Raw genomic sequence first — 72,089 nt, 5'->3', positions numbered from 1 at the left:
TGCTTGAGCACCACACCTGGCCCTATACATCTGTGCCCTAGAGAGACACATGAAATGTGTGTCATTAAGGTGTTACTGCTTCTCACTGTCTGGGGGCCTGACCCTAACAACTTTGTTTATACAAATCTGATCATGCCAAGGGAAAAACAACAGTCACACAAATAGGGCAGAGGGAAAAGAACATATTTAGAAGTGTTCTGTGAGACTTCTGTTTACATTCAATAACTGGAAATAAATTGGGTAAATTTTATAAGTACACTACATAAAACAAAGCAGAATTAGAACATATCAAAATCATGAAAAAAAAAAACTTATATATATTTTTAATCAAAAACTCCTTTCATAAATAAATTTATTTTCAGACAAATTTAAGTATTTAAAAATAATCAGATGTTAAGTGAACTTCCTGCTTTCAGTAACTGCATTATATTAGGACATCGATAAACAAAAAAAGAATAGATTAATTAGACCAGTGCATACATATTAACTTGAGCATGCACATATGCTTGTCTGTCTTGGCTTGTGATAATGGATCTATGCAAACAGAAACCAGTTGACAATTTTGTCCTCTAGGCTCATCATATATTGACACTTTTGGCAATAAAACTACGTTCATGAACTTGGAGTTACTCCCAATTAATATTTGTGCCAGTGAAAGGAGAATCAGATCCGTTGATTCTCTGACAAACTGTTAATGGTTCTTTAAAGGTGTCCTGCTTTTAAACGAATGTAAGGGTTGATTGCTTCCATACTGCATACTCACTGCTTCCTTCTGTCCTTGACCTTTATCTGAGAGACACCGTTTCAGGATGATTTGGTAAGATACTTTTCAGGAGAGGCTGCACCTGGTATTCTGCAATTTTCCTTTGATTTACAATTCATAGGGAAAAAACAAACAACAACAACAAAAAAAAAGAGGAAAGTAAATTAATTACACTGATTATCTTTTATGTATATATGCATGTGTTTCAGTACAGTACTCATGAAAATAGCAAAGTTGAATGAATGGCAAGCATTTAATGAGTTCAGTTAATACATTTCAATTTGATACATCATTTTTTTCTTGAGGATTACAAATATCTTTGTCATTGCACTGGTTTCTGAATAATAATAATCATGTAATTTCATGTCTAATTTACTCAAGATATATGGGATATGTAAACAGTATAAATAAGGGAATGTGATTAATGTGATTTTTAAAGATGACTGTTAGTTTTATATCAAGTCATTCTGAGAATCACATTCCCATCCCCAGTATCGAGGCTTATACCATAGCTTCTCATGTAGAAGAGATCTACAACAAACTGGACTTCGTCAGGAGATTCAGAAGAAATATCAGCAAGTGAATATTACCTGTGCAATGCAAAATCTCTCTTTGGTAGGCAAATTAAGGACTACAGTTTCAGGCTTGTCAGCCTGTGATAATAGGCAAGTAATGCACCACACATCTGCAAGGCTGTCCATCACTCTTAAGGATTTCTGAGCACCTACCCACTAGTTCCTAAGTTAAGCTATTTGGTCCTCTACAGTATCAACTTCAGTCTCTGAGAATAAGCTGTCATCAAATCTGTATACAAGCTTTTGAAATTTGCTCCTAATATCAGGAGGAAGTGCTCTTTATTACAGTAGCATGTTTTCCCAATGCATTTCCACCCCTTCCTTTCGTCACACTTCAGAGAGAGATTCTATTTTTTACTTACTTACTTTGAGTGTTCTTTTACCTTTTTTCAAGCCACTATGTCCCCTTGTACACTTAAATTTACAAAATCCGTGGTTGCTGCTTTTTAAAGAATAGCCTATGGGTTTGCTTTTTGTGGGAACATGATTTTGCATTGGAAATACATTATGAATTTTCATAATGCATAAATGAATGAACAAAATAGTTAAAAGTTAGCCCTGTTACTCAAGAAATATATCAAGACTTTGAAGTATAATTACTCTGCAGTAAATTACCATTCTAACATTTAGAATACTTCATTAACAGTAGGAAAAGGTATTATTATCCTTATAATTATCCTTAGACATGTTAACTTGAATGCATTGCACATAGCATATACTGACTTGGTCACTGTAATGCAAGAAATACTTTACATTTCTATCTTTAATTGAGCACCATTGCTGAATTAATAACAGAACTTGTGCAAGATTTAAAGAAATGAAATAACCAACAGCAAATATAGTAGGCCATGTGAACAGAACAAAAAATAATCCCAGATTGCAATAAGGACACAGCAATCACCAAAGCTAAAACAAAAACAATAAATCTCTATTTCTAATCCAAGGTGTTTGTGGTAAAAATTATCTTTGGAGATCCTGAAGTGTTGTAATAGTGGGGCGATTCAAAAGTAATAATGATCCCAATGTGAACATTTCAGTCTAACAAAGCAATACATCTAAGAACATAAACTTCTTCCCAGTGATAAAAGATGTTAAGATGAGTGAACAGTAATTGAGGGCTGGAGAAATGCAGGAATGTTCAGCATGTCTATGGCTTCAACATCCAACATCCTCTCATAGTGTTCAGAAGTCATTGCAACAGAGTATGGTACATTTCATTTTTTAATGGTATAAATTTCATCATTGTTTGGGGAGAAGGAACTTCCCTACTATAAACAAACAAACAAACAAAAAAAAAAAGAGCAAACTTTCTTTTTCAGATACTAAATTGGATTAATTAATTGCAATAATTTTTTTTTTTTTCATTTTTCATTTCCTTTTCCTGCATATTCTGCTTGTTAGACTATAGTCATGTACCAGTATCTACAGCCAGTCTAACCGTTTAACTTCATTCAGCCCTACTCTTTCATTTCAGCTCAACTTCTGAAATCCTTTCAGGTTCTTTTATCTATTGGGCACACTGAGTGGGAACAGAGCAACTGGCATCACAGACACAAACCTACCTCGGCTGCTGCGCTGTGGCAAGGTATTGCTGCCTGGGTAGAGAACCTGGTTGTGAAACTATGCCACATAGATTCTCATGTAGAGTCAGGCCACTGAAGAACATCAAAACAACCAGCAGGTTGATCAGGCTACTAAGACTGAAGTGGCCCAGGGGCCACTCAAACACTGGGATACGCATTTAGCAAAAGCCACCTGATTAAGCAATACTAGAGGTTCTGCCAATCGAGCTCGCCCTACCCAATCAAAACTTTTACGTACTGTTAAAGGGGATCAAGTCCCTGTTGTGCACATAAAACAACAACAACAATAACAAAACTAACATGCTGGGGAAGACAGTCTGGATTATTCCTGTTTTGGGCAAAAGCAAAACCATCCATATGATTGCTTTTGCTCAAGGACCTGGGTGGACTTGGTGGGTAATGTAGAAGGATGGGGAAGTCCAATGTGTATGTCAAGGGGATTTGATGTTGGGTGAGAATAGCCAGTGTTTTGAATTGTAAAATATCGTTATATAATATTGTATGTCACCATGACTATGGTTTCTGTATGCCATATCAATAGCATTTCAGTAACATTCATACAGATTAATGAAAAATAAATGCTGATGGAACCATGCAATTTGCAACAGTGATAAAACCAAAGAAACGCAGTGGTGATGGAACCAGAGCTGGCCTCAGTATGCAACAATACACCACCACACACCATCTCTTCTGTGATTCTGTGATTCCTCTGCCCTGAAGGACTGTTATGACAGATGGAACCCAAAGCCATAGACTAAACAAAATCAATGGATGTTGTAGAGGGATGTCCCATAGACTAGAGGAAGGATATCTCCTTGTATACATCAAAAGATAGGAAAGGTGGTGATTAATTGGGATATACTGGAAAGTTGGGGACCTGAGCATGATGTAAGTGGCATAGTATAAGGGGTAGATATTGTCCTGGTTTCAGCTGAGATAATTTTCTTCACAATGACTGGTGTATTTCTGTTGTCTGGATTTAGGAGAAAAATAATGCTGATAACACAGTGATATTTTAGTTTTGGCTGGGATAGAATTAATTTTCTTAGTAGAGGGTCACACAGTGGCATATTTAGAATTTTTAATTAATAGTGGTGATAATGCACTGATGTTTTTAGTTATAGCTGAGCAGTGCTATTGCTGAGTCAAGAAATTTTCTGCTTCTTATGCTGCCTTGCCAGTGAGGAGGCTGAGCATGCACCAGATGTTGGGAGGGGACGCGGCCAAGACAACTGACACAAACTCACCAAAGGCGTATTCCATATATTAATATGATGTCATGCAGAACAACAAAAACTGGAGGGAGTTGGCCGAGTGTGTGGGCTTCTCGTGGACTATCTGAACGTTGGTCAGCAGGTGGCGAGCAATTGCATTGCTCATCACTTGCTTTGTATATTTCATTATTATTGTTATTGTTTTAATTTTCTGTCCTATTAAACTGTCTTTATGTCAACCCAACAGTTTTATCTTTTTTTCCTATTCTCTCCCCCATCCCACTTGGGAGGAGTGACCAAACAGCTATGTGGTGCTTTGCTGTATGCTGGCTTAAACCAAAACCATAATCAATAAATTATTAATTTCATCCAATTATTGAATACATTCATCAACAAATCACTGTGTCCATAAAGCAAACCATGAGAATGCATTATTATGAGAAGCCTAGCCAAAAAACACATTACTTTGCCTGTGTGTGTTTGTGTTTATAGGATACTGCAAGAAATTATGGAAGAGATTTAATAAATAAATAAATAAATAAATAAATGGAAGAGGGCTTTTTGGGCTCACATAAATTGCATTTCGAGTTGTATTGTCTTAAATATTTTGAAATTAGAACCATGTGGGGCTCAATGAATTGTTATTATTGTCCTCTGATAATAAGATGTTTAGATTTATGTACATCATTATTTTCTGTATTATATACAGAAATATCTTTCAGATATGTTAAGAAAGAGAAAATGGGACAGAGAGACGTGCATATTCTCCTAACTGAAATGGTTAAAACAAAGAACACTGAAAGTATGTTGACTTTGTCAGTACAATGTGAGTACAAATATATTGTAGTCTCTGTAGTACACACACAGGTGTCTTAGGATGATTTCCAGTCATTTTGGTGGGAGGAAGTTCCAGCAGATCTTCAAGACTGTTGGCTTCTAGATGTTCCCTATGTGGTTTTAATTTCAACATAGTCATCCTATAATTTTAGTAGTCATACTATAAATTAAAAATGTGGCCAGAAAATGAAGGGTTAATACAACTGTTAAGTTATGTTATAAAATGCTCATATCCAGACACAGAAAGGAGGTAAGCAGGTGGTGGAACCTGAATACTCCCAAGGTTATCACAGGAGTGTGATCAGAGATGAAAGACAGACAGATCTCCATACAGACACACATTGAGGAGTGCAGAGGAAGAGGGCAATGGGTGGAGTCCAGTGTCTCAGACAGGGACACGAGCCCCTGCCTGGCTCCCCAGGTGATGCAGGAGAGCATCAGCTTTGTGGCCTTGGTGAAATCCAACACTGTGAGTCCAGTGCACCATGCAGACTGGGGGGTTGCTGCCCTGGGGAATGCAGCTCATTATGATCCTATAACTCTGGGTTTGCATGAAACTTATTATGGGGTACTTAGGGAAGGAACCTGGAGTGGGAAAAGGGAAGGATCAAAGTAGATAGAAGAGGAATAAGCATGGGAAAACAGAGGGATAATGGGAAAAAAAAAATGAACTGGCTACCTCTAAACAGTTTTCTGGTCAGTATATTTGTATGTCCATGCCTGGTCAGTACAGTCTGTCCTTTCTTCTCATTAAACTCTTTTCCTGGTTGAGGGACCCTCTCTTCTGAGCACATGTGCATGTAGGGGAGTTTGGCTATAGCAACTGGAATAGGTCAAAGGGATCTGTATGCCTGTTGTGTGTCTAGAGTGCTAGCAGCTAGAGCAAATGTAGGTGCATAAATCAGTGTGTGATCATTATCCAGACAAGCTGGCAGGTAGGCAATCTGTCCTGGAAGCCAAGGTTGTGTATGTGTCTCCTGGAGTGAGACACCTAGAAGAGTTGTTACCAGAAGGACCAGACCAAATTTCTTGTATAGCTCCCAGAAAGAATGTAGTCTGGGGGTCAACTGAGAGAGCCTTTTGCGTGTGTCTGTAAACTGTAAACTCACTAACAATACCTAGATATGCTAAAGTCTGGCCTAGAGCACAGCATGACTTCACATTGCAAACTGAGATTCAAGGATAAGTTGCAACAGCCTGTCTTTTTAAAAGGCATCTTCCTTTAAATGCTATACATTTTTCTTGATAATGAGCAAGAGATATAATCCTCTGTCAAGTTAAACCAGAAGAACATGCTTCCATATTCCTTTGGGCATATCTTCCAGCTAAACTTTGGAGGTCCACATCTACTAAAATCCCTAAGGATGTGAAGCATTAAGGCAATCTGAGTTTCAAAGGAACTGCAGGGAAACAAACAAACAAAAAAAATGCAGTAGCTTTATCTGATACAAGCAGAATTTGCAATGAGGAAAAAACATCCTAGAATTGTCAACTGATGATGAGTCTTGCTTTCAGTGTCAAAGATTTATCACAGCCTAAATTAATTGTTTGTATGAATTTCATTCTTTATATTCCAGATGACTATTTTAATCATCAAGATATGATCTCAAACTCTCTAGAGAAAAATTCAGGCTTAACTATTTTATAGATATTGCATTAGACAGAGGAGACTGAAACATAGGTTGACTGTGTAATCTAGTGGCTAGGGCAGAGTAGGGAGCTGAATCTTACACACACACAAAAAAATTAATAAAATATTTTATCTACGTGGCATTCTGGATTGATAATAGCTTTTGATACTTTATGAAAATAAATAAATATAAGGTATATTATTACTTTATTTTACACCTTCAAGAATAAAAATACCTACTTTTTTTGGGGCTTTTTTTGTTGTTGTTGTTCTTTGAAGATGATACTTTTAAACAACAGTACGGGTGATGTAAGTGACCATTAAAAGTTTCTTTCTTTATTAAAAAGTTAAAAGGAAAGAATGTCTAGTTAAAGACAGATGTCTACTTAAAGAACTAAAAGATAAAGAACTAAAGATGTCTAGTTAAAGAATTACAACGTTGATATAAGAGGCACTATACACAATTCATGGTAGATAATATTAATTATAATTTCCTATAACAGATATTCACTAAGTATCTGTTACATAGAGCATTGATCCATGATTCTTAAATGAATACTGGATGCGAATTCTCTTGATAAATTCTACAGTTCATCATCATTCTAAAATTTAGAGGAAGCTGTGCTGAATAGTTTCATAATGGTGTATAAAATGGGGGAAAAGCAGTTAATTTTTCTCATTAAACAATATTTTCCTAATTCATTTAATTTCATATTTGAAAATTACTTCTCTCCACCACTACATGGTCCTCTCCTCTTTTTAAAACATTAATTTCCAGCATTTTTAGATATTTAAATCCTGTGCTAATTTACACAGGATCTAGGAAAGATTACACACGATCTAGAAAGACCTACTGGTTCATGATCTATTTATGTTGTGACAAAACCTAGTCTTTATTTTTTTTAATTATTAACATGATCCTTTATTATGCTATTATTTAACACCCCATAGAGTCTATAAAGTACTGAACCATTGAAAACAGGATTAATGACATCAACAGAGAAGGCAGAAAGGAAAAAGTAAAAGAAAAAAAAAAACAAAAACAACAACAAAAAGTGAATCTTCTCATTTCCTGAAGGTGGCTAATAGGTCTAGGCTGAAAAGAAGTGACAAGAAGTGATGCAATAATATACATACTGTCCAGTACTAAAGAAAGATGTTAGCCAACACTAGGTTTGATTCTACAGTACACTGTTTTATTTACTTTCTGAATTCCATTTATTCCTCTCTGTTGTTTAAATAAATAGATTTTCATTAGCCAAAAAAATTTATATTGCACAGTTGAAAACAAGTACGCGCTAAGAGTCTGTGAGAGATATGTGCCTAATTGACACAATGCTTAACAAGTCTCAGTTAAAGTGAGAGCTACTTTCTGCAGTGAATATTTTATGTTTTGAAGAGCTGAGTAAATAGAACTTAAGTATATCTAAACAAATATTGTTAACATTTAATCATGCGGGCTGCAACTATAACCAGTGGTTTAGTGTGTGCTTATACACATTTGCATTTGATAAATGCACTCATTGCAAGGCAAAAACAAAATTAATTAATTAATAGTCACTTCGCCTGAAATGCTTTTATTCAAGTTTGTTTGACTTAGCACAAGGTAAGAAAGGTATTTGCATTACTGGCAAACAGGTAGAAGGGAAATCTAGTACTGGGAATTTATTATTTTCTTCAAAATTATTCACTAACATTACATGCAAAGAAAAATGATTGTGAAATAATAATTGGTATCAGTTTTGAAGAACTTGTTTTCTAAATTACGGCACATATGTATATATTATATATATATATACATATATATATATACATATACATATATTTTCCTGCTTGAGCTATTGAATGAATTGTCCTATGTACAATAGTTTTGGACATATTATTATTAAATCATCTTCAAAGATCTACTGATTTCAGTATGAATATATACGATGAGAACATGATATTAGATGTTTTCTAATTGGAGGTTGTCTATAGAATGAATAAGGAGACTCATTGCATCCTGGTGTGATATATAAATTTTTCTATGATTTTCAATCTATTTCATCTGCAATGAAGACATAATGATTGCAATAGATTTGCATTGGCTGAGGCTATAATCTTTCACAAGCCACTGCATCTGAACAAAGAAGATATGAACTTCTACAATCTCTAGCCTTTGTTGGCGGATGAGATAGTGAATGAAAGTTTTATTTTTGTAGCAAGAATATTCCAGCCTCTTTATTGAAATTGAATTTAGGACATGAATGCTTAGGAAGCATATATAGGTCAATATAGGCCTATTTGCAAAAACTGACAAAACGTCAATGGCAAATAGCAAAATGTGAAAAATGGCAAAAGAAAGTGTGACATGACTGAAGGATAAAACCCAAAAGTTACTGGCATTATCAAACACTATAAAGATACATTGATATAAAAAAATGGATTTTACATTTAAATGACATTTGGAAAGTTGAATAGTCTCCTGCCTCAAAATCTGAAATATAAAGTAAACCATCTACTATAGTTGCAATTGTTGTGGTTTAACCTGATAGGCAGCTCAGCACCACACAGATGTTTGCTTACTCTCCCCAGGTGGGATGAGGGAGAGAATTGGAAAGATAAAAGTGAGAGAACTCATGGCTTGAGATAAAGACATTTAAGTAAGTAAAGCAAAAGCTGTGTGTACAACCAAAGCAAAAACAGGAATTCATTCACTACTTCCCATCGTTCATTCACTTCCAGGAAAGAAGGGCTCAGCATGTGTAATGGTTTCTTGGGAAGACATGCACCATCACTCTGAACATCCCCCCTTCCTCTTTCTTTATCCCAGCTTTTATTGTTGAGCTTGACATCCTATGATAGGCCAGTATGGCCCCCTTTGGCCAGTTTGGGTCACCTGTCCTGGCTGGGTCCCCTCCCAGCTGGAAGGGCAGCGTAAGAAGCAGAAAAGTCCTTGACTCTGTGTAAGCACTGTTCTGCAACTGCTGAATCATCAGTGTGTTATCACCACTATTCACCAGAAGTTCAAAACACAGCATTGTGTGAGTTTCTGTGAAGAAAATTAACTCTATCCCAGCAAAAACACAATATTATTTTAGGATAGTCTACAGGATTTATGAATAATTTTCGTCTTGATTTAACTCCCACAAATTATTCGTTATAATACCTTGATTATTCCATCATGTATTCTCCATTTAAATTCAAATTTCATTTACTGTAAAATTAATTGACATTGGACTTGATCCTTCTGGGTCCCTTCCAACTGAGGGTATTCTATGATTCTATGATTTCATTCCTTATATTTACTCCACTTTTAATGAAAGTCTAGGTTAAATTCTCTTTTCAGTCTTATTTTTCATTTTTTTCTTCTGTTTTGTAAATCCTAAAGTATTAGTCATATATTTTCTGAACAACCTTTTTAAAAGAACCACATCACTGTTACAACATTTCAACTTCTCTAATGGCAAAAACACACTAGGAAAGAAAGGCTGTTTTAATACAAGTAATTTTTCTTCCTGTTGTTCAGTTGGTGGACAGGAAATAATTCGTATATTGTTCCTGGCCAATTTAAAATTAAGCAGAGGAAAAACTGTGCAGAGAAAAAGAGGAACCTAATTTCAGAATGAATTTATAAGAACTAATGATACAATTTAAGAAAAGATTTGCTTTTATGCATACAAATTCTGTGTTTCTTAGGTTCTGTTTTCTAACTTTGTGTTGTTTCCAATGTTATTTCATAATTTAAATTCTTATCCCTCAGAAAGCAATATTTCAGTATACCTGTATACAACTGTAAATAATAAATTTTATGGATATTTTGTTCAATTCTATGCTCAGAATTTCCTTCTATAGAAAAGGGTACTGGTATCCTTTCAGGTATTATTTTGCATATATTCACAGATATATATCAAGCACCTCTTCAAAATTACATCCTCCAGTCAGTCCTTAATTGTAGACCCTAAGTACCTAAAAGAAGATTTTAAAAATCCTTAAAAAATTACTATGTTTATTTCTTGCATAAAACTATTATTCTTCCAAATTTGTCAACTCAGTACAAACCTCAAGCAAGTCTATCAGAACTTGAATGACATGTCACACTAACATTTGTATGTATAGTGGGTTTACGTGGCAAGGTTTTGGTAGCGGTGGGCCATATGGGTGGCTTCTGAGAGAAGAATCCACAAGCTGCCCTATGTCAGATAAGGGCCCCGCTGCTGACCAGAGCCGAGCCAATAAACGATGCTGTTTGCGCCTCTGTGAGAGCATATTTAAGAATGGAAAAAAAAAAAAAAAAAAAGAAGAAAAAAAAAAAACATGCTGCCACACAGCAGCTGTGAGAGTGAGAGGAGTGAGAAACAGCCTTGCAGGCACCAAGGTCAGTGAAGAAGGAGGGGGAGAGGTGCTCCAGAGCAGAAGTCGCCTGGAGCCTGTGGTGAGGACCATGGGGTGAAGCAGGTCATCCCCTTGCAGCCTATGGGGTACCACAGTGGAGCAGGGTTCCACACTGCATCCCGTGGAGGAGACCACAGTGGAGCAGGTGGACTGCTGCGATGGAGGCTGCGGCCTGTGGAAGACCCCTGCCGGAGCAGATTCCAGGCCAGACCTGTAGCCCTTGGAGAGGAGCCCACGCAGGAGCAGGTTACCTGGCAGGAGCTGCTGCCCATGGGGGACCCAGGTTGGAGCAGTTTGCTCCTGGCAGATGGACCCTGTGGTACGGACCCATATCTGGAGCAGTTCTTGAAGAGCTGCTGCTTGTGGAAAGCCCATGCTGGATCAGTTTGGCAAGGACTGCATCCCATGGAAGGGACCCCAGATTGGAGCAGGGGCTGAGAGTGACCATGAGGGAGTGGTGGAAACGAAGGGTCAGGGACTGACCGCAGACCCCATTCGCCATTCCCCTGCACAGCTTGGGGGGAGGAGGTGGAAGAGGGTGGATGGGGGGAAGGCATTTTTGGTTTCTTTCCTTTGGTTCTCGCTTCTCTAGCTTGTTAGTAATGGGCAATAAATCTTACTATTTCCCTACCCTGAGTCTGTTTTGCCCGTCATGATAATTGTTGAGCGACCTCCCCGTCCTTATCTCAACCCTTGAGCCCTTTGCATCATATTTTTCTCTCCTTTCCCTTTGAGGAGGGGGAGTGAGAGAGCAGTTGTGGTGGAGCTCGGCCGCCCACCTGAGTAAAACCACGACAGTAAGACAAAACAAGATTTTGATATATGTGCAACATATCAGCTGGAAGATTCTTTGCTAAATCTCAGTATGGAGAGGCATCTGATTGTCTCTCAATGGTATTAATACATTCATTGTGGATTACAATGGTGCATTCAATAGAGAGCTAACATCTTTGCTATGCAGTTTGTAGGCAACACCATATGTCATATTTGGTATTAATATCCTCGTCCTTTTAACAACAAATGTGTATATATATACTTTACTAAAATATGAAAGAGAAGCAAAAGTGGTTTTGAGAGGCTATCACCCTCCCAAGCTATCCAAAGAAAGGTGAAAAAACCAAGCTTCAGCTGTTTAGAGGCAAACAACTTCCACTCCAAAAACAAGGCCTTGAAAAATCTTTTCCCAAGAAACTTTTTTTTTTTTTTTCTAGTTTTAAAGCTCATGGTTCTGAGAGATGAAATTTTCATAAAAATGTTCTAGTTTACCTGGCAATTTTGAGAAATTCAGTACCTGAAGACAATATTGATCTGTAAAATTATAACATTTTGGATAGCTTTGAGTAAAACATTCATTCACTGGTCCACTGTACTCCTAATATTTAGTCTTCTGTTACCTTTGGATCAGGTGCTTGTCTTGGCATCTGTAGCAGACATGTTTGCTAGTGGTTGAGGGCTGTTCAACTTCTCCCTCATCTTTGAACGTGCTCCCCAGGTCTGCCATGTATACAATGTACTCTGATATTTGGATGAGATTTAAATAGTGTGCAGTTCATTGTCCTTATACGTCCCTGTGCTTTGCAGAGGTACTATTCAGATTAGGGACACTGTAGGAGAGGTAGAATAAGTTACATAATTAATGACAGAAAAAGGAAAGCTGAAGACAAATTAGTGATGTTTTCAGAGGTTGTTTACGATTAAAATTGTACTGTAGAGTTTGATTTGATTTACTATATTTCTTTCTCTGTTCTCTTCAGCTAATTGGACAGAATACAATTCTCTCCTCCCATTCAAGAAATAGTTGACAGGTACATTTACATTACAGGAGTGAAAAAGAATATAAATAAGCTGCCAAAAAATGAATTTGCAATGCTAAATTTCATCTAGGATTATGACACATAATTACAAAAGAAATAATGTGTAGCTTGGATTTCATTTATTATTGTAAATAAATATTAGTTCCTCAGATACTCTCAGATTTTATATGACCTGGGGAATATATTATTATATAAAGACATGCACATATATCAGCAAGATAGTTCAGAATTTTATAAGAATTTCTATTCCATTATAAGAATAGAAAATTCCCCTCTTACTAAAGCAATAAAAATCTTTGAATGAAGTAAAAGCTGTACAAATCCTGACTGAAGGTTTAAATGTCTCAAGTAACCTGTGTGTTAAACCAGGATACTAGCTCTCATACCAAAGGAATTTTTATCATCCATTACATAAATTTACTGTAAATTCAACATTCTTATACAATTCTTAAACAATTCTTATACAATTCTTAAATTCTGTAAATTCTTATACAACATTTTAGACTTCAACATAAAAATATCTTAAAAAAAAAAGAAAAGATTATGTACAAAGACAGCTAGAACACAATCCTCAGAAAATGTATATCTTTTCAGTCTTGGTATACTGTAAAATTTACTGGCAACAAAAGGCATCTCTTGTTGCATATGAATAAATGCTGAGTGTTTTGAGTACAAAATCTGTTTTAGAATTCTAAGTTAAAAACTTATGCTTACTTAGTCTTAGAACAACTCTTGATATATTAAAATGTAAACCCAGAAGACAAATAAATAGTTAAATTAATTATTTCTGTGTTTTATCAGACCTCAAGCTTTAGGTCTCAAGCTTGAATTAATGTTCATTGAGAATACTAGTCCTGCCAGAACTGCTCTGACATCTTAATTATTTTGTGTAAATGATATAGTGTTCAGAAATAGCTGTTTGATTTGGGGTGTGTGGCGTTTCCACAATGAAGATGTGCTGTTCTACTGATAAGAAATAATGTTAATCATTTCCACAACTGAAAAAACACATACTTTTCTTCACTCTCCCCCAGCTCCAATATGCTTAGTATAGCTTCCTGAAACTTTGAAGGTACATACACTTTAGTTTTTTCTCTATAACTATGGACACAAAGTTTGATTGAACAGAATGCTAATTTGTCAGAGTAGTTACATAAGAATGTAAAACAGCTCTATCAAAAAGTTTGAGAGGATGACAGACAACAGAGGGTACTACAAGGAGATGGTGAGATAATATTTATCAGCATGATAGGCATGAGTCTGAGCAGATAGATTGTCTCATCTTTGTCAAGATATCATTTAAAGGTCACAAAAGTATAGCTATTTGTGCTGAATATTACACGGAGATTCTAGTTTGGAACCTTTTAGCGATGTTTGCTACACCAAAATCTTTGTTTTTATAAAAGCACAATAGGTTTCATAAGGAAAAATTGTTACAAGGAACTTAAGCTAATGACTTCCAAAATCTTTCATTCCGGGTTGGGCAGTGATCTAGTAATAACTGAAGAAAAATGAGTAAGTCAATTCAAACCTTCTTTGTCTGTGAAATCTGATAGTGCTATAGTACTTGAGGACATGTGATGCAATGAAAGTGACTTTTATACTGATCTTATCAGTCTTATGTGATGCATTGTTAACAATATATTTTATCATGTTACTTGATTTGTATAAGTTTCAAAATTTCCGTAGCTTAGTGTGGCAGTGTACACTCCCATAAATAGGGGTCAGCCCAAAGCCCGTGGAGCTCTCCTGTACTTCAGCAGGGTGCGTGCCATGATCTTCCCCTTGAGCAAGGATGCATCTCAAGGTTATTTCTAGAGATTGAGAGATTTCTTACCTGCAACAGATACTTGGCAAGCGACGAATAGATAACTTGTTGAAACTTTGCAAGTAATTTGCTAGGCATGCTGAGACTTTGTAATCTTAGCTAAGTGATATAAAGGATTGATTATCCATGCAATCCTTTAGGCATAAACTGTTAAATCTGGGATTAGGATAGGATCTTGTCATATCTAGACTCCTCAGAGTTTGGATGACAAAAGGGACTCCACTCTGAACCTCGTGACTCAATTTAAGGGTCTCCCTGACACTTTTAGTTTGACCTTGTCCTCTATTCAGTCAAATAATCAAATGACCTTACCATCACAAATCCAATTAATGTTGCATTTACCATTAGAGTTTTGTTAAATTTCTGTCTTATTCACGATTAAGCCCTGCTAAATCACTATTTTCATCAATAAATACATTGCTGCTTCTTCTTATGAGTGAAATACATAATTCCTTTCATGACACTTAGAAAATTAGCTTTTTTTTTTTTTAAAGAAACTTAGAAACTTAGCTAATTTACTATGATGTACAAGGTTAAATACTTGTGATCAATCTTCCTAATTATTACAACAACAACAACAACAAACTTCATTAAATATATTAATACACTATGCTACCCACAAAAATAAAAGCATCCAGTTTCAGGGGTGTTCAAGGTAGGAACCTAATTAAATTATATTATATGGGATTTTATTGGCCTTAAAAAGTAACTCAGATTATTCAGTAACTGTAGCTCCTTAGAAATTAACCACCTCAGCCATATTTATCTCAAACAGGACCTGCAGTCCTATTTGCAGTCTGAATGACTTCTGTTTGGAGGGGATCCCTAGTGTCAGACTTAATACAGTCATGTACACCCCCACCATCCATGTTTAGCCCAGAGGAAATTGTCTCAGAAAAGTTTTATCAAGGTTATCCCTGATAAATCTCTATGAGGGTGAATCCCACTGTGTGCGATGTAGGATCCATCTTGGAAAAAGTCAGTTCAGTCTAGCTAAAAAGAAATTCACATTAAAAATAATGTCCAGGGGCCTAAGTCTCCAGGCAACTTAGGTAATGTTCTGTATTATTTGAAATGCCTAGAACCATCTTATCTGCAAGGAAATCAGAGAGGTGTTAACTGCAAAGTGGTTTGGAAAGAATAAAACGAAAACCAAAACAAAACAAGTGTAAATATAGGGTGAAATTTGGGCTGCACACAGACACACACTCCATGTTCTCACAGTCTTCTTGAACTGAAAACTGCAATGAACACTGGCAGGATGAATAGCCTCTGATATACCTATTTTCTGTGAATCGGTCTTATCTTTGATCTAATCAACACTTCTGACTTCAGTAAGAGAAACAATAGATTCTGGCAATTAATTCCATTATTTAATTATGTTCTGTGTGAATAAATCTCCCTCTCTCTCTCTCTCTCTCTTTTTTTTTTTTGTTTAATTAATTTATTATTATTCCATTGTTCACACACACACTGTTTTGTGGTTAAAGAGTAATCATTTCCCTACCCACTCTCCAAGTTATTAATATATTTTTTTTTTTCAGATGTGTAATGTATCCTTTCCTTCAGAAATTTACTTTTGAATTCTTTCTGGTTTTCTAACTTTTGTACTGTAGTTATTTCATACCTCTATTCGCTCATTTCTTCTTTGTATATTTCTATGCAATAATGTTACTTCTTTTAAGAATACATGGCCGGATAAAAATACCTTATTACAGATGTGGACGATTTGCATAGATTTATACATATTATATTCCATACTATATGGTCTACTTGCAGGATGTGCTGATTGAGTATTTTTTTACTACTTTTTTGTTTATTGTTTTTCTTCCTCATTCCTTCACTGTCTTTATATGAACCAACAAGTTTTTTTCACTTTTGGTTTTCTTGTTCTCTCCCCTGTCCACTGGCCAATGGAGGGTGAAGTGAGTGTAAGCAAGCAGCTGTGTACTGCTATCTTCTGGCCATGGTTAACTCACCACAAATTCTTTTTTATTTTTCATTTTCTAAATTTATTTTTATTTTTTTTCTGGTAACAGATAGCAAAGTAGATGAGAAATCTGAAACTGAGGTCATGCTACTGGAAAAACAGTAAAGCTGCTCTTCCAGGGCTGTGTCCCTACCCTTTTCATCTCATATAATATTGGGTAACCAAGACCTTTCTTTGGAAGATCTACCCATTTCCAAGAGTGTGCAACAAAGCAAGCTATTCCTCCAGGATAATTACGGAGAGGAGCTTGTAATTTGTTATACAATAAGGCAGTCAAGTATTGTACTTACTATGTTTTACCTTCTATTAATATGTTCTGATAAAATATGGTGTTTATTTTTCACCAGGAAGTGACAGTTTCAAGTTGTTATGAGTGAACCAAAAAGCACTAGAGTTTCTGTTGTACAAATGTTCATCCCAAGTTGGTTGTTTCTCTGTGTTGAAAGTGGCACAAAAAGAAGTAAGGTCGTGTTCACATCACATTATGTTCTGTTCCTCATGCTCTGTTCCACTCTAGCATCAGTAATCAAAGATATTATGGGCCATGAATGTAGCTTTAGACAGTAAAGTGCTTAGAGCAACTGGTCTCTTCAGTTCTCATTCTCAGCTCCACAAATGCAATATCAACATCCAGAACTGGACACAAATTTGGATCAAACTATTTTAAATAAACAAGTTTAAGCATCTTTCAGCATCCTGCAGAAATGGATGTTAAAGAGTAAAACTGTAAAAGAGAGCTATAGAAAAATAAATGTTTTAAACTTTCATTTTTGAAATAAAATTTCAGTAATAAATTTAATTAAAATGAATAACATTATGTATTAAGGTTTTTCATTCGCTGAAAATATTTTCCCAGCCTCAATATTGTTGTTGTGTTTTTTTTTTAATTTGAAAATGAAAAACAACAACAACAACAACAACAATGTATCACAATACTGTTTTAAAGGAAAAAGGTGAAGATCCAAGTTTGACAAAGATAAAAATAAATAAAAAATGATGCACTTCTATTTAAAATACACACATCTGTTAAGGTATTTTTGTATCTCACTAGAGTAGAGTCAAAATCAAGAACGAAATGGTATGCGTATGTGTATATGTACATGAAAATGAATATGTATGAAAGAGACACAGAGAAGTGGTTAAATAATATAAATTAAAACCAATCTTATATCATATTAGGGTATTATATAATGCAAATATATTTCAACATGTTAAATAACTATTTCCGAAAGAAAAAAAAAATCAATATTCTCTGAATAACTCTGAGAAAATTGGATTAAGAAGCAACGAAATCTCATGAAGTTCAACAAGGCCAAGTACAAGGTCGTGCATGTGGGCTGGAGCAATCCCAAACATGAATACAGGCTAGGTAATTAATAGATTGAAAGCAGACCTACAGAGAAGGACTTGGGGGTGTTTGTAGATGAAAAACTGAACATGAGTCAGCAATGTACACTTTCAGTCCAGAAAACTAACCTTATCCTGGGCTGTATCAAAAGAAGTATAGCTAGCAGGTCAAGAGTGGTGATTCTTCCCCTCTACTCTGCCCTCATGAGATCCCACCTTGAGTACTGCATTCAGCTCTGGGGCTTCTAGCGTTAAGAAGGACATGAACCTATTAAAACAAGTCCAGAGGAGAGCCACGAGGATGATCAAAGGGATGGAACACCTCTCCTAGGAAGACAGGCTGAGGGAGTTGGGGTTGTTTATACTGGGGAGAAGAGAAGGCACTTCTCTTCAGACCTTGTAGCGGCCTTCCAGTACCTGAGGGGGGCTACAGGAAAGAAAAGGTGGACAACAAAGAGGAGGAGCTGGAAGCCATTATGTGACAGGCAAACTATGACCTAGTTGCCTTCACTGAAACTTGGTGGGACCGCTCCCATGACTGGAGTGCTGCAATGGATTGTTACAAGCTCTTCAGAATGGTCAGGAAACTGGGGGGGGGGGGGGGGGGCGGGATGCGTGTGGCGTGGCTCTCAATATTAGAGAGTATTTCGATGTTGTTGAGCTCAGGGTTGGGAATGATAAGGTAGAGTCCTTGTGGGTAAGGGTCGGGGGTTGGCCAATAAGGCAGACATCCTGGTGAGGGGTCTGTTATAGACCGCCAAACGGGGATGAAGAAATGGATGAGGCATTCTATAAGCAGCTCGAGTCACTCAATTGCCACTGCTTGTCCTCACGAGTGACTTTAACTTCCTAGGCATATGCTGGAAATACAATACAGCCTTGAGGAAGCAGTCTAGAAGGTTCCCGGAGTGTGTGGAAGACAACTTCCTGACTCAGCTGGTTAGCGAGCCTACCAGCGTGTCCCTCTAGACAGAACAGAGAAGGAATGATGGGAGATGTGGTGACAGGGAGTTGTCTTGGCCAGAGTGACCATGACATGGTAGAGTTCTCTATTCTTGGTTAAGTCAGGAGGGGGATCAGTAAAACTGCTACCTTGGACTTCCGGAGGGCGGTCTTTGAATTGTTCAGGACACTGGTAAGGAGGGTCCCTTGTGAGGTCCAGTCAGTCCTGAAGGGCAGAGGGGTCCAAGAAGGCTGGACAGTCCTCCAGAAGGAAGTCTTAAAGACGCAGGAGAAGACTGTCTCCGCGTGCTGTAAGATGAGCTGGCAGGCAAGAAGACTGTCATGGATGAACAAGGAACGTTTGCTGAGAGTCAGGGAGAAAAAGAGAATTCATATCCAGTGGAAGAAGGAGCAGGAGAGTACAAGGAAGTTGCCAGTATATGCAGAGACAAAATCAGGAAAGCCAAAGTCCAATATGAGCTCAGCCTGGCCACTCTGGTGAAGGATAACAAAAAAATGTTTTTATAAATATATCAACAGCAAGAGGAGGACCAAGGAGAATCTCCATCTTTTACTGGATGCAGGGCGGAACATGCCTACTGAGGATAAGGAAAAGGCTGATGTTCTTAATGCTTTCTTTACATCTGTCTTTATTAGCCAGACCACTTATCCTTGGGGTACTCAGCCTCCTTACATGGAAGCCTGACCAAGGAGCAGAAGAAACCCCCACAGTTCAGGTGGGAACAGTTAGAGACCTGCTGCTCCACCTGGGCTGTCACAAGTCCATGGGGCCAGATGGGATCCACCCAAGGGTGCTGAGGGAGTTGGTAGATGTGATTGCTGGCCTGCTTTCCATCATCTATCAGTGGTCATAGTCATCTGGAGAGATCCTGGATGACTGGAGACTTGCTAATGTGACACTCATCTGTAAGAAGGGTTGTAAGGAGGACCTGGGGAACTACAGGCCTGTCAGCCTGACCTCTGTGCCAGGAAAGGTGATGGAACAGGTCATCTTGAATACAATCATGCAGCATATGCAGGACAGCCAGGGGATCAGGCCCAATCACCAGGGGTTCATGAAAGGCAAGTCCTGCCTGACCAACCTCATCTTCTTCTACTACTGGATGACCCACCTGGTGGATGAAGGAAAGGCTGTTGATGTAGTCTACTTAGACTTCAGCAAGGCCTATGACACTATCTCCCATAGTACTCTCCTGGAGAAGATGGCAGCCCAGGGCTTGGACAGGTACACTTTTTGCTGGGTTAAAAACTGGCTGGACAGCTAGGCCCAGAGAGTAGTGATGAATGGAGTGAAATCCAGCTGGTGACTGGTCACCAGTGGTGTTCCCCAGGGGTCGGTGTTGGGGCCCATCCTCTTTAATATCCTTATTGCTGATTTGGAGGAGGGAATTGGTTGCACCCTCAGGAAGTCTGCAGATGACACCAAGTTGGGGGGAAGTGTTGATCTGCCACAGGGTAGGAAGGCCCTGTTGAGGGACTGGGACAGGTTGGATCGATGGGCAGAGGCCAATGGGATGAGGTTCAGTGTGGCTAATTGTTGGATCCTGCACTTTGGCCACAACAACCCCAAGCAACACTACCAGCTTGGGGCAGAGTGGCTTGCAAGCTGTGCAGAGGAAAAGGGTCTGGGTGTGTTGGTCAATGCTCACCTGAACATGAGCCAGCAGTGTGCCCAGGTGGCCAAGAACGGCATCCTGGCCTGTATCAGGAACAGTGTAGCCAGCAGGACCGGGGAGGTGATTGATCCCCGGTACTCAGCTCTGGTGAGGCCACACCTCGAGTACTGTGTTCAGTTTTGGACCCCTCAGTACAAGAAAGACATTGAGACCCTGGAAAATGTCCAGAGAAGGGCTACAAAGCTGGTGAAGGGCCTGGAACACATGCCCTATGAGGAGTAGCTGAGGGAACTGGGGTTGTTTAGTCCGAAGAGGAGGCTCAGGGTAGACCTTATTGCTCTATACAACTACCTGAAAGGAAGTTGTGGGGAGCTGGGGGTTGGCCTCTTCTCGCAGATAACTAGTGATAGAACGAGAGGGAATGGCCTCAAGTAGCACCAGGGGAGGTTTAGGTTAGAAATTAGGAGACATTTCTTCTCAGAAAGAGCAGTCAGGCATTAGAATGGGTTGCCCAGGGAGGTGGTGTAGTCACCGTCCCTGGGGGTGTTTAAGGAAAGGTTGGATGTGGTACTTAGGGTTTAGTGGGCAATAATGGTGGTAGGGTGACGGTTGGACCAGATGATCTTGGAGGTCTTTTCCAATTTTAATGATTCTATGATTCTGTGATTCTTCAGTAACAAGTGTAGTGACAGGACAAGGGCTTTAAAGCAAAAGAGGGGAGATTTAGTTTAGATTTTAGGAAGAAATTCTTCACAATTAGGATAGTGAGGCACTGGAATGGGTTGCCCAGAGAAGTTGTGGATGCCCCATCCCTGGTAGGTCAGATTGGCTGGGACTTTGAGCAACCTCGTCTAGTGAAAGGTGTCCTTGCCTGTGTCGGGGGGGTGGAACTAAACGGTCCTTTCCAACCCAAATCATTCTATGATTCAATGATTCTATATCTATGTCAGTAATTAAAATGAAAATATTTAAGTTAAACATACATAGAAAAGCTGGCTTAGTCCTACTTAAATGTAACTAAACAGCTTATGCTTTTCTCAGAAAGGAATCAGTTTTTAATAAATTAATGAAGAAACTAAAGCAGCAGTCTGTTCAGGTAAAAAGGCTTCAGCAGTCATGGATTATCAGACTGAACACAAGTAACCCAGGAGTGCCTGTAATACTTACTATTTTTGCTTGTTTCCTAATAGCTATTTTTTCTAGCCGAATAAAAATCTGACAGACCAGACGGACTTAATGACTTCCAGTTTAGAAATGGATAAAGATTACTTGAGCTTTTCATCAATCAAAACTGAAAATTCACATCAGCTCTATTTGCCCTGAGGTAATTTTTCATCTGTCTCTAAACAGATTGTGTTTCATGTTCTTCCCAAATATATCTTGTTCAATCATAGACAGTATACGACCATTCCTAGTTCCAAATATTATCATTCCATTCCATTAAAAAACAGCTCAGACATGAAAAATATTTTCTTAGACAATATTGATACTGACTTAGTTTTAGAAACCACAACATAAAAAGCTTTTACAAAAAAAAAAAAAAAAGAATATTTTTCTTTGTCATCTTTTTAAACACTTGTGATTGTTGTAAAAAATAATAATAATAACCTTGATCTCTTTTCTGTACAGGACAAAAAAAACCCACTGACTATCTATCTGATATTGACTCCTGCCCCCCCCCTTTCTTTTTTTTTGTTAATGGCACAGAAGTATGTCTGAGTGTACTTTGAACAGAAGAAAGAAGTAGAAACCAATATCAATAATGTTGAGTGTCTCTGTTTCTAATACTTTATGGAAACTAAAGAACTAGATGTGAAATCTGAATGGAAATGGAATCTGAATGGAAACACTTGATGGGGTTCACAATTACTATACTATAATTACTATATTTTATTTTTATTTTATTATTTATTTATTTTTATTTTATTATTTATTTATTTTTATTTTATTATTCTCTTCTTCTTCTTCTTCTTCTTCTATATTTTATTTATTATTTATTTATTATTATTATTTATTATTATATTATTATATTAATTATATTAATTAATTATATTAATTATATTAATTATAATTTATATTATATTATTTTTATATGAATTATATTATTATTATTTTATTATTTATTGTTTGTTTCTTTCTTTCAAAAGCACCATTTCTGTCTCTGAGAGCAGGGACAAAGCTATTGAAATAGAACATAAAATGAAGGTCATGCCTAATTATGGTTATTTAGGAGCAAATCATACTTCAGAAGTATAGGATAATGTTAGTTTCAGTTTCTGGAATGTTGGCTTTTTTTTGTTTTAATAACAGTGTTGGTTTTAATTATATTTAGAAAAACTTTTCTTCCCCTTTTACTTACAAATAACAACTGAAATTAAAAGAAAAAAAAAGTGCTCATGGAAGTGCTCCCATGGAAGGGACCCCAGATTGGAGCAGGGGCTGAGAGTGACCATGAGGGAGTGGTGGAAACGAAGGGTCAGGGACTGACCGCAGACCCCATTCGCCATTCCCCTGCACAGCTTGGGGGGAGGAGGTGGAAGAGGGTGGATGGGGGGAAGGCATTTTTGGTTTCTTTCCTTTGGTTCTCGCTTCTCTAGCTTGTTAGTAATGGGCAATAAATCTTACTATTTCCCTACCCTGAGTCTGTTTTGCCCGTCATGATAATTGTTGAGCGACCTCCCCGTCCTTATCTCAACCCTTGAGCCCTTTGCATCATATTTTTCTCTCCTTTCCCTTTGAGGAGGGGGAGTGAGAGAGCAGTTGTGGTGGAGCTCGGCCGCCCACCTGAGTAAAACCACGACAGTAAGACAAAACAAGATTTTGATATATGTGCAACATATCAGCTGGAAGATTCTTTGCTAAATCTCAGTATGGAGAGGCATCTGATTGTCTCTCAATGGTATTAATACATTCATTGTGGATTACAATGGTGCATTCAATAGAGAGCTAACATCTTTGCTATGCAGTTTGTAGGCAACACCATATGTCATATTTGGTATTAATATCCTCGTCCTTTTAACAACAAATGTGTATATATATACTTTACTAAAATATGAAAGAGAAGCAAAAGTGGTTTTGAGAGGCTATCACCCTCCCAAGCTATCCAAAGAAAGGTGAAAAAACCAAGCTTCAGCTGTTTAGAGGCAAACAACTTCCACTCCAAAAACAAGGCCTTGAAAAATCTTTTCCCAAGAAACTTTTTTTTTTTTTTTCTAGTTTTAAAGCTCATGGTTCTGAGAGATGAAATTTTCATAAAAATGTTCTAGTTTACCTGGCAATTTTGAGAAATTCAGTACCTGAAGACAATATTGATCTGTAAAATTATAACATTTTGGATAGCTTTGAGTAAAACATTCATTCACTGGTCCACTGTACTCCTAATATTTAGTCTTCTGTTACCTTTGGATCAGGTGCTTGTCTTGGCATCTGTAGCAGACATGTTTGCTAGTGGTTGAGGGCTGTTCAACTTCTCCCTCATCTTTGAACGTGCTCCCCAGGTCTGCCATGTATACAATGTACTCTGATATTTGGATGAGATTTAAATAGTGTGCAGTTCATTGTCCTTATACGTCCCTGTGCTTTGCAGAGGTACTATTCAGATTAGGGACACTGTAGGAGAGGTAGAATAAGTTACATAATTAATGACAGAAAAAGGAAAGCTGAAGACAAATTAGTGATGTTTTCAGAGGTTGTTTACGATTAAAATTGTACTGTAGAGTTTGATTTGATTTACTATATTTCTTTCTCTGTTCTCTTCAGCTAATTGGACAGAATACAATTCTCTCCTCCCATTCAAGAAATAGTTGACAGGTACATTTACATTACAGGAGTGAAAAAGAATATAAATAAGCTGCCAAAAAATGAATTTGCAATGCTAAATTTCATCTAGGATTATGACACATAATTACAAAAGAAATAATGTGTAGCTTGGATTTCATTTATTATTGTAAATAAATATTAGTTCCTCAGATACTCTCAGATTTTATATGACCTGGGGAATATATTATTATATAAAGACATGCACATATATCAGCAAGATAGTTCAGAATTTTATAAGAATTTCTATTCCATTATAAGAATAGAAAATTCCCCTCTTACTAAAGCAATAAAAATCTTTGAATGAAGTAAAAGCTGTACAAATCCTGACTGAAGGTTTAAATGTCTCAAGTAACCTGTGTGTTAAACCAGGATACTAGCTCTCATACCAAAGGAATTTTTATCATCCATTACATAAATTTACTGTAAATTCAACATTCTTATACAATTCTTAAACAATTCTTATACAATTCTTAAATTCTGTAAATTCTTATACAACATTTTAGACTTCAACATAAAAATATCTTAAAAAAAAAAGAAAAGATTATGTACAAAGACAGCTAGAACACAATCCTCAGAAAATGTATATCTTTTCAGTCTTGGTATACTGTAAAATTTACTGGCAACAAAAGGCATCTCTTGTTGCATATGAATAAATGCTGAGTGTTTTGAGTACAAAATCTGTTTTAGAATTCTAAGTTAAAAACTTATGCTTACTTAGTCTTAGAACAACTCTTGATATATTAAAATGTAAACCCAGAAGACAAATAAATAGTTAAATTAATTATTTCTGTGTTTTATCAGACCTCAAGCTTTAGGTCTCAAGCTTGAATTAATGTTCATTGAGAATACTAGTCCTGCCAGAACTGCTCTGACATCTTAATTATTTTGTGTAAATGATATAGTGTTCAGAAATAGCTGTTTGATTTGGGGTGTGTGGCGTTTCCACAATGAAGATGTGCTGTTCTACTGATAAGAAATAATGTTAATCATTTCCACAACTGAAAAAACACATACTTTTCTTCACTCTCCCCCAGCTCCAATATGCTTAGTATAGCTTCCTGAAACTTTGAAGGTACATACACTTTAGTTTTTTCTCTATAACTATGGACACAAAGTTTGATTGAACAGAATGCTAATTTGTCAGAGTAGTTACATAAGAATGTAAAACAGCTCTATCAAAAAGTTTGAGAGGATGACAGACAACAGAGGGTACTACAAGGAGATGGTGAGATAATATTTATCAGCATGATAGGCATGAGTCTGAGCAGATAGATTGTCTCATCTTTGTCAAGATATCATTTAAAGGTCACAAAAGTATAGCTATTTGTGCTGAATATTACACGGAGATTCTAGTTTGGAACCTTTTAGCGATGTTTGCTACACCAAAATCTTTGTTTTTATAAAAGCACAATAGGTTTCATAAGGAAAAATTGTTACAAGGAACTTAAGCTAATGACTTCCAAAATCTTTCATTCCGGGTTGGGCAGTGATCTAGTAATAACTGAAGAAAAATGAGTAAGTCAATTCAAACCTTCTTTGTCTGTGAAATCTGATAGTGCTATAGTACTTGAGGACATGTGATGCAATGAAAGTGACTTTTATACTGATCTTATCAGTCTTATGTGATGCATTGTTAACAATATATTTTATCATGTTACTTGATTTGTATAAGTTTCAAAATTTCCGTAGCTTAGTGTGGCAGTGTACACTCCCATAAATAGGGGTCAGCCCAAAGCCCGTGGAGCTCTCCTGTACTTCAGCAGGGTGCGTGCCATGATCTTCCCCTTGAGCAAGGATGCATCTCAAGGTTATTTCTAGAGATTGAGAGATTTCTTACCTGCAACAGATACTTGGCAAGCGACGAATAGATAACTTGTTGAAACTTTGCAAGTAATTTGCTAGGCATGCTGAGACTTTGTAATCTTAGCTAAGTGATATAAAGGATTGATTATCCATGCAATCCTTTAGGCATAAACTGTTAAATCTGGGATTAGGATAGGATCTTGTCATATCTAGACTCCTCAGAGTTTGGATGACAAAAGGGACTCCACTCTGAACCTCGTGACTCAATTTAAGGGTCTCCCTGACACTTTTAGTTTGACCTTGTCCTCTATTCAGTCAAATAATCAAATGACCTTACCATCACAAATCCAATTAATGTTGCATTTACCATTAGAGTTTTGTTAAATTTCTGTCTTATTCACGATTAAGCCCTGCTAAATCACTATTTTCATCAATAAATACATTGCTGCTTCTTCTTATGAGTGAAATACATAATTCCTTTCATGACACTTAGAAAATTAGCTTTTTTTTTTTTTAAAGAAACTTAGAAACTTAGCTAATTTACTATGATGTACAAGGTTAAATACTTGTGATCAATCTTCCTAATTATTACAACAACAACAACAACAAACTTCATTAAATATATTAATACACTATGCTACCCACAAAAATAAAAGCATCCAGTTTCAGGGGTGTTCAAGGTAGGAACCTAATTAAATTATATTATATGGGATTTTATTGGCCTTAAAAAGTAACTCAGATTATTCAGTAACTGTAGCTCCTTAGAAATTAACCACCTCAGCCATATTTATCTCAAACAGGACCTGCAGTCCTATTTGCAGTCTGAATGACTTCTGTTTGGAGGGGATCCCTAGTGTCAGACTTAATACAGTCATGTACACCCCCACCATCCATGTTTAGCCCAGAGGAAATTGTCTCAGAAAAGTTTTATCAAGGTTATCCCTGATAAATCTCTATGAGGGTGAATCCCACTGTGTGCGATGTAGGATCCATCTTGGAAAAAGTCAGTTCAGTCTAGCTAAAAAGAAATTCACATTAAAAATAATGTCCAGGGGCCTAAGTCTCCAGGCAACTTAGGTAATGTTCTGTATTATTTGAAATGCCTAGAACCATCTTATCTGCAAGGAAATCAGAGAGGTGTTAACTGCAAAGTGGTTTGGAAAGAATAAAACGAAAACCAAAACAAAACAAGTGTAAATATAGGGTGAAATTTGGGCTGCACACAGACACACACTCCATGTTCTCACAGTCTTCTTGAACTGAAAACTGCAATGAACACTGGCAGGATGAATAGCCTCTGATATACCTATTTTCTGTGAATCGGTCTTATCTTTGATCTAATCAACACTTCTGACTTCAGTAAGAGAAACAATAGATTCTGGCAATTAATTCCATTATTTAATTATGTTCTGTGTGAATAAATCTCCCTCTCTCTCTCTCTCTCTCTTTTTTTTTTTTGTTTAATTAATTTATTATTATTCCATTGTTCACACACACACTGTTTTGTGGTTAAAGAGTAATCATTTCCCTACCCACTCTCCAAGTTATTAATATATTTTTTTTTTTCAGATGTGTAATGTATCCTTTCCTTCAGAAATTTACTTTTGAATTCTTTCTGGTTTTCTAACTTTTGTACTGTAGTTATTTCATACCTCTATTCGCTCATTTCTTCTTTGTATATTTCTATGCAATAATGTTACTTCTTTTAAGAATACATGGCCGGATAAAAATACCTTATTACAGATGTGGACGATTTGCATAGATTTATACATATTATATTCCATACTATATGGTCTACTTGCAGGATGTGCTGATTGAGTATTTTTTTACTACTTTTTTGTTTATTGTTTTTCTTCCTCATTCCTTCACTGTCTTTATATGAACCAACAAGTTTTTTTCACTTTTGGTTTTCTTGTTCTCTCCCCTGTCCACTGGCCAATGGAGGGTGAAGTGAGTGTAAGCAAGCAGCTGTGTACTGCTATCTTCTGGCCATGGTTAACTCACCACAAATTCTTTTTTATTTTTCATTTTCTAAATTTATTTTTATTTTTTTTCTGGTAACAGATAGCAAAGTAGATGAGAAATCTGAAACTGAGGTCATGCTACTGGAAAAACAGTAAAGCTGCTCTTCCAGGGCTGTGTCCCTACCCTTTTCATCTCATATAATATTGGGTAACCAAGACCTTTCTTTGGAAGATCTACCCATTTCCAAGAGTGTGCAACAAAGCAAGCTATTCCTCCAGGATAATTACGGAGAGGAGCTTGTAATTTGTTATACAATAAGGCAGTCAAGTATTGTACTTACTATGTTTTACCTTCTATTAATATGTTCTGATAAAATATGGTGTTTATTTTTCACCAGGAAGTGACAGTTTCAAGTTGTTATGAGTGAACCAAAAAGCACTAGAGTTTCTGTTGTACAAATGTTCATCCCAAGTTGGTTGTTTCTCTGTGTTGAAAGTGGCACAAAAAGAAGTAAGGTCGTGTTCACATCACATTATGTTCTGTTCCTCATGCTCTGTTCCACTCTAGCATCAGTAATCAAAGATATTATGGGCCATGAATGTAGCTTTAGACAGTAAAGTGCTTAGAGCAACTGGTCTCTTCAGTTCTCATTCTCAGCTCCACAAATGCAATATCAACATCCAGAACTGGACACAAATTTGGATCAAACTATTTTAAATAAACAAGTTTAAGCATCTTTCAGCATCCTGCAGAAATGGATGTTAAAGAGTAAAACTGTAAAAGAGAGCTATAGAAAAATAAATGTTTTAAACTTTCATTTTTGAAATAAAATTTCAGTAATAAATTTAATTAAAATGAATAACATTATGTATTAAGGTTTTTCATTCGCTGAAAATATTTTCCCAGCCTCAATATTGTTGTTGTGTTTTTTTTTTAATTTGAAAATGAAAAACAACAACAACAACAACAACAATGTATCACAATACTGTTTTAAAGGAAAAAGGTGAAGATCCAAGTTTGACAAAGATAAAAATAAATAAAAAATGATGCACTTCTATTTAAAATACACACATCTGTTAAGGTATTTTTGTATCTCACTAGAGTAGAGTCAAAATCAAGAACGAAATGGTATGCGTATGTGTATATGTACATGAAAATGAATATGTATGAAAGAGACACAGAGAAGTGGTTAAATAATATAAATTAAAACCAATCTTATATCATATTAGGGTATTATATAATGCAAATATATTTCAACATGTTAAATAACTATTTCCGAAAGAAAAAAAAAATCAATATTCTCTGAATAACTCTGAGAAAATTGGATTAAGAAGCAACGAAATCTCATGAAGTTCAACAAGGCCAAGTACAAGGTCGTGCATGTGGGCTGGAGCAATCCCAAACATGAATACAGGCTAGGTAATTAATAGATTGAAAGCAGACCTACAGAGAAGGACTTGGGGGTGTTTGTAGATGAAAAACTGAACATGAGTCAGCAATGTACACTTTCAGTCCAGAAAACTAACCTTATCCTGGGCTGTATCAAAAGAAGTATAGCTAGCAGGTCAAGAGTGGTGATTCTTCCCCTCTACTCTGCCCTCATGAGATCCCACCTTGAGTACTGCATTCAGCTCTGGGGCTTCTAGCGTTAAGAAGGACATGAACCTATTAAAACAAGTCCAGAGGAGAGCCACGAGGATGATCAAAGGGATGGAACACCTCTCCTAGGAAGACAGGCTGAGGGAGTTGGGGTTGTTTATACTGGGGAGAAGAGAAGGCACTTCTCTTCAGACCTTGTAGCGGCCTTCCAGTACCTGAGGGGGGCTACAGGAAAGAAAAGGTGGACAACAAAGAGGAGGAGCTGGAAGCCATTATGTGACAGGCAAACTATGACCTAGTTGCCTTCACTGAAACTTGGTGGGACCGCTCCCATGACTGGAGTGCTGCAATGGATTGTTACAAGCTCTTCAGAATGGTCAGGAAACTGGGGGGGGGGGGGGGGGGCGGGATGCGTGTGGCGTGGCTCTCAATATTAGAGAGTATTTCGATGTTGTTGAGCTCAGGGTTGGGAATGATAAGGTAGAGTCCTTGTGGGTAAGGGTCGGGGGTTGGCCAATAAGGCAGACATCCTGGTGAGGGGTCTGTTATAGACCGCCAAACGGGGATGAAGAAATGGATGAGGCATTCTATAAGCAGCTCGAGTCACTCAATTGCCACTGCTTGTCCTCACGAGTGACTTTAACTTCCTAGGCATATGCTGGAAATACAATACAGCCTTGAGGAAGCAGTCTAGAAGGTTCCCGGAGTGTGTGGAAGACAACTTCCTGACTCAGCTGGTTAGCGAGCCTACCAGCGTGTCCCTCTAGACAGAACAGAGAAGGAATGATGGGAGATGTGGTGACAGGGAGTTGTCTTGGCCAGAGTGACCATGACATGGTAGAGTTCTCTATTCTTGGTTAAGTCAGGAGGGGGATCAGTAAAACTGCTACCTTGGACTTCCGGAGGGCGGTCTTTGAATTGTTCAGGACACTGGTAAGGAGGGTCCCTTGTGAGGTCCAGTCAGTCCTGAAGGGCAGAGGGGTCCAAGAAGGCTGGACAGTCCTCCAGAAGGAAGTCTTAAAGACGCAGGAGAAGACTGTCTCCGCGTGCTGTAAGATGAGCTGGCAGGCAAGAAGACTGTCATGGATGAACAAGGAACGTTTGCTGAGAGTCAGGGAGAAAAAGAGAATTCATATCCAGTGGAAGAAGGAGCAGGAGAGTACAAGGAAGTTGCCAGTATATGCAGAGACAAAATCAGGAAAGCCAAAGTCCAATATGAGCTCAGCCTGGCCACTCTGGTGAAGGATAACAAAAAAATGTTTTTATAAATATATCAACAGCAAGAGGAGGACCAAGGAGAATCTCCATCTTTTACTGGATGCAGGGCGGAACATGCCTACTGAGGATAAGGAAAAGGCTGATGTTCTTAATGCTTTCTTTACATCTGTCTTTATTAGCCAGACCACTTATCCTTGGGGTACTCAGCCTCCTTACATGGAAGCCTGACCAAGGAGCAGAAGAAACCCCCACAGTTCAGGTGGGAACAGTTAGAGACCTGCTGCTCCACCTGGGCTGTCACAAGTCCATGGGGCCAGATGGGATCCACCCAAGGGTGCTGAGGGAGTTGGTAGATGTGATTGCTGGCCTGCTTTCCATCATCTATCAGTGGTCATAGTCATCTGGAGAGATCCTGGATGACTGGAGACTTGCTAATGTGACACTCATCTGTAAGAAGGGTTGTAAGGAGGACCTGGGGAACTACAGGCCTGTCAGCCTGACCTCTGTGCCAGGAAAGGTGATGGAACAGGTCATCTTGAATACAATCATGCAGCATATGCAGGACAGCCAGGGGATCAGGCCCAATCACCAGGGGTTCATGAAAGGCAAGTCCTGCCTGACCAACCTCATCTTCTTCTACTACTGGATGACCCACCTGGTGGATGAAGGAAAGGCTGTTGATGTAGTCTACTTAGACTTCAGCAAGGCCTATGACACTATCTCCCATAGTACTCTCCTGGAGAAGATGGCAGCCCAGGGCTTGGACAGGTACACTTTTTGCTGGGTTAAAAACTGGCTGGACAGCTAGGCCCAGAGAGTAGTGATGAATGGAGTGAAATCCAGCTGGTGACTGGTCACCAGTGGTGTTCCCCAGGGGTCGGTGTTGGGGCCCATCCTCTTTAATATCCTTATTGCTGATTTGGAGGAGGGAATTGGTTGCACCCTCAGGAAGTCTGCAGATGACACCAAGTTGGGGGGAAGTGTTGATCTGCCACAGGGTAGGAAGGCCCTGTTGAGGGACTGGGACAGGTTGGATCGATGGGCAGAGGCCAATGGGATGAGGTTCAGTGTGGCTAATTGTTGGATCCTGCACTTTGGCCACAACAACCCCAAGCAACACTACCAGCTTGGGGCAGAGTGGCTTGCAAGCTGTGCAGAGGAAAAGGGTCTGGGTGTGTTGGTCAATGCTCACCTGAACATGAGCCAGCAGTGTGCCCAGGTGGCCAAGAACGGCATCCTGGCCTGTATCAGGAACAGTGTAGCCAGCAGGACCGGGGAGGTGATTGATCCCCGGTACTCAGCTCTGGTGAGGCCACACCTCGAGTACTGTGTTCAGTTTTGGACCCCTCAGTACAAGAAAGACATTGAGACCCTGGAAAATGTCCAGAGAAGGGCTACAAAGCTGGTGAAGGGCCTGGAACACATGCCCTATGAGGAGTAGCTGAGGGAACTGGGGTTGTTTAGTCCGAAGAGGAGGCTCAGGGTAGACCTTATTGCTCTATACAACTACCTGAAAGGAAGTTGTGGGGAGCTGGGGGTTGGCCTCTTCTCGCAGATAACTAGTGATAGAACGAGAGGGAATGGCCTCAAGTAGCACCAGGGGAGGTTTAGGTTAGAAATTAGGAGACATTTCTTCTCAGAAAGAGCAGTCAGGCATTAGAATGGGTTGCCCAGGGAGGTGGTGTAGTCACCGTCCCTGGGGGTGTTTAAGGAAAGGTTGGATGTGGTACTTAGGGTTTAGTGGGCAATAATGGTGGTAGGGTGACGGTTGGACCAGATGATCTTGGAGGTCTTTTCCAATTTTAATGATTCTATGATTCTGTGATTCTTCAGTAACAAGTGTAGTGACAGGACAAGGGCTTTAAAGCAAAAGAGGGGAGATTTAGTTTAGATTTTAGGAAGAAATTCTTCACAATTAGGATAGTGAGGCACTGGAATGGGTTGCCCAGAGAAGTTGTGGATGCCCCATCCCTGGTAGGTCAGATTGGCTGGGACTTTGAGCAACCTCGTCTAGTGAAAGGTGTCCTTGCCTGTGTCGGGGGGGTGGAACTAAACGGTCCTTTCCAACCCAAATCATTCTATGATTCAATGATTCTATATCTATGTCAGTAATTAAAATGAAAATATTTAAGTTAAACATACATAGAAAAGCTGGCTTAGTCCTACTTAAATGTAACTAAACAGCTTATGCTTTTCTCAGAAAGGAATCAGTTTTTAATAAATTAATGAAGAAACTAAAGCAGCAGTCTGTTCAGGTAAAAAGGCTTCAGCAGTCATGGATTATCAGACTGAACACAAGTAACCCAGGAGTGCCTGTAATACTTACTATTTTTGCTTGTTTCCTAATAGCTATTTTTTCTAGCCGAATAAAAATCTGACAGACCAGACGGACTTAATGACTTCCAGTTTAGAAATGGATAAAGATTACTTGAGCTTTTCATCAATCAAAACTGAAAATTCACATCAGCTCTATTTGCCCTGAGGTAATTTTTCATCTGTCTCTAAACAGATTGTGTTTCATGTTCTTCCCAAATATATCTTGTTCAATCATAGACAGTATACGACCATTCCTAGTTCCAAATATTATCATTCCATTCCATTAAAAAACAGCTCAGACATGAAAAATATTTTCTTAGACAATATTGATACTGACTTAGTTTTAGAAACCACAACATAAAAAGCTTTTACAAAAAAAAAAAAAAAAGAATATTTTTCTTTGTCATCTTTTTAAACACTTGTGATTGTTGTAAAAAATAATAATAATAACCTTGATCTCTTTTCTGTACAGGACAAAAAAAACCCACTGACTATCTATCTGATATTGACTCCTGCCCCCCCCCTTTCTTTTTTTTTGTTAATGGCACAGAAGTATGTCTGAGTGTACTTTGAACAGAAGAAAGAAGTAGAAACCAATATCAATAATGTTGAGTGTCTCTGTTTCTAATACTTTATGGAAACTAAAGAACTAGATGTGAAATCTGAATGGAAATGGAATCTGAATGGAAACACTTGATGGGGTTCACAATTACTATACTATAATTACTATATTTTATTTTTATTTTATTATTTATTTATTTTTATTTTATTATTTATTTATTTTTATTTTATTATTCTCTTCTTCTTCTTCTTCTTCTTCTATATTTTATTTATTATTTATTTATTATTATTATTTATTATTATATTATTATATTAATTATATTAATTAATTATATTAATTATATTAATTATAATTTATATTATATTATTTTTATATGAATTATATTATTATTATTTTATTATTTATTGTTTGTTTCTTTCTTTCAAAAGCACCATTTCTGTCTCTGAGAGCAGGGACAAAGCTATTGAAATAGAACATAAAATGAAGGTCATGCCTAATTATGGTTATTTAGGAGCAAATCATACTTCAGAAGTATAGGATAATGTTAGTTTCAGTTTCTGGAATGTTGGCTTTTTTTTGTTTTAATAACAGTGTTGGTTTTAATTATATTTAGAAAAACTTTTCTTCCCCTTTTACTTACAAATAACAACTGAAATTAAAAGAAAAAAAAAGTGCTCATGGAAGTGCTCCCATGGAAGGGACCCCAGATTGGAGCAGGGGCTGAGAGTGACCATGAGGGAGTGGTGGAAACGAAGGGTCAGGGACTGACCGCAGACCCCATTCGCCATTCCCCTGCACAGCTTGGGGGGAGGAGGTGGAAGAGGGTGGATGGGGGGAAGGCATTTTTGGTTTCTTTCCTTTGGTTCTCGCTTCTCTAGCTTGTTAGTAATGGGCAATAAATCTTACTATTTCCCTACCCTGAGTCTGTTTTGCCCGTCATGATAATTGTTGAGCGACCTCCCCGTCCTTATCTCAACCCTTGAGCCCTTTGCATCATATTTTTCTCTCCTTTCCCTTTGAGGAGGGGGAGTGAGAGAGCAGTTGTGGTGGAGCTCGGCCGCCCACCTGAGTAAAACCACGACAGTAAGACAAAACAAGATTTTGATATATGTGCAACATATCAGCTGGAAGATTCTTTGCTAAATCTCAGTATGGAGAGGCATCTGATTGTCTCTCAATGGTATTAATACATTCATTGTGGATTACAATGGTGCATTCAATAGAGAGCTAACATCTTTGCTATGCAGTTTGTAGGCAACACCATATGTCATATTTGGTATTAATATCCTCGTCCTTTTAACAACAAATGTGTATATATATACTTTACTAAAATATGAAAGAGAAGCAAAAGTGGTTTTGAGAGGCTATCACCCTCCCAAGCTATCCAAAGAAAGGTGAAAAAACCAAGCTTCAGCTGTTTAGAGGCAAACAACTTCCACTCCAAAAACAAGGCCTTGAAAAATCTTTTCCCAAGAAACTTTTTTTTTTTTTTTCTAGTTTTAAAGCTCATGGTTCTGAGAGATGAAATTTTCATAAAAATGTTCTAGTTTACCTGGCAATTTTGAGAAATTCAGTACCTGAAGACAATATTGATCTGTAAAATTATAACATTTTGGATAGCTTTGAGTAAAACATTCATTCACTGGTCCACTGTACTCCTAATATTTAGTCTTCTGTTACCTTTGGATCAGGTGCTTGTCTTGGCATCTGTAGCAGACATGTTTGCTAGTGGTTGAGGGCTGTTCAACTTCTCCCTCATCTTTGAACGTGCTCCCCAGGTCTGCCATGTATACAATGTACTCTGATATTTGGATGAGATTTAAATAGTGTGCAGTTCATTGTCCTTATACGTCCCTGTGCTTTGCAGAGGTACTATTCAGATTAGGGACACTGTAGGAGAGGTAGAATAAGTTACATAATTAATGACAGAAAAAGGAAAGCTGAAGACAAATTAGTGATGTTTTCAGAGGTTGTTTACGATTAAAATTGTACTGTAGAGTTTGATTTGATTTACTATATTTCTTTCTCTGTTCTCTTCAGCTAATTGGACAGAATACAATTCTCTCCTCCCATTCAAGAAATAGTTGACAGGTACATTTACATTACAGGAGTGAAAAAGAATATAAATAAGCTGCCAAAAAATGAATTTGCAATGCTAAATTTCATCTAGGATTATGACACATAATTACAAAAGAAATAATGTGTAGCTTGGATTTCATTTATTATTGTAAATAAATATTAGTTCCTCAGATACTCTCAGATTTTATATGACCTGGGGAATATATTATTATATAAAGACATGCACATATATCAGCAAGATAGTTCAGAATTTTATAAGAATTTCTATTCCATTATAAGAATAGAAAATTCCCCTCTTACTAAAGCAATAAAAATCTTTGAATGAAGTAAAAGCTGTACAAATCCTGACTGAAGGTTTAAATGTCTCAAGTAACCTGTGTGTTAAACCAGGATACTAGCTCTCATACCAAAGGAATTTTTATCATCCATTACATAAATTTACTGTAAATTCAACATTCTTATACAATTCTTAAACAATTCTTATACAATTCTTAAATTCTGTAAATTCTTATACAACATTTTAGACTTCAACATAAAAATATCTTAAAAAAAAAAGAAAAGATTATGTACAAAGACAGCTAGAACACAATCCTCAGAAAATGTATATCTTTTCAGTCTTGGTATACTGTAAAATTTACTGGCAACAAAAGGCATCTCTTGTTGCATATGAATAAATGCTGAGTGTTTTGAGTACAAAATCTGTTTTAGAATTCTAAGTTAAAAACTTATGCTTACTTAGTCTTAGAACAACTCTTGATATATTAAAATGTAAACCCAGAAGACAAATAAATAGTTAAATTAATTATTTCTGTGTTTTATCAGACCTCAAGCTTTAGGTCTCAAGCTTGAATTAATGTTCATTGAGAATACTAGTCCTGCCAGAACTGCTCTGACATCTTAATTATTTTGTGTAAATGATATAGTGTTCAGAAATAGCTGTTTGATTTGGGGTGTGTGGCGTTTCCACAATGAAGATGTGCTGTTCTACTGATAAGAAATAATGTTAATCATTTCCACAACTGAAAAAACACATACTTTTCTTCACTCTCCCCCAGCTCCAATATGCTTAGTATAGCTTCCTGAAACTTTGAAGGTACATACACTTTAGTTTTTTCTCTATAACTATGGACACAAAGTTTGATTGAACAGAATGCTAATTTGTCAGAGTAGTTACATAAGAATGTAAAACAGCTCTATCAAAAAGTTTGAGAGGATGACAGACAACAGAGGGTACTACAAGGAGATGGTGAGATAATATTTATCAGCATGATAGGCATGAGTCTGAGCAGATAGATTGTCTCATCTTTGTCAAGATATCATTTAAAGGTCACAAAAGTATAGCTATTTGTGCTGAATATTACACGGAGATTCTAGTTTGGAACCTTTTAGCGATGTTTGCTACACCAAAATCTTTGTTTTTATAAAAGCACAATAGGTTTCATAAGGAAAAATTGTTACAAGGAACTTAAGCTAATGACTTCCAAAATCTTTCATTCCGGGTTGGGCAGTGATCTAGTAATAACTGAAGAAAAATGAGTAAGTCAATTCAAACCTTCTTTGTCTGTGAAATCTGATAGTGCTATAGTACTTGAGGACATGTGATGCAATGAAAGTGACTTTTATACTGATCTTATCAGTCTTATGTGATGCATTGTTAACAATATATTTTATCATGTTACTTGATTTGTATAAGTTTCAAAATTTCCGTAGCTTAGTGTGGCAGTGTACACTCCCATAAATAGGGGTCAGCCCAAAGCCCGTGGAGCTCTCCTGTACTTCAGCAGGGTGCGTGCCATGATCTTCCCCTTGAGCAAGGATGCATCTCAAGGTTATTTCTAGAGATTGAGAGATTTCTTACCTGCAACAGATACTTGGCAAGCGACGAATAGATAACTTGTTGAAACTTTGCAAGTAATTTGCTAGGCATGCTGAGACTTTGTAATCTTAGCTAAGTGATATAAAGGATTGATTATCCATGCAATCCTTTAGGCATAAACTGTTAAATCTGGGATTAGGATAGGATCTTGTCATATCTAGACTCCTCAGAGTTTGGATGACAAAAGGGACTCCACTCTGAACCTCGTGACTCAATTTAAGGGTCTCCCTGACACTTTTAGTTTGACCTTGTCCTCTATTCAGTCAAATAATCAAATGACCTTACCATCACAAATCCAATTAATGTTGCATTTACCATTAGAGTTTTGTTAAATTTCTGTCTTATTCACGATTAAGCCCTGCTAAATCACTATTTTCATCAATAAATACATTGCTGCTTCTTCTTATGAGTGAAATACATAATTCCTTTCATGACACTTAGAAAATTAGCTTTTTTTTTTTTTAAAGAAACTTAGAAACTTAGCTAATTTACTATGATGTACAAGGTTAAATACTTGTGATCAATCTTCCTAATTATTACAACAACAACAACAACAAACTTCATTAAATATATTAATACACTATGCTACCCACAAAAATAAAAGCATCCAGTTTCAGGGGTGTTCAAGGTAGGAACCTAATTAAATTATATTATATGGGATTTTATTGGCCTTAAAAAGTAACTCAGATTATTCAGTAACTGTAGCTCCTTAGAAATTAACCACCTCAGCCATATTTATCTCAAACAGGACCTGCAGTCCTATTTGCAGTCTGAATGACTTCTGTTTGGAGGGGATCCCTAGTGTCAGACTTAATACAGTCATGTACACCCCCACCATCCATGTTTAGCCCAGAGGAAATTGTCTCAGAAAAGTTTTATCAAGGTTATCCCTGATAAATCTCTATGAGGGTGAATCCCACTGTGTGCGATGTAGGATCCATCTTGGAAAAAGTCAGTTCAGTCTAGCTAAAAAGAAATTCACATTAAAAATAATGTCCAGGGGCCTAAGTCTCCAGGCAACTTAGGTAATGTTCTGTATTATTTGAAATGCCTAGAACCATCTTATCTGCAAGGAAATCAGAGAGGTGTTAACTGCAAAGTGGTTTGGAAAGAATAAAACGAAAACCAAAACAAAACAAGTGTAAATATAGGGTGAAATTTGGGCTGCACACAGACACACACTCCATGTTCTCACAGTCTTCTTGAACTGAAAACTGCAATGAACACTGGCAGGATGAATAGCCTCTGATATACCTATTTTCTGTGAATCGGTCTTATCTTTGATCTAATCAACACTTCTGACTTCAGTAAGAGAAACAATAGATTCTGGCAATTAATTCCATTATTTAATTATGTTCTGTGTGAACACCTCTCCTAGGAAGACAGGCTGAGGGAGTTGGGGTTGTTTATACTGGGGAGAAGAGAAGGCACTTCTCTTCAGACCTTGTAGCGGCCTTCCAGTACCTGAGGGGGGCTACAGGAAAGAAAAGGTGGACAACAAAGAGGAGGAGCTGGAAGCCATTATGTGACAGGCAAACTATGACCTAGTTGCCTTCACTGAAACTTGGTGGGACCGCTCCCATGACTGGAGTGCTGCAATGGATTGTTACAAGCTCTTCAGAATGGTCAGGAAACTGGGGGGGGGGGGGGGGGGGCGGGATGCGTGTGGCGTGGCTCTCAATATTAGAGAGTATTTCGATGTTGTTGAGCTCAGGGTTGGGAATGATAAGGTAGAGTCCTTGTGGGTAAGGGTCGGGGGTTGGCCAATAAGGCAGACATCCTGGTGAGGGGTCTGTTATAGACCGCCAAACGGGGATGAAGAAATGGATGAGGCATTCTATAAGCAGCTCGAGTCACTCAATTGCCACTGCTTGTCCTCACGAGTGACTTTAACTTCCTAGGCATATGCTGGAAATACAATACAGCCTTGAGGAAGCAGTCTAGAAGGTTCCCGGAGTGTGTGGAAGACAACTTCCTGACTCAGCTGGTTAGCGAGCCTACCAGCGTGTCCCTCTAGACAGAACAGAGAAGGAATGATGGGAGATGTGGTGACAGGGAGTTGTCTTGGCCAGAGTGACCATGACATGGTAGAGTTCTCTATTCTTGGTTAAGTCAGGAGGGGGATCAGTAAAACTGCTACCTTGGACTTCCGGAGGGCGGTCTTTGAATTGTTCAGGACACTGGTAAGGAGGGTCCCTTGTGAGGTCCAGTCAGTCCTGAAGGGCAGAGGGGTCCAAGAAGGCTGGACAGTCCTCCAGAAGGAAGTCTTAAAGACGCAGGAGAAGACTGTCTCCGCGTGCTGTAAGATGAGCTGGCAGGCAAGAAGACTGTCATGGATGAACAAGGAACGTTTGCTGAGAGTCAGGGAGAAAAAGAGAATTCATATCCAGTGGAAGAAGGAGCAGGAGAGTACAAGGAAGTTGCCAGTATATGCAGAGACAAAATCAGGAAAGCCAAAGTCCAATATGAGCTCAGCCTGGCCACTCTGGTGAAGGATAACAAAAAAATGTTTTTATAAATATATCAACAGCAAGAGGAGGACCAAGGAGAATCTCCATCTTTTACTGGATGCAGGGCGGAACATGCCTACTGAGGATAAGGAAAAGGCTGATGTTCTTAATGCTTTCTTTACATCTGTCTTTATTAGCCAGACCACTTATCCTTGGGGTACTCAGCCTCCTTACATGGAAGCCTGACCAAGGAGCAGAAGAAACCCCCACAGTTCAGGTGGGAACAGTTAGAGACCTGCTGCTCCACCTGGGCTGTCACAAGTCCATGGGGCCAGATGGGATCCACCCAAGGGTGCTGAGGGAGTTGGTAGATGTGATTGCTGGCCTGCTTTCCATCATCTATCAGTGGTCATAGTCATCTGGAGAGATCCTGGATGACTGGAGACTTGCTAATGTGACACTCATCTGTAAGAAGGGTTGTAAGGAGGACCTGGGGAACTACAGGCCTGTCAGCCTGACCTCTGTGCCAGGAAAGGTGATGGAACAGGTCATCTTGAATACAATCATGCAGCATATGCAGGACAGCCAGGGGATCAGGCCCAATCACCAGGGGTTCATGAAAGGCAAGTCCTGCCTGACCAACCTCATCTTCTTCTACTACTGGATGACCCACCTGGTGGATGAAGGAAAGGCTGTTGATGTAGTCTACTTAGACTTCAGCAAGGCCTATGACACTATCTCCCATAGTACTCTCCTGGAGAAGATGGCAGCCCAGGGCTTGGACAGGTACACTTTTTGCTGGGTTAAAAACTGGCTGGACAGCTAGGCCCAGAGAGTAGTGATGAATGGAGTGAAATCCAGCTGGTGACTGGTCACCAGTGGTGTTCCCCAGGGGTCGGTGTTGGGGCCCATCCTCTTTAATATCCTTATTGCTGATTTGGAGGAGGGAATTGGTTGCACCCTCAGGAAGTCTGCAGATGACACCAAGTTGGGGGGAAGTGTTGATCTGCCACAGGGTAGGAAGGCCCTGTTGAGGGACTGGGACAGGTTGGATCGATGGGCAGAGGCCAATGGGATGAGGTTCAGTGTGGCTAATTGTTGGATCCTGCACTTTGGCCACAACAACCCCAAGCAACACTACCAGCTTGGGGCAGAGTGGCTTGCAAGCTGTGCAGAGGAAAAGGGTCTGGGTGTGTTGGTCAATGCTCACCTGAACATGAGCCAGCAGTGTGCCCAGGTGGCCAAGAACGGCATCCTGGCCTGTATCAGGAACAGTGTAGCCAGCAGGACCGGGGAGGTGATTGATCCCCGGTACTCAGCTCTGGTGAGGCCACACCTCGAGTACTGTGTTCAGTTTTGGACCCCTCAGTACAAGAAAGACATTGAGACCCTGGAAAATGTCCAGAGAAGGGCTACAAAGCTGGTGAAGGGCCTGGAACACATGCCCTATGAGGAGTAGCTGAGGGAACTGGGGTTGTTTAGTCCGAAGAGGAGGCTCAGGGTAGACCTTATTGCTCTATACAACTACCTGAAAGGAAGTTGTGGGGAGCTGGGGGTTGGCCTCTTCTCGCAGATAACTAGTGATAGAACGAGAGGGAATGGCCTCAAGTAGCACCAGGGGAGGTTTAGGTTAGAAATTAGGAGACATTTCTTCTCAGAAAGAGCAGTCAGGCATTAGAATGGGTTGCCCAGGGAGGTGGTGTAGTCACCGTCCCTGGGGGTGTTTAAGGAAAGGTTGGATGTGGTACTTAGGGTTTAGTGGGCAATAATGGTGGTAGGGTGACGGTTGGACCAGATGATCTTGGAGGTCTTTTCCAATTTTAATGATTCTATGATTCTGTGATTCTTCAGTAACAAGTGTAGTGACAGGACAAGGGCTTTAAAGCAAAAGAGGGGAGATTTAGTTTAGATTTTAGGAAGAAATTCTTCACAATTAGGATAGTGAGGCACTGGAATGGGTTGCCCAGAGAAGTTGTGGATGCCCCATCCCTGGTAGGTCAGATTGGCTGGGACTTTGAGCAACCTCGTCTAGTGAAAGGTGTCCTTGCCTGTGTCGGGGGGGTGGAACTAAACGGTCCTTTCCAACCCAAATCATTCTATGATTCAATGATTCTATATCTATGTCAGTAATTAAAATGAAAATATTTAAGTTAAACATACATAGAAAAGCTGGCTTAGTCCTACTTAAATGTAACTAAACAGCTTATGCTTTTCTCAGAAAGGAATCAGTTTTTAATAAATTAATGAAGAAACTAAAGCAGCAGTCTGTTCAGGTAAAAAGGCTTCAGCAGTCATGGATTATCAGACTGAACACAAGTAACCCAGGAGTGCCTGTAATACTTACTATTTTTGCTTGTTTCCTAATAGCTATTTTTTCTAGCCGAATAAAAATCTGACAGACCAGACGGACTTAATGACTTCCAGTTTAGAAATGGATAAAGATTACTTGAGCTTTTCATCAATCAAAACTGAAAATTCACATCAGCTCTATTTGCCCTGAGGTAATTTTTCATCTGTCTCTAAACAGATTGTGTTTCATGTTCTTCCCAAATATATCTTGTTCAATCATAGACAGTATACGACCATTCCTAGTTCCAAATATTATCATTCCATTCCATTAAAAAACAGCTCAGACATGAAAAATATTTTCTTAGACAATATTGATACTGACTTAGTTTTAGAAACCACAACATAAAAAGCTTTTACAAAAAAAAAAAAAAAAGAATATTTTTCTTTGTCATCTTTTTAAACACTTGTGATTGTTGTAAAAAATAATAATAATAACCTTGATCTCTTTTCTGTACAGGACAAAAAAAACCCACTGACTATCTATCTGATATTGACTCCTGCCCCCCCCCTTTCTTTTTTTTTGTTAATGGCACAGAAGTATGTCTGAGTGTACTTTGAACAGAAGAAAGAAGTAGAAACCAATATCAATAATGTTGAGTGTCTCTGTTTCTAATACTTTATGGAAACTAAAGAACTAGATGTGAAATCTGAATGGAAATGGAATCTGAATGGAAACACTTGATGGGGTTCACAATTACTATACTATAATTACTATATTTTATTTTTATTTTATTATTTATTTATTTTTATTTTATTATTTATTTATTTTTATTTTATTATTCTCTTCTTCTTCTTCTTCTTCTTCTATATTTTATTTATTATTTATTTATTATTATTATTTATTATTATATTATTATATTAATTATATTAATTAATTATATTAATTATATTAATTATAATTTATATTATATTATTTTTATATGAATTATATTATTATTATTTTATTATTTATTGTTTGTTTCTTTCTTTCAAAAGCACCATTTCTGTCTCTGAGAGCAGGGACAAAGCTATTGAAATAGAACATAAAATGAAGGTCATGCCTAATTATGGTTATTTAGGAGCAAATCATACTTCAGAAGTATAGGATAATGTTAGTTTCAGTTTCTGGAATGTTGGCTTTTTTTTGTTTTAATAACAGTGTTGGTTTTAATTATATTTAGAAAAACTTTTCTTCCCCTTTTACTTACAAATAACAACTGAAATTAAAAGAAAAAAAAAGTGCTCAGAAACACAGAGGGCAAATTAGAAAATCTAAAACCATTAAAATATGCATGATTTTTAAGTCTGTGACAATTATTTTGGGGGTTAACAATATTGCTGTCTAGAATTTGCATGAATAAAGGCTGACTTTAGTCAATTCTCTTAAAATACATGTGGATTTATTTGTCTCATACGGATTGAAGATCCCAGAAAACAGGGGATTATGGGAGAAACACTGTTTTCTTCAAAATAATTGTTATTTTTCATGCTGGCAACTCCATATGGCTTTTCCACTGTTTCTTCCTTACACACATAAAAAAAAAACAACAACAAACAACTGTATGAAGAATGCTCTGAATGAGAAACACAAACAAAAAATCAACCCTTAAATACAATTCTCTAAAAACAGTGCTGACTCCTATAGTTAAATCCATGAAGATTTCAAATGCCACAGTATTCAAAATATGACATTTGTAATGCAATTACCTAGAATTAAAATATATATGAAACTTTCCAGAGTACTTGGCACTTGACTTTGATAACACAGATTCTATGAAGTCAGCAAATGGGTGTCACCTCATCCTGAAATCTCTGAGAGTTGATACTTGAAGAACTGTTTATAAGGAAGCTACAAAACCTCTCATATATATCAGACAAGATAAAATTGCAAGAAAAAGACACTTTCACTTACATATTAGAGAACTCCACAGGTAGTGAGCTCAGAAACTGAAGCCCATGCCTCCTTTGCTAAAAATGAATATTATTAAGGTTGGAAAAACAAAGAACAAAACAAAAAATGTTGAGAAGTATCTGCAAGTATTCATTTGTCTGTTTCATGTAAAGCTACTCCAACCTGTGTTAATAGTTTTCTTACATGCTTTTTAAATAAAATCATTGCAAAACAAAGCTCTGCATTAGGATCCCGATCTGATATTATGAGCCATGTTTATCAGAGGGAGCCTTCTCTCCAACTCCATATCAAAACAAGATATCAATAGGCACCACAACCCATCCTTTCAAACACCATAGAAAGCAACCTGAGCATGCAAGCTGGATAAGAAGAACAGAAAGCCACAATAGCATATTTGTTCCCATAGTCTCATATGCAGACATACAGTCAACACATGTGCTTGCGCTGACTGCAGTAGAAGATGGTAAAAGATCTAGTGTAATGTGTCTCTATTTATTGAATTTCAGTTTCTGATCTGCGTCCTAGATGTAAGTTTTCAAATGGTTTTGAAATTTCTTTTTTCCTCCAACAGAACCTCAAGCTTCCATGATGATAACAGAGTTTTATATCCTTCTAGGAACTGACTTTTTACTTTCTCTTTTCACAGCCATCATTCATTCTTCAAACTTATGTATTTGCATATTCTATAAAGAAGAATGATTCTTGGGAAAGAATGAATCCTACTGGAGAGTGGGAGAGATGTTAACACAAACTCTAAAACAAACAAACAAACAAACAAAAAAACCCACCACCATATAATATAAATAAAATAAAAACAATAAATCATTTTCATGTAAATAATTCTGCAATGATTTACAAGCTACAACAATCTACAGAATTAAGGGAGAAATTTCAGTATATTTAGAAATTCTAACAAAATAATTTTATATAGTAGTACATTAATTATTTAATGTTGGCCCATTTCAATAACAAAATGAAAGAAAACTTCCCCATCGATTTTAAAGATATCTTATTATATTTTACTGTATTCAGTCTGTATACAGTTTGCCCACATTATAGCTATAAAAGTAGATATAAAAAAATTTATTGGAAGAACTGCCATTAAGACCACTCCTATGTCATAGCACCCAACGCCAGTGTTTAAAACAACAGCAGCACAGCACAGCAGCAATAATAAAATGAAAGAACATCTACAGATGGAACCGTAACCTTCTGGGTTAAAAATTCAAATAAGATGGGTTGAAGACCCCTTCCCATAGAAGGGGTCCCCCAGCCTTGATTTCAGGTCAGCAAGGTAAAGTAGTTTCCTGGGTGGCAATTTACACATATAGCTACATCCAGTTCTCTATAAAAGTATGCTCCCTCATTCTTATGTTAAAGGACTGATGCTTACTGATACCTCCTCACCTTAAGGAACATGGTAATTGCAACTCCTCCTGCCTCCCACAGAAGTTCTGTCCAGATCTGAGTGCTGAAGCCAAGAGCAGCCCAGGAGGCAGTCTCTTCCCTCACTGCTCAACCCTTCCTTTTCAACCAGAATATGTAGAACTTGCATAAAACATGAATATAAACAAAACATATACTCTAGTACTCTTTTATTGGCATAAAGCTTTTAAACATAAAACCAAATATCCAGTAAACTGAATCTGGAAGCCATGATTTTAAAATAACACCTTTCTGTGATTATAATGACCCTGGTAAGTCAGTGAAGATGCTTGGACTTGAAGAGAGAAATTTATCAAGACAAGGATTTCAGGTCTTATTATATAGTTTTCTGATATATTTTTTGTTGTTGTTCTGTGTTGTCATTAAATTTTCCTTTAAAACTCTCAAGTTCAGGGCATCTTAGTACCTATCATGCCAAATTTGGTGAAGAGAAATGCAAGGTATTTCAAAGGGGTATAATGTTTTACATTACTCCATCCCTGAAATTATTTGAACTCAAAAAGCTTGTAAACTAAGTTTCCTACTTTATGCATATTTATTCCTTTCATCATTTGCATTCTTACAATTGTAACTGTTCTCTCTTCATTCTTAATAGTAGGAGCATCTTATGGAAGGAATTTGAAAGTAGAATATGGAAGTAGAAATATCAATTTTTTGATATCCCTTTTGAGCATTTTCTTTACAGCTTGGACAGCATAGTTGGTCATTCTCTCCACGAAACATTATTACTTGAAGTGCTTCCATAGTTTGGGAAATACTGGACTACATTATATTAGTCTGTCTATTTTGGATATCAGGTGCAGGAGAGGTGGAATCTTGCACAAGTTATTTGTCATCTCTGTATTTGGATGTGTTCCAAATTGATGTTGGATCTACCTTGTCCTTTTGATTTATATGCTTTTACATATAAAAAGTTGCAGCCGCATAAATGGAGATAGAATTAGGTCCACTAGGTTATTATTATTCATTGAAGAAAATACAGAAAAATTGCTGGTGTTGTAGTATGTCTAATTTAAAACCAGTGAAAAGTGGAAGATAGGATCCATTATAGAAGACTATATTCTTCCAAGCAAGAAGCTTAGTTTTGCTTCTCTGACATCATTTAAAGGGTGAGGTAAGAATATATTGAAGAAAACTAAAGTATCTTCATTCCTTCAAATAAACAGAATGACCTTTCCTGAAATTGGAAGTAATCTGTTTTTCGTTAAGTATTTCTTATTGTGAGGTTTTCGTTATGTGACTTAGCAGTGGGAAGGTGGGAACAGAAATGATATTACTGGACAGATGCATATGATAGTTTTACTTAAAACCTAAAGTCAAGAAGCTAAAATAACCAGCCAAAAGTTTAGTTTTGCTGGCAGTACATAGAGGAGACCATGTGCTAGGATACTGGGTTATTTCCACAAGATGACTTTTCTAACATTGCATGTTTGGGGAACCGGGGAAACACTATTAATTTCCTTTCATTTGCCTATGTTAATGGTGAAATCTCTACTCTGACAGTATAGAATGCTTTAAAAAATAAATACGGAGATTAGAATTTTCATCTGTGAAAGAAAAAATAAGCTCAATGGTCTGTAAGTTCTGGTTAATGCATAAGAAGAAATAACAAAAGCTCAGGTGGCAATTAAGTGAGAAAACAAGTTCTAGCCACTGGTCAAATCTGATTGCTAAAAGGAAACACAAATTTGAATAAAGAAAAAGAAAACCTTGCCCTACATGCACAACAAAATCATATAATATTATTTTTCCTTATGACCCTAGAAAGACCAACCCGTGAAAAAGAAATCTCACAATAAAATATCACAACTGGACTAATGACTGCATTCCTAAGTGATGGCAAATGCACTTCAGGGAATCCCAGCCACCTCAAGCCACTTAAAAATAAACAAATTATAAAAAGGAGAGGACAGGAATCCCAGTGGAGAGGGAGAAAGGAAATATGTAATGAGAACTCAAGACAGGCTAATGTTAAAAATACCACAATATGATTTACAGAAATCATTTCAAGTGATTAAATATAAATTAAAAGAATAAAGTTCCTACTCCCTTTTTTCATCCCACAAACAAGAAAAAAATAACTCTCTGGGAAAATTAAATCCAAGGTGTCTAACTTCATTACTCATCCCTCAGGGAAGCTCTTATAGCTAGACATCATTTTCCACATCACAGGTTAATTTTTAACTAGTGAGAAAAGAAACTATGATATATTTATATAAATTTATAGGGAAAAAAAAAAAAAAAAAAAGGTAGAAAAAGCTCCTTAAGTGTAAAGAACTCATAAGGCATGAAGAATATTTTTCTAAATTTCCTGTGTTTAATACAGGAAAGTTATTTGTTTCCAGTAAATTTTGTGCAAGAAAAATGTGAGTCGTCTTTAAATTACTGATGCAATAGTAGGAAGAAAAAATACTGATTAACCAATTAAAAAGAATCTCTCTGTTGAGTTACTTTACATAGTGTTTTTATTAGCTATGTTTCTGAAGCAACCACATGAAATCATCACCATATACAATCAATAAGATCAATACCTTATGTCTTAGTAAGGAAAGGGAACAGGTTTTTGTAGTCAAAGACAATAAGATAAAAAATAATAATAATAAAAAATCTCTACCCATACAGAGATCTCTTTGTATCAAGAAACAAAAATTAGTATAATTATTAATTTGACTGAATGTTTATTTCAATATGATACTTATCAGAATATAGATACAGCATTTATTTCTGTCTACTCTGCCTTTTTTTCTGGTGCATGTTGAATGAAAGAAAAGTTTCACATCTAATTTTATTTCTATGAAACATTAGATTGCTAAATACTGTATTTGAAAAGGAACATTTAAAAAGCTAACCAGCAGTAAAACTATAACAAAAGTATGTTGATATTTTACCTCCATTTATATTGGGTTTGATTGTAAGCTCTTGAACAGTTTTCTTCGGAAAAAAAAAAAAAAAGTTTTGGTAATTTGCTCTGAGAGCATAAGTGATGAAAACCCTTCTTAAACCAAGCCAAAGCTCTTTAGATATATGAGGGTTAATATTTAATTGGGGTTGTAATCTTTTCTGAAGAAACTAATAAATGTCTTCCTGCACATTAAAAAATAAATAAATTAGGAGGGAGTGTGGTGGGGAGAAGGGGAAGGTGTATTTCAGAGTAGATTTGTGTTTAAGAACCATCTTCAACATGCAAACAAAGCTGTGTACTCTATGCACTTCTATATTTAGCAATGTCTTCCCTACTGGGCAGCAGTTATTTTGGAGAATCAGAGAATATTGATTTTTTAGGTTAGGTAAGACTCTTAGTTACCATTGCTGTAGTCCTTAGTATGCATATTCAATAGATTTCCTGCTTACTCTGTCCTCTCCTCCTGGGCCAGGGCAATCCCAGACATGAGTACAGACTGGAAAAAATAAAAAATAAAAAATTGAGAGCGGCCCTGCACAGAAGGACTTGGGTGTTCTGATGCATCAAAAGCTTGACATGAGCCGGCAGAGCATGCTTGCAGCCCAGAAGGCAAACTGCATCCTGGGGTGCATCAAAAGAGGAGTGACTAGCAGGTCGAGGGAGGTGATTGTCCCCTTCTATTCTGCCCTTCTGAGGCCCCACTCAGAGTACTGCATCCAGGTCTGGAGCCCCCAGCACAAGAAAGACGTTGATTTGTTAGAGTGGGTCCAGAGGAGGGCTACAAAGATGATCAAGGGGCTGGAGCATCTCTCCTATGTAGAAAGGCCTCAGCCTTTCTTTCTACAGAGAAGGCTCCAGGGTGACCTCATTGCAACCTTTCAGTACTTGAAGAGGACTTATAAAAGAGATAGGGATTAACTGTGTTCAATCAGATAATGGCAGGACAAGAGGGAATGGTTCTAAACCAAAAGAGGGGAGATTTAGATTAGAGGTTTGGAAGAAATTCTTCACTCAGAGCATGGTGAAGCACTGGAACAGGTTGCCCAGAGAAGCTGCGGATGTCTCATCCCTTGAGGTGTTTAAAACCAGAATAGATGAGGCCTCGAGCAACCTAATCTAGTGGGTGGCATCCCTGCCTATGGCAGGGGGGTTGGAACTAGGTGATCCCTTCCAACCTATTCTATTCTATTCTATTCTATTCTATTCTATTCTATTCTATTCTATTCTATTCTATTCTATTCTATTCTATTCTATTCTATTCTATTCTATTCTATTCTATTCTATTCTATTCTATTCTATTCTATTCTATTCTATTCTATTCTATTCTATTCTAAATAAATACAAAAACTTTCAGACACTGTAAACACAGCCATTTTCCTGAAAGATTTATTGAGGAAAAATATCAAAAAGGATTGGTGTATCAAATTAAATCAAATCTTATCTGAGGAATCCTACGGTAGGAACTCTCTCAGTACCTAAGTAACAGATTGTTAGTTATTGGAAAGCAAACATATGCTACAGTACATCAGTATTGTAGTACTGCACAGTAATGTACTACATAGTACCAATGTTGCTTTTTGTGTGTGTGTGTGTGTGTTTTTTTTTTTTTTTTTCCCCAAATATACAGAACTGTTTAAATGTTTGGATTTCATTTCCAGCTTGGCCAATTAGATAACTAGAAAGTGATACCAGATAGTCATTAAGATTTTTAAATTTCTGGAAAAAAATAAGAGAATCAGAGGATTATTTTCTACTATTTAAAGGGGTTGCTTTCTACTTAGAAATTTCATATATGTTTAAATATAATATAGAGCTTGATTTATTACTGAACATGCATTAGAAAGATGTCCATTCCTTGCAGCTGCCCTTGTCTTGCAAGAACAAAATAACCTACTACCATTTTCAAAGTTTTTATTTTTTTTTTTTTTGGTGAAACTTTATAATCCAAGTGGAATTTCTTGTCATTTCAAATATATAAACCTGTAAAATTTGAAATAGAGCCCCGTCTCTGTATTAAATTTTACATACAAAAAAAAAATAAATAACAAAATCAGTGAATATCTACACACACACAAAATAATAATACTTAAAAAAAAAAAAAAGCTAAAACACTGCTTGAACAGTAGAAACAATAAATAGGCATCATTCTATTGGGAGATAATGCTTAGTTCAAATGAAATAGTAACTCAAACATCAGATATTTTGGGAAACATACTGACCATATATATACATATATTTTTTATTTTATTTTTTTTTTCCCCACATCTGACTGCTGGCCTGAATTGTCAAATATAGTATGTGAAAGTGACAAGAATTTGAATTTATTTAAGACTTTTATGTTTCTTGATGTTACAGGATTCGTGTCTTCATAATTCTTTCCTTTACTCCTCATCCCTACCCTACCATACACATTCACAATTCACTTTCATGCCGTCTTGAAACTTTGAATAGGTGTCCAAAGTTTTACAAGAACATTCAATCTTTTAGGCTTGTGGTATAAACTGATATAATTTTTCTAATCCATAATATATAACAAGTAGGAAAATATAGAAATTATTATATCCCACTCTTTTGCTTATTTTGCCTCCATTTTTTTGTGCCCAATGTATACAAGGCACAATTTTATGACATGTATCAACTTTGTTTTTACTCATCAATATTTTTAGTTCTATTTTGCTTTACCAAAATTAAATTGCTGTAATGATTAAGGCAAGTCTGTAAAGTCTGATTTTCTGTTTCAAAAATTTCTCTCAGTATGCTCCTCACAGTAAAGTACACTGAGTTGAATAAATTTTGTTTTAATTTTTTGTAAACAGTTTTTCATTTTCAGTCAACATAAATCTAAAAGTTAAGATATTTACATTATATTCTAGATTCAGTTTAGCTAGCTATGGCTAAAAGACTGGTACAGTAGTGAAAGACACCCTTAAGGGGAAAGAAAAAAAAAAAAAAAGCAAGGAGAGAGAGATTTGTGTCTAGTGCGTAATCCACAGTATCAGAAAAATGGTACTAAAATCTATGATAAATCATTTTGTTTGCTGTCAGAAGCTTTCCTCTTTCCAAAGCAAACTGGCTGCAGGAATTGAATGGCTGCTTTCCATCTTGAAAAAGATTCTATAAATGCCTGTCTTTCTTCAGTTGCCTGATTAGATACCACTGGCTTCAAGCAAATTACATTTTTAATAGCTTTAATCTTTTACTTTGTGTCCTTCTTCAGCTAGTTTCAGCAGTCTTTCCAGGAGTGTATTACAAGGAGTTACACTTTCAAATACACACACACACACACACAGACACACACACAAAAAAAAAAAAAAAAAAAAAGATAACACTTCTCCCTTAAAGCTCTTTTTGTGTCCTGACGGATACTGAAGAGAGAAAAATTCTCAAGAGCTTTAAGCAACTTACAAACAAACAAACAAAAGCAAACAAACAAACAAAAATGTTTCCAAAGGCTTCAAATCAGGCTTGCAGTTTTCCACTGAAAGGCCTAAATTTCTAAACCACTACTATACATTAACCTTGATCCTATAAGATCAGAAACTACAATACAAACACATATCTAAAACTAACCATTTGACAAGAGTCAGGGAACAGGTATACATATATGTTCAAAGCCACAACTACACAACCAATGACTAAACTACACAACCAGTGACTAGATAAATACATACAACCCCATAAAGTTCTGGATTCATGTCATTATAGAATAATTATAGGTTTGTGTAGAAATTACTAATGAAACCTACTCTGTTATCTTCAAAAGACTAAAAGTATATAGTACACGTATATCTGTATCACTTTCTATTTGCATACATGCAATTAATTTGTCTGTAAGCATGCATGATATGCCTATCCTCAGTATAACCTGTCTCCATAAAGTAGTAAGGAACTATAATTCTTGCTGCAAAATTTGCACAAGAAATGTTAGCACAAACTTGCGTTGTTCCTTACCACTTACAGATAGTTTTACGGTGCTGACAAAAATATTTACTTATGGAATATAAATAATGAAGTAAAGACTAATATAATAATTTAAATTTAAGTGTTAAGAAATAAAGGGAAACCCTCAGTATATACCATTGATATTTGTAATATTTTTTCTCTAAATATATGTATAGAATATAATATGTAAACTCCTCCTGAAACTATTCTTAAGGTGATGATGACATGGTATGAACTCATTTATGATAACATAAAAGCTTTGCAAGAAGACAGACATGGAAAATTTATTAAAGATCTTGTTTCTTGAAATGTCAGACATATGATTGCACTGCAGACAGTTATACAATACAGGCTTTCATTCAGCTAACTTTAATATCAGTTATGGAAACTTGATCATTATTAGAACCTCCTTAAACCTACTAAGAACTCTAGGGACAGTTGTGTTCACATTTGTTTCATTATTTTGTTAGAAACTGCTGATTTGTCAGACACAATAAATCTTGCAATAAACATGTACGGACTGACAAAATATAACTAGCTGACAAAGTTCTTGTCTCTTGTAATGTTTAGGGAGAGTCAGCACCTTGAATATCCTCATAGTAATGGACCTAAATGATAGTGTTAACTTTTCAGGAAAAATCCCTTCTCTGACCAAATTTGAAGGTTACCTAATATGAAGATTGATCCTGAATTTTTTAGAAGCCCTGTTTTAATCCAGGCTTCCTCCATCACCATACAACAACTCTAAAGCTATGTCAATTAAAAATGCCCAGGATTGAAGATTATGATAGTAACTGTGGAGGATGAGTAATCTCAGTGTCAATAAACTCTGCTAACCCCAGATGCACCATTGCAGAAGTAGTCAGGGCCGCATGAGGGACACCTTGCAGCCATGATGCCTCTTGGGAAATGTGAACCTTGGAAAGGTCCCAGGAGCATCAAAACTCCTGAGCCACACAAGTATGGGTTTATTCTTTTCAGTGAGTTCACAAATTTAAGAGTGACACAATGATTTTCCTCTCCTCAGGAATTTGCATTGATAATTACATTTATTTATTTATTTATTTATTTATTCACGAATATAGCTTCAGCATTCATATGATCTCTGCTAAAAAATTAAGACTATAGAAATGATCCAGCAAAAACCATGGAAGTCTTGAACATCCTTCTAGTATCTAATACAGCTTCTTTATATTTCAGAGCAAGATACTATTTTGTAAAAATAAAGCTTTCCACAAACTGTAATTTATGATGTTTGGACAGCTCTGCATGTTTGCATTGAAATTGCTCTGCCATATCTCTCCCAGTGTGGTTACATGTACTTGCTGCATTGAAGCCTGTACACAAACCTGCTAATCTCACCACAGACACACTCTCTATGTATGTCTTGCTGAATCCTGATTATTCAACATAAGAGAAGTACAATGTCTGTAAGAATTCTGACTGCTGGCACTCACAGTCAACTCAGGGTGGGGAAGTTACATTAATTCATCTGTAACTGCTGCTGATGCCTGTTCTTGGCACAAATAGGTTTACTGCCTAGAGTAGATTCTGTCAGAGGAGTGCTACCCTCAAATTCTTTTAATTACCTAAATATATCTGAAAGATAGTAAATATATGCAGTATATACAAAAGAGGGAAGGGTTAAAAAAATAGAGAAAGAGAAAATGAATTCAGAATGTTATTTGGAAGTAAAAACCTAGAGATATAGGGAAAATATGAGCAATTCTAGTGGGGAAAGGTCTTTAAGATACCCCATCCTATCTCTTTCAAATATTTCTCCTTTTTCTCACTTTCATCTATAGAGAACATTTTTAGATTATCTCATAACAATGTGGTGGTTTCATTTTTTTCTCATATGATCATTAAAAAATCATATTAAAAAAAACTAGAAAACTCATAAATCTCACTAGCATAGAATTTTCCTTTTTTTTTTTTTTCAATAAAACAGAATCCTGATGAGAATATGTCAATGTGCAAATGGTGATTTTAATAGATTTCAAGAGTCTCTGCTTCTCTCACTGTTGATGAGTCATGCTATAAGGAAGACCAGAAGAGCTGGAATTTTAAAAGACAGAAGGAGAAAAGGTCAAAAAAGGTTAGTAACAATATCAATTCAAACACAAGAAATACTAAGAAGAAACACTGTCGTCTTAAAAGTGCATGATTAGCCAAAGGCTGGGGGGGGAGGGGGGGGAAGGGAAAAAAAAGCTGTATCAGAATGTGCCCAATATTCTGGATAAGTTTTGAATAGTCAGACACAAGAAAAAACAAAAAGAGAAAAAATAGTTTTTTTTTTTTTTGTACTTGCTTGTTTGCTGACAGCTTTAATACCAGAAATAATACAGACTTAATGTTAGACAGACTTAACTGGAGTTGTCATATTAAGGAAATTTAATTTACTAATTTAATTCACTATTGCATATGTAAAGTTACTCTTTTTCCTTTATATGTGAGAAATTATTTCAAATATCAGATCATGAAAATTAGAGAAAGTCAAAATTGATTTTATAACTGCATTCCAACAGATCTTTACATTTACCATTTGCCCAGCAGCTATCACTTGTAATAGATTAGTACATCAAAACAACTCCTTGGCTTACAGGGAGATATTTTTAGGCAAATAAAATGAAAAATTCAAACCTAGAGTCAATGTCCAGTGTTGTGCTCATAATAAGAACACTCTTTTCTTGGTGCAGCTATATTCATGTTTTTTGTTTTTGTTTGTTTTGTTTTTATTTTTTAGAGTATTAAAAAAATCTCTTTTTTTTCCTAATATTTAGGATATCATATGCATTCAGTTGGGCTGACCTCTTGTCAGTGTTGACCTTTGCAAAACATATTTCACTTTGTGTGTGACTAACTTCGTCTTAATACATTTATAAGATTATGAGAATGTTTTTGACTAATTTTGTCAGTTTTTAGGATTGTTGCTGACATCACAAGTATCTCCAAAACCTGCAAAGGGAACAAGGAGGCAACTAGAGCAAATATATTTTGTGGAATAGATGTGCTCTGTAATAGACCTTGCAATGCTTTTCTTCCTTGTGTAAAGAGTGGGGAAATGGAGCATTCACATTTGCATGCTTGGATTTTATACCAAAAGAAGCTAGAACTGGAAAAGAATAGTACATTGCTATTGAGACAATCAAGATGTTTCTGGGGATCTGAGATTGATATAAGAATCCATACATACACAGCCATTTAGACCTTGTTGTCATTCCCTTGAAACCTCTTCATTACAGTATCTTCTTTACTGTGAGCGACATTCACTTAAAATGCCCTGCAAGGCCTGCTGTAGCATATTACTTCAGAAGCAGATCAAATAAAAATGGAAAGACAAGCACCTGCATTGCAGTATTTCTGCAGTTAATGTATGTTGTGGGAAATGTCTCTGCAATGGTATTTTGTGGGTTACAGTATAGTCCAAGAACCATGATGGACTTATTTGAATGCTAATCCAAGGGCATTGTCTCATCATCTCTAACAATTGTCTGGACTGCATATCCCACTATCTGTGCAAACATGTTTTGCTGTCATGTACTTTTGTAATTAATGTTACAATGAATGCTAATTCATATTCTATAAGTGAGTTTGCACTGCCAGAAGGAAATGTCTCTAGATAGATGTAGCTGAGATTGTGTTTGCACCATATGACCAAATCAGATGGAAATATTTTATCCTTGAAATTTAAAACATGTCCTCTGCTTATTAGTCTCAAGTTACAGAATGAGCTTTCTACTCCCTGATTGTCTGTGGCAATATAGCAGTACAATTGGCATCTTTATTGGCAGGCTCTGAAAAATGGAGCGATTATAGTCTGACAGAACAGTGTGGAAAATTTTGATTTTCCTGTTGTTGATATGGGAGAATTTGTTCCCTGGGACCTCCAAAACAGCATCTTTTCAAGCAGTCACTTTACTCAGAAATATACCTCCTAACTATAATATTAAGATATATCAACTAACTATAAAGTAATAATCACAGGAGAAGTTGTTTATATACAGGAACAGTTTCAGTAACTCAAGTGTTTTACTACAATCTTTTACTTCTAATTAACACCTTTAACAGATTTTCAGATAATATTTATGTATGAAGAATAAACTGAAAATTTGGAAAAAAAAAATCAGCCAGACATTATAAACCATAAAGTTTAGCTGATGATGGGCTTATGTATTTAAATGAGTACGAGGAAATGACGCTTATAAAGATGGATTTAAATGACTAAGAGAAAGAAGACTAGAGATAGTGTATATAAAACCATTTTTGAACGTGTTGCATGAAGGACTGGAAAAAGATAGTTCTTAAATATTGACAGTGAGAATGATTTTTAATACAGTTTTTGAAATCTGTAACTAGTGTGCTACATCTCAAAACTAAAAATATGATGGACATCTGCATGATAACCAAAAAATCACAGATGCCATTTACTGAATTTGAAAATTAGGTTTTATATGAACAGATATACCATGAAGATTTTGAACTAGGTATCTGTAGGCTTTCCAAATACAGAACACAAGAAAAGTAGAGAGTTAGCTTGTCAGATTGCATTAATTTACTGAAAAAGAAGAAATGCAGAATGACAGTAGTTATTATGTCACTGAACAGTTTTGGAGAGGATTTAAACAATCTGATAAGAGCTTTCTGAGTTATATCACATCATTATAAAGAATATTTTTTTGTTCTCTATGTGTAAACTAGTACGAAGTTCTTGCCTGGTGACTTATATCTTATCTGGAAGTAAATTATTTGTATAAAAGCAGTCACAATACTGGTTTTCTATAGCTCTCATAGGAAGATTGAACACATAAAAGTGCACCTGTTGTGCATTAGGTCTACCAGAGACAAATGCCACCAGTTCTTACACAGACCTATCATAAAGGTCTTTAGAGGGAAACTGGTAACCACAGTCCTCTGAAACTCCACTCACCTCCCTCTCAAATAAACAAAATCCATACATTTTCAGACAACAAGAGTTAGATCACTGTCAGAAACATTACAGAATATCTTAAGTAAATAACAGGAAAAGAATACATAGATAAAAATACAAAGGTTAATGCTAACCTGGGATGCATTAGGCAAAGTAATCATCTCACTAGAGGGTCAAGAGAGGTGATCTTTCCCTTCCCACATTAGAGTGGGAAAAATATTCAGTAATTGCAAAACTTTTACCATTCATGCTGGAAGAAAATTGTGGTAATTAAAGCAAAGGCTCATGCACACAGCATTGGAGAGATCAAAGGAATATTTCAGTTTTGACAAACACTGTAGAAGTAGGAGGAGATAAATGAGTGGGACCCTCTGCCAGAACAGCTGGCATTGTGAAAAAAACTGGGGACAATACAAAATAATAGCTTAAGTATTAAAATAGGTTCTTGACCCTGTGTCGCAAATATTCCAGGTGATCCCTGAGCACTGTACTGTTGTTGGCCAAGATAGCTATTTTAAGGGAAATTTGTATCCTTAAAGTCAATTCACTAATTGAGGAGCTCCCATTAAATTTAACTTTTTGATAATTGATTATATTCTAGTAAAAAAAACAAAAAAACAAAAAACTTTTCTTTGGAAAGTTTCTAACTACCTCCTTAAAATTACTCAAGAGCTTTGCTTCTTCAACAAACTGTCCACAGGGACAGTTTGAATTCCAATATTTGGCTCTTACACTTTGACACTCGAAAGAAAGTTTACTTAAAAGTCTAGAAAGGCCAGAATAATAAAAAAGAATCTAAAAAGAAGACAGTGCTCTATCAGTTTTATAAATCATAGCTTTGAAGTAACTATTACAGCATTCAGAACTGTAGGTTATTTGTGTCTTTCTCTTCACTGGTCTGGATTTTTGTTTTATTTATCATCTGATTGAATGCAACAAGTAGTTTTGTATATATAAATTGATATAATGCCTTCAACAGTTAGTATAGCAGATAAATACGTTGTGCTAGCACTTTGGAGTTTCTTCAAGTATGAAAATGTAAACTGTGGGATTGCAGTATTGTTACTGCAGTTACTCAATTGGAGCTCTGTAGAGCAATTATGTTAACCTGCAGATAGAAAATGATTTGAATTATCTAAAAGACTACTAAAAAACTGAAGAATTATGATTTTTTTTCCAGAACTCATTACAGCGTTAATATCAAAAATATACAAACTCCTTGTCCCGCCATGTACTTACAGCTAAGGCTACAAAATTAATTTAAAAAAGAGATTTCCTGAAATGAATAGGTAAGTAAGGTAAGCAAGTATTGGCTGTACTCTTTTCAGTCACCAAAAATATTTTACCATTTGAAGCCTGCTGTTGAAATAAAATTTATTCAACAGGATGAATCATGCCAGACATAAGCAGAGAAGGCATATTAAAAATGTCTATTGGAGTAACATTTAGCTTCCATTTGCACATCATTTTTAGACAGTGAGAAATTCTCTCTCATACATAAAGTATGTCGTGCCACACTACTGCATAAAATAATAGTTAGAATGTTAAGATCACTCTAGGGAAAGTAACAGCAAATTTCTGAAATATGGAAATAAGGCAAGCCTTGCCACGTGAACAAACATTTGTAGTCTAGGCACTCAATGATTTACTGTTTCATGAAGTTCTACAATGACTTGAATGCAATATGTTGAATTTCTTAAAGGGGAATTTCAAATGTTGACTAGACTTCAAGACAAGTCTTTACTATTAATTTCCTGAAATCTCAAAGTTTTCTCTGAAGAATGTTACCTTAATAATTTTATTTCAGTTTCTTCATTCAGATGATTAATTTTTTCATACACAGGTGGGCTTCATAGAGAGATACATATAGAAGAAGATAGAATGCACAGAGGAGAACTACAGGCCTTTTTATTTTTATCTTTTTTATTTTTCCAGAGAAGAAGAGAAGCAAATGAATGAATTCTGAAAGTGTAAGGAATAATTACACGGTCTTTCATAACAGTTGACTGCAGCCTGTAGCCACGAGCGCTGAGCTACACAGCTCAGTAGAATGGGTTAGGAGTCTGCTGGTAGCCAAGTGTCTTTTCCCTTCAGTTGCCAACGTACTTTAGAGTATTTCTGTGCTGTGATATCTTCTGCAGAGTTGTCGAAACAATACTAGTGCCTACAGTTCAGATCAGGTAGCCTTTACCTCTCATCTTTGTCACTTAAAAAAACAACCAACCAACCAAAAAAAAACGCCAGAGAAAACTCTGGTGATTGGTAATTCTGTGCCTCACAACCACCAACATAAAGGCAGTTCCTCCAGGCTGAACATTTGCCAGTATAATTTTACCACTATGTTGTAAAAAGCAGAGGCTATAAGTAAAAGTAAAAGAAACCTAAATCTCATCTACAGAGATACAGGTAAACTGTACAAATATTCCATTGTAATAATCACCCTCTCTCACTGAGCTTTTGGCAATATTAGCCTTAAAATTTTCCATATCTGGATTGCATAAGAAAAATTAGGTTAAGTTTTCACTAAGGATTTTGTTTAATCTAGTCTTTTAGAGATGATTTTTAACTTTGACTTTCATGGTATCTTGTAGAAAGGACATCAGGATTTCTGAATCACAAGAAGTTATTTTTCTTATGTGATAATGTATCAAAATATATTTGAAATCTAGAGCAAATTATATATGATCTTATTGTATATTGTTGAATGATTCAGTGTACAGAATTCTATTTCTTTTTTCTTTAGTGAACTGGATTTGAAAGGCACTTAGGTATGTAGAGAAATGTATAAAAAGGAACACAAACTTCCTATAAGTGATTTGCTTGGTATTTATAGATGTGCCTTAAAGCTCTTTATTTTTATGATTTTTATAAACAATTCTACATACACTGAATATTTTTCAAACTTTTGTTTTTATGGAAATTCTGCTGAAGGGCAAGAAAAGTCCACTTCTATTTTTACTAATTATTTATTTATATTTATTTAATATTGAATACCTGCAATTAAGAAAATAGTATTCCACTGTATTACATCAAACTCTAGAGTGTAGGTATGAATAAATCTGATTCTTTCATGATTGTTTTCCCAGATTCCTTATCAATTCAAAAATCTGATTAAACAACTTCTAGCTAAGAAGAGGTTTTTGGTTTTTAGTGTGTGTGTTTTTTTATTATTATTTTCTTTGTTTGTTTTTGCAAAATACTGATTCACTGAAGAGTGAATTTGTGTTCAGGAATTAATTTTTGGTTGTCGTGTTTTAACACAAATGAGTTCCACACAGCTGCTCAGTCACTCCACCCACAGTGGGACTGGGGAAACAATCAGAAGGGTAAAAAAAGATAAAAAAATTGTGGGTTGAGACAAAGATAGTTTACTAGGTAAAGTAAAATCTGCACATACAAGCAAGGTAAAACTAGGAATTCATTCAGTACTTCCCATCATCAGGCAGATGTTCAGCCACTTCCAGGAAAGTAGGTCTCATCACGTGCCACAGTTACTTGGGAACTCAAACATCATCGCTCCAAACACCACTCCAAACATTCCACCCCTTCTTCTTTCCTCCAGCTTTCATTTCTGAGCATGACACCGTATAGTATAGGACATCCCTTTGGTCAGGCTGGGTCAGCTGTCCTAGCTGTGTCCCCTCCCAGATCCTGGTGCACCCCCAGCCTGCTTGCTGTAAGGGCAAAGTGAGAAAGAGAGAAGGCCTTGACTTGCTGTGAAAGTACTGCACAGCAAAAACTAAGTGTGTTTTCAACACGTTTTGTCACAAATGCAAAACACAACACCATACTATGAAGAAAATTAACTCTATCCCAGCCAAACTAGTACAGTGGTAAACTCTGACATTCTGATTGCATTTCAAAATCTGTTTGTAAATAGTGAGACATGTTGTAGGATGTGTATACCTTATATTGTATGTATTTCATTGCACATTTCTCCAGCTTCAATTTTCAAAAGAAAACCAATTTTGTAAATTTCCTATAATAGGATTTAAAAATATTTTATGAAAGAAAATAGTATTATAGATTAGTGTTCATATCAACCAAAACAGATAGAAATAATGAAGCTGAGCATATTTTATTTTTTTCCATATGTGTATGTGTGTGTACATATAAATTCCTTAAAACACTTTACTTGTAGTTGGACTAAATAATCTTTCGAGAAGCAGTTTCCTTGGATATTTATTTTTCAGTTCAGTTTTAATCCATTAATTTACTACTGACTTTCTTGAAAGGAACAATGAGATCAGTTCCTAAAGCACGATTAAAACATAAGGACGAATGATGAATTTTGAATGAATACATAGTTCAGGATGTTTATGTCCTTTTTCAAAGTTAATGAATGAAAATCAATCCAGGTTTCATAGCTGAGCAGCTCTTTTCCACCCTCAAGAGAGCTGCAAATACAGTAGTCAATAATAGTATAAGAACCAATAACATTTTAAACTGTTAAATTAGACATGTAGATTTTCAATTTAGCCCCACAGCTAGAGAGTGGTATTTTACATTTGAAGAAAGTAACTCCCTTCCAAGCATAGAAACCTCTAGGGCCAAGGAAAGAGATGAATATTCAGGATTAAAAGGTCAAGAGAATGGATGCTGACAGTCTAACAGCTGTGTTAGATTTCTAAACTGGCTATTAAAGCTGCTCATTAAATGGCATTTGGGCTCTTTTTTTGTTTGTTTTTGTTTGGTTTGGTTTGGTTCTTGCAAAAATGAATTGACTCTTTAAGTAAAAATATAAAATACAAACACAAAATCATATCAAATATGAAATATTTGATTTTCCGTTTACATGGAACTCATAAAAAAAAAAAAAAAACTTTTAACAGGACATTAGATTAGAGCAGGTTAAAAATGTCAGAAAATGCTAATCCAGAAAAATACAATATTTCAGGGGAATATTAAATTACATCAGTACCTCAGATGGAAACCAAGAAAACAAACCATTCAGCTTCCTAAGTCTTCCAAATAAATCTAAGTGATTTGCCCAGGCTCCCACATCTCATTTTACAAATTTCTACTGCTCTTTGTCTACTGGGCTGTCTCTCTCTCCAATACCGTGCATGCCACAGCTGTTTCTCCTGTAATCCAGCCAAAAAGACTGCAAAGCTTGTGAGCAAAAGAGCCTTCTTATCCAACAACAAGGCAGAAATCCCAGTGAGGAAAATAGCAGCATATTCAGGCTTCCAAGACATCAGCTTGACCAAGTTTGCAGGGCAGTCAGGTATTAAGCTAGATGCATTTCACCGGGTACCCAATGAACTTTAAGGTTTCCTTGGCAACTGGTTCTGTTGGCTCTTGGTCTGGAGATTTGACTAAGCATCTCCCAAGCTTTCCAGATGGCTAGAGTAACATGCCTCCATGTAGCAGACCTAACTGATTGCCAGGTTCCCTGGAACTCCTGACATCCCCAAAAAGGTAGAAATTGAAGTTTTGCTGGGAGCACTTAAATTCTGGTAGCAACTCTAGGAAGTACTGTCTGGTGATTGAATGCTCCCTTCGCTGACTCACAGGGCTCGCTTAGCTAACTTGCTGGTTTGCGGAAACCTAGTAAGAAAGCAATTCATTAAATGGCAGCTGGGGAAATCTGGAAACTCTGTAATCTTGTGGGATTTCTGTTTCGCTAAATAAAATCCAATACTTTCTAATTTATCATTTTTGGAATTGGGTTGCAGTCCTTTTTAAGTGGTAGAAATGTTTTGCAGGTCAGATATTTATTTCCTTAGGCAGTTCATGGCAGCACAAAAAGCATAAAGTTACAAACTGCTTTACAAACTTCTTGAAAAAAGTATGAGAATTCAAAATTGCTTTTTAATATAAATCCTATAATTAGCTGCTAGCGCTGATGAAAGTTACATGTATTTCATTAGATTCCCTCACTGACAATTCTGCTCTTTTTCAACCATCATTCTAGAGGCATGAATTAGGACAACCATCCTAATCGTCACATTTATTTTTCTTTTCACCATGTTGTAGATAAAACCAGATTGTTACTCTATCAATCTTTCCTGTCACTACTACTGGTTACCACTTTGTGGTTACTGATTCATAGAATCATAGAATCACAGAATCACTGGAAGAGACCTTAAAGATCACTTAGTACCAACCCCCCTGCCATGGGCACGGACACCTTCCGTGATCACCTTGAGTGATCAGGTCACTCAAAGCTCCATCCAACTTGGCCTTGAACACTTCAAGAGATGGGGCATCCACAACTTCTCCAGGAAACCTGGTTCAGTACCTCATTACCCTCAGAGAAAAAAATTAAAAAAGAAAAAAAAATTGCTTCCAAACATCTAATCTAAATCTCCCCTCTTTCAGTTTAAAGTCATTACCTCTTGTCCTATCATTACACTCCCTGATACAGAGTCCCTCCCCAGCTTTCATGTAGTTCCCCTTTAGGTACTGGAAGTATGCTATATGGTCTCCCTGGAGCCTCTTCTTCAGTTGCCTCAGTCTTTCTTCATAGGAGAGGTGCTCCAGGCCTTTGATCATCCTTGTGGCTCTCCTTTGGACTTGTTCTAACAGGTCCATGCCCTTCTTGCACTAGGGGTCCCAGAGCTGAATGCAGGGCTCCAGGTGGGGTCTCATGAGAGCAGAGGAGAGGTGGAGAATCACCTCCTTCAACATCAAAGTGCTGCACCTGGGTCGGGGAAATCCCAGACGTGAATACAGACTGGTAGAAGAACTCATTGAGAGCTGCCCTGCAGAGAAGGACTTGGGAGTTCCAGTGGACAAAAAGCTTGAAATGAACCAGCAATGCATGCTTGCAGCCCAGAAGGCCAACTGCATCCTGGGCTGCATCAAAAGAGGAGTGGCCAGCAGGTGATTGTTCCCCTCTGCTCTGCTCTTGTGAGACCCCAGTTGGAGTGCTATGTCCAGGTCTGGGGTGCCCAGCACAAGAAAGATGTGGACTTGTTAGAGGAGGTCCAGAGGAGGGCCACGAAGATGATCAGAGGGTTGGAGCACCTCTCCTATGAAGAAAGGCTGAGAGAGCTGGGGCTGTTCAGCCTGAAGAAGAGAAGGCTTCAAGGGCACCTGTCTGTGGCCTCTCAGTATGTAAAGGGGGCTTATAAAAAAGATGGAGAACAACGGTTTACGTGGTGATAGGACAAGGCAGAATGATTTGAAAATAAAGGAGGGGAGATTTAGATTAGATATTAGGAGGAAATCCTTTCCTCAGAGGGCACTGGAATACGTTTTCTAGAGACGGTGCGGATGCCCCATCCCTGGAATATTCAAGCCCAGGTTGTATGGGGCCTTGGGCAACCTGGTCTAGTGGGTGGCATCCCTTACCAACCATAGAGGGGTTGGAACTAGATGATCCTTTAAGGTTCCTTCCAACCCAAGTCATTCTATTATTCTATGATTCTATTATACCATAATTCTATGATTACCAATAATATAGCTCAGCATTTGCAGTGTGAAATTTGGTGCACTCCTAGGTTTTAGCTCTAAGTGCCATACTTTGCCAGTTGTTTAAACTCAGGCTGCCTACAATCTTAGCTTTTCTTTTTATCTGCTATACATAGTACTATAACTGCTTGCTAAAAGAGATCCCATCCTACTTTATCAAACTGTCACCAATCACAAGGCAGTTCTCTGAGGCCAAATGAATATGTCTGTGGAATATAAGCATCGTCTTGAGTGTTCTTATAAGATCAGAAACTATTTTCCTCTACTGATTATAGAAGGACTTTGGATGATTACAGAGAACATAGGCTGAGATGAGCACTACACTGAGGGATTTATCCCAGAGCTCATCGGAGATACAAGGTGCACATTATCACTATTAAATTACAATCTTAATTAGTAATGTACAGTCCTAATTTTTAAACCATTATTTCATTTGGTTCTTATGTTTTTCTCTGTATCTATTCTCACTTATTACTCCTTTTTTCTTCTTCTTCTTACAGTAAGATCAACAAAGTTTACTCAATTTAAAAAGACAATAGCTTCCTTAGAGTCATTAGTTAAACCCTTAGGTTTCACCTACCTTGGGTAAACCCTAGTGTCTTTAGCTAAACATTTTCAGTGATTGATTATTGGAACATGGTAAAGCTATTAATCTTTTAACTCTTCATGGTGTGTATTTCCCTTGTTATTTTCCTGGGACACAATTAGTTTGGTTTGTTTCAAATTGTTTAATTAATTCATTGCTTCACTTAGGTATAAGTCTGCAGACAGAAACTTCAGTTGTCTTCATGGATCAGAGGTATGAATATATTTGGTACAAATGAAATACTCCAATGTGAAAAGTAATGCCCAAACAGAATGTGTATAACTCTACAGCAAAAAATCTAGGTGGCAAAATCTGATTTGAGACAAATTATTCAGACACTTTAAGAAAGATCCCAAATTTTATTTTTATCTATCACTCAAGCATATACCAGAATCATTTATTTGAGTCAATAACTTTCTAAAATTTATTTATTTTGCTAAATGATCATTTGAGTAGCTAAACTGCAAATCTGGGGGAAATATGGATGGAAGAAATAAGACCTGTTAACTGAACAAGTAATATCTACTACTAAGTTTTCTACATTTGAAAGACAGAGACAAGCAAACAAACAAAAAACAGAACAAACAAACAAAAACCAATAAGAATAACAACAACAAAAACAGAGCAACTTTGGAAATGTAAAATACATTGCATAGCTTGGTCTTGCTACCTATACATTTTCAATCTATAGAGGTATAAGAGTACGTATGTATGTAAGGTAATAACACCATTCCCCAGGCAGACCCTTCTTGTATTTTTTAAGCCATCATAAAATTCATGCAATTCATCATAGTTCATTCAGTAATATTTTAGGATCCTAAAGTGTTGCAAATCTAAACAAAATCTAAACAAAAAAACAAAGTTGTTCAAACAAACCAACTAATCATACAACTGTCTATACTCCTGAATGGGTGGATACAATCACTGTAGAACTTGGCAGGTCTATAAAATTAGTGTCAATGGGACAACCAATTTTTTCTTTCCTTACTAGACTTTCTATAGCAGGAAAATGTTGGCTCATTCTGCACATCATAGGTAAGATGATGCAGAGAGCAAAGTAACAATAGTTTTATATTGTTTATTCAGCAGTTTGTTGGACAATCTTGGGAGACTGGGAAAAGAAAATTTTGATATCTAATTTAATGAATTTAATGAAATATACTGTCTTTACTTGAGATTATTAAAATTTTTAAATGTCTGGAGCGTTGCAAATGAAGAACAGACTGATTTCAAGGCATTTCTTCTGTTTTAGATGCTGGACATAATATTTCACTATTACTTAAAACACAAATCAGGAAAAAATCTACCCTTCATCTTTTTGCATTCTTGTATTGCAAAAAATTAGTTTTGTAAGTGACTTCAGACCTTTACTCTTTTGTTTGATGAGTGCTCACTAACAGTGGTTTTACTGATATCTGGGCCTGACATCATGGATATGTGATTTCTCCACTTGGTTTTATTTCTCCTTGTCTAAATGCAAATAATCATTCAGAATGGATCTGACAAATTTTCATGTTGTGATCAGGGGTATCTTACATTAATGCTACACAGGTATAAGGACTCCAAAAAGAGTAAAATAATATAAAGTCAGGTCCCTTCTGGCTAGAATGGATGATAGGGTTAATATTGTAGGAGTGTTGCATGTTATGTGTGGAAGCCCCCATTTTGACAGTCTCTTTGCTTATGTTTACAATTAGCTAGCTGAGCAACACGAATAATCCTTGTGTGAAGAAGGTCCATTTTTAGAAAATTACCAATCATCCAATAGAAGTAAATAGAACAATAGAAGTAAAATAACAATAGCTTATCACAAAGAACTACATGTTCTAGACCTAAAGGTCTAGAATAACACAGAAACCTAATCCCCCTGGTTTTCTTCTGAAAATGGAAGCTATAAAGGTCAGAAAAATCAGCACTGGGACTAATTTCTTTTCTGAAACAATTTTCTGACAAAGAATAGAATTTTCTATATTGCATCTATGTCTTTTGCCTTGCCGGCTCCAAAAGACAATGTACTATTGCTACCAGGACACTCCAGCAAACTCTTGGTGCCCTCAGAAGCCGTGTACAACTACAGGTAGTCTTCAGACTGATTCCTTGTTTTCTAAAAGACAGATTAATCCCTTCTGATATCTGTAAAATCACAAATACTACTTTGAGTATCAATCTTAACAAATTTTATATTGTATGGAGTACTGCTCTCTGAAACAGGAATATCTTAATTTGTGAGCAGTAAGATGTTCTTGGTCTGATTCCCTAGAGCTTTACAAATGTAAGACAGACCCAGACACACTGGCAGAAACAGATGTTAATCATATTAAAATAACAGTTCCTGATGGTAATTCAGCTTACAATGGCGAATAACTTTCATTATGCTTGAGACAGCTGAATAGCTCTAGGTCACATTGAGTAATTTGTTATCTGTTGGCTGTAATGGGACCTTAACCAGGTAGTTCACCTGCACATGTGGAAGCCTGGATTTCTCTACCTTAATGTTGAAATGAATTATGACATTGTAGGTATTACAAAGTGGACTTCTGGAAGACCAGGGACAGAAAACTTGATGTTTGTTGATCTGGAATTGTATGATAATTAAATATCTAGAAAGAATAATATAATTTATTTTTTCAATACAACTATAATAACTTTCTATAATTTTCATAGAATCATAGAATATCCGACTTGGAAGGGACCCTCAAGGATCATCGAGTCCAACTCCTGGGTCCCTAGATGACCACCCCCAAAAAAAAATTTAGATCATGTGTATGAGAGCATTGTCCAAACACTTCTTGAACTCCAGCAGGCTCGGTGCCATGACCACTTCCCTGGAGAGCTTGTTCCAGTGCCCGAACACCCCCCCAGTGAAGATCGTTTTCCTGATATCCAGTCTGAACCTCCCCTGTCAAGATTCAAGCCATTCCTTCAGGTCCTATTGCTGGTCACCAGAGAGAAGAGGTCAGTGTCTGCTTCTCTGCTTCCCCCGTGAGCAAGTTGTAGATGTGATGAGGTCTCCCCTCAAGTTCCTCTTCTCCAGGCTGAACAATCCAAGTGACTTCAGCCACTCCTCATACGTCTTCCTTTCTAGACCCTTTTACAGTCTTTGTTGCCCTCCTTCGGACACCCTCTAACAGCTTGATATCTTTCTTATACTATGGTGCCCAAAACTCTACACAGCACTTGAGGTGATGCCGCACCAGCACAGAGTAGAGTGGGACAATCATTTCCCTCAACTGGCTAGCAATGCTGTTCTTGATGCACCCCAGAATACAGTTGGCCCTTCTGGACACCAAGGCACACTGCTGGTTAACGTTCAGCTTGCTGTTGATCAAAATCTCTGAGGGGCTGCTCTACAGCATCTCTTCCCCCAGTGTGTACGTGTAACCAGGGTTGCCCCTTCCCAGGTGCGGAATCCGGCATTTATATTTTACTATATTACTGAATGCAACTTTGAGTATTAGTCTTCAGCTCTCATTTTATTTCTTCATAATATGAACTACAAGATTGAGAGCCCAAGTTTTAGAAGCTGTTCAGCTGAAACCATGTAAGAGTCCAAAACAGATTTGCAGTGAGGTCCCATATCTAAGCCCCACTAATTTTCTAGTTTGAAACAGGAACTAAATTAGTACAAGATGTCAAAGAAGAAGAATGGAAATGAGTGAAAAAAACATCCTCTGAAATCCTCTAAACTATTTTTAGTTCTTTCTGCCAAGGACCACAATCAAACAATGCACAATGAATATTCATTGTGAGCTGAGGATACAATTTTATTATTTGCTTTTAAACACTGCAAAACTGTTGTGGTTTAACCCAGCCGTCAGCTAAGCACCACACAGCCATTTTGCTCACCCTCCCCTCTCAATGGGATGGGTGAGAGAATTGTAAAAAAGTAAAAGCTTGTGGTTTGAGATAAAGACTGTTTATTAGGACACAAAAGAAAATTAGTAATAATAATTAATAATAACAATAACAACAACAATAATATTAATAATATATTACTACTAATAACAATATGTACAAAGTAAGTGATGCACAATGCAATTGCTCACCACCGACTGATGCCCAGCTCAGGTCAGCTCTCCTAGTTCTGTCCCCTCACAGCTCCTGCTGCACCCAGAGCCTGTTCACTGGCAAGACAGTGTGAGAAGCTGAGAAGTCCTTGTGTAAGCAATGCTCTGCAACAATTAAAACTTGTTAACATGTTAACAACATGTTAACTTGTTAGCATGTTAACAACATTATTCTCATCCTAAATCCAAAACACAGCACCATACCAGCTACTAGGAGGAAAATTAACTCTATCCTAGTTGAAAACAGGACAAAAAACAACTTTAGAAAAGAAAGACAAGTCTGGATGGATGATGGAGCAATGTCTCTGTGACTCTCACTTCCAAAGTACTGGCAGTGATAGCACTCAGCAAACAAAACAGTCCTCAAGTTTACAAAATATTACTATTTAGTAATAATTATATATTACTATTTAGTAATATTAATATTTAGTAATAGTAACAGTAATAAAGACCATTTTTCTTTTTTTCACTTTTTAAATTTTATTTTTTTCAAATTCTCATTTGTAATTAATTGATTACATTATGTTGAAGGCAATAGAACTGTGCCTGTTTTTGTTATTGAAGGTTTGATCCTTAATAATTTGTTTAAAGAGGTCTTGAATTCTTTCTAATTATGTCATATTATCTATAAAATGGTATTATTTATATTAACTTCAAAGTTATTTTTATGCCCTATTTACAATAACTTGTATGCTGTAAGTGACAATTTACACAACTGCCATCACATTAATGAAATTTGATAGGGAGAAAGCCTTGGGAGGGTTATTTAAAAAAATAATAATTAAAGAAAGATGTACTTTAAAAACTGTGTTCCAATCTAGCAAGAAGCTTGAAGGCAGAAAGACACAAATACTTTATTTCTACTAGTTCCATCAGCTGCTACCATGCAAACAGCTTCTTTTTCTTGTTCTTGTAGCTGTGAGTGAAACTGCCATGGGACAACCTCTTAAACATTTTGCTTATCCAAAGGTACAAGGCCTTTCTGAACCTTCTATAGCTTTACAGGTCTGATGGGAGTAGAAAACTTCCAAAATGTTACTTTTCACCTACGTTTTCTAACTTTGAGGATTTTAGTCCAAATCCCGATTTGCTTTCATTGCTGCAATGTCTCTGTCATTTTAACAAAATTCTGTTCTGTATGACTTTTGCTGTATAGCTGTCCTCACTCTTAGATAATAGAATATAAAGCACATATAGAAATTTATTAGCATTTCTTCCTAGATTTAAAGCACCATAGAACATAATTAAGAATACTTAGAAACACCACCTCCATCATTTTAAAATGGTTCCTGCTGTTCTTGGTCTAGGGGTGAGAAACAATTCTGAATTAAAAGTTCTAGTTTTTGATTATTTGGCAAAGAAAACTTCCATAGTATGTACAATGATAAAAACTGTTTTCAAGTTTGTGTCTTCATGCACTCATGTTCCTCTGTAGAAAAATCTACAAAAACAATTATTTAAAAAAGCAATTTGAGGAGTGGTATAATTTGCAGAAGAAAAACAGAATCTTTCATTAAACTTTTTCTGTTCTCTCTGCAGAAGTTTGCTTGCTTGTTTGTTTTCCCTCTTTCTATGAATACAGAAGATGCATACGTTCTTAACTTGACAGTGGTTAATTTGCAGCTGTTTTTACAATGTGAGCAGTGCACTGTAATACTATAACAAGTATTTCTCTGTACGGTTGTCAATAGATATATGAAATCAGGAGATGGGAAAAAGAAAGGAAGTAGTCAACAAGGACTTATGTTCTTGCTCTATTATATGAAGCTTTTTTTTTTTTTTTTTTTTTTTTAATCCAGTTCTATGTTAAAGTTTCAAGTTTCTCTCACCTACCAGCAGGGAAATACAAAAGCTTTTTGAAATGTTGTCTTTTCAACAGTGGCAAAGTGCTTTTAGATTTTTGTCCCCACAGGTAAATTGGGTTTTTGAATCTTCTATTCCATTTTTTTATAAGCATAGTGAAGTTATGTGATCAAGAGCAAAACTAATCTTTGATAACATAATATATATAGGATATATGCAGCTCTAGTTCTGTATCAGATACACATTTACTCTGGAAATCCATGTAAATCAGAGGAATGGCTATTTGTGAGTCTTGGCTTTGGACATGCTTAATCAGACAGAATTTTCTATTAATGAATTTTGAATAGTCATGACAAAATTAATTACATTAAAGATGGACAAAGAATTTTGGCAGAGAAATCAGGGACATTTTATAATTGTAAATAATAATTCTCCTCCACGATATGCAACAGTATTGGGTACTGCATATCAAAATGGCTCCCCAGTGAAGCAGTTACTGCACCAAGCCTGTCTGAATTTAAGAAGCATTTGGA

The sequence above is a fragment of the Anser brachyrhynchus genome (genome assembly GCF_964034855.1).
Source record: "Anser brachyrhynchus genome assembly, chromosome: 2".
Classification (NCBI taxonomy): domain Eukaryota; kingdom Metazoa; phylum Chordata; class Aves; order Anseriformes; family Anatidae; genus Anser; species Anser brachyrhynchus.
The sequence above is the reverse complement of the archived record's forward strand: the minus strand, read 5'-3'. Positions refer to the sequence as shown.